This window comes from Coptis chinensis, chromosome 5 (assembly GCF_015680905.1).
Source record: "Coptis chinensis isolate HL-2020 chromosome 5, ASM1568090v1, whole genome shotgun sequence".
Classification (NCBI taxonomy): Eukaryota; Viridiplantae; Streptophyta; class Magnoliopsida; order Ranunculales; family Ranunculaceae; genus Coptis; species Coptis chinensis.
This window is the reverse complement of record NC_141460.1, coordinates 54,044,688-54,105,635: the sequence shown is the minus strand read 5'-3', so window position 1 is coordinate 54,105,635 and position 60,948 is coordinate 54,044,688. Positions and strand designations below refer to the sequence as shown.

The following is a 60,948-nucleotide window of genomic DNA, read 5'->3' as shown; positions in this document are numbered from 1 at the left end:
AAGGTTAAGATCATCCACGTACTTAAAATAATTACTTTACTGGAAGGTTTTTTCTTCTATTCTATATACACTATTCAGTATTCACTGATCTATATGATAACTACCAATTAATTCAATTTGATAACAAACTTTCAAACATTTCGGTTATCTAATGTAATACACAACAAAACTGAGAAAATTCAATGAAATTCACATCTCAAATTGGAAATGGTGAGTTAATTTGTCTCTCTACTGATTGAAGTTTTCACGAAAGGCAGGGTCATCTAACCTTCATGTAATTTGTAGGTGTGTGCAATAAAAAAAACAGACTACACAAACTTGATTCTCCTGTATGTACTGGCTCCGGTGCTCATAAGCACATAACATCTACTTATTTCTATATATATCGAGATCGAGACAGAATCCCAATATACCACAATACAAAATTATTATCAAAATCATCTCAAAAGCAATAAGTATTAATTTCTATATCCAAAAAAGAAAATCCAACCTACACAAACACGTGAAGCAATGTAGCAATTCAACGATATTAAAGTGGCGATTAAGGGAACACATTGAACAGGAGTGTGATCTTACCATATCATTCAAGAACTTCGTATGACAATCATAAGCGTTGATTCCTCGAATATGAGCTTGGTATTGTCTACAAACATCAAAACTTAAATTAATTGTGACCTTGCAAGCCCTACCACAAAATTTCCACATTTATTATCAAATGATTAATAATACATCCTAAGATCACCACTACTTGAAAAAGCAACCTGCGGGATCCTATAGTAAACAAAGAACCCCACTATGATGTTCTCCTTAAATTCTGGCCACTGCCATTCGTATTGACTAAATGTTAAGCCATGATCAGCATCACTAATGAGATTGATGCATTGATGCACCCCTGTCACCACCATCCCCTCCTAATTCATTTTTCTCAATTCTCATTTAAGTTTATAGGTCTATGGCTACAGTTTAATCATTTTTTTTGCCTTCTACAACCAAATTTCCGCCATCTAGAGGAGAATCGAGTCTCAAAGATCTGAAGCCATCACTCGCCACCCCTTAATTTTACTGGATTTTTTAATGAACTTTGACAACAAAATTGAGTTTAGGCAGCAGGAAACCATCACTTGTTTCCCTTTAAATATTAGTAAACCATTCACCTGATTACAAAAGAGAAGATACTTATAGGAAAGTGCATAACAAATATTGGTAGAAAACAACTTAAACATACATTATATAATAAGACTATCAAGTATTTACCAAAAGAGAATAGAGATGGAAATTCTGCTAGTTCTAAGCACTGATCACACTGTTCATACATTTTAAGATGCCAATGTAGATCTTTAGTACAAAATACACTTATTAAAATGTTATTGATTGTCCCCAAATTAATAAGACACTGGCATTGAAGCTAATGCAGACAAAAATAAACCCAAAACTTGGATAACTAACGAAGAATTTTGATTATGTAAAGGATAAACAAATTTTACCCTTTTACATTTTGTAAAAACAAACTGACGTCAACTTTAGAGTGCCTATGGAACTCCCACATGTAGCAGTTTTATTAGTGGTGCGCACAAAACATGATAGTAAAATATAAAGTGAATCCACCAAGATAAACATCGAAAAAGAAAAGTTTACATCATATGCAGTTCATATGCATGTTGCATTGATAGGTTAAATCACAACATTAGGAACTACATGAAGCTCTGTAGGCTCACTAATAATTACATCTAATAAACCTATGACATTAATAACTTCTCTATGAACTCTATTGTAAGTCGTCATAGTTATTCAATTCCATGAAATCCATCATCTTTTCATTAAAGAACTTAAAGATATCTTTAGAATTAACAGTAAATACACCATCATATAAGTTAGTGTGGCTAAGTTAGTGCATGAAACTTCTCTAAATATTTCATCCGAACACTCGTATGTCCCTTTGAGAAAAACAAACAAACAAATACAAATGAATTAGAAAGACAATAGAACGGTTTACTTGAAATAGAACTCGTAAAAGGAGTGTTTATGAACTAAGATTTGTAACACTACGGTTGCTAGGTGTCCTTTCGGATCTTTTAGACATTCTTTTATCTTTTAGCCTTTATCCAACATATTACCAAAATGCCTTTCATGAATGCTAAAGACTTGGTGAACAATCGAGTAGTCTTACTCTTCGATGTCATATCAAATTCAATAAAAGTAGCATCAAAACTGATTGGTCTAACATAAGTATCAAAACCCTGTGATCTACATGTAATTCAGACTCGTTTTATCATTTTCTACTATCCATGTTGGTAAGAGTTTACAACGCATACACCTAGACAATCCTTACCCGAAAAGGACAGCCAAATCTATTAGTGTTTCAACTTATAATGGTGAGCTGTGTATGCTTCGTTTTTTACCCTTAAATTGGACCATACTGGTGAAACTAATCAAATCCTAATTATCAAAATCTTTATATCTCTTTGTGTAAAATATCATAAGCCTCTTGATTACTTGCCAACTTATCAATGTTGAAAAGGCTATGTAAGATGTTGCATTCAATACGACAATGTAACTCTAGGATACCAATTGAGAGTGATGTTCTACAGAGATAAAATGCAAAAATAGTAACTTAGTTATGTAAAGTAGGGAATACCAAAGTATGTATTCTTAATCGTCAGAGCTCAAGACACCGTACCATCAATTAATTGCTCATTACACCAATACTTAGGAAAAAAAACAAATGAACAAACTCATCTCATGCATACAATATATATGCAGAAAAGTATGTCACCAAAACGAAAAGTTTTTTTTTAAACAACTAGGGTTAAGGGGACCCCAACCTTTATTAATTCAAACCCGCAAGTACAGCTTACCTTCTTTATCCCCTTTGATCAGTTCACTAAGTTTTTGATCCATAGGGGAGATGAAGTACATACATTGATTACAACAAGCAGTTCTATGAGTACTATAGTTGCTACTAACTCTGGACAAGTAATCTGCCACTTAATTCGCTTCCTTGAGGACACGTTGAAAAATGACCTCTTCATATTTCGTTTGCTTAGCCTCAATTTGAGTGACAAGATTTCTAACATACCATGGAGGTGCTTCTTTCTTGTTCAATACCTGAATTACTCTATGTGAGTCAGACTGCACTTGTACTCTCTTCAACTGCATTGCTGTCACGCCTTCTAAGCCTTTAAAAATCCCGAGTAACTCTTGATGAATGACTGAGCCTCGTGAAGAGTTCCCACTAAACGCCATGATGATATCACCATTCCAATCCCTTAGTGCACCTCCATAGCCTGCACTTCCATTTTTCAATGAACCATCTGTGTTAAGAGTCAACATGTCCACGTCAGCTGCCTTCCACTTGACCCACTGTTCATCTCGCTGCTGGAAATTCACACCGATTCCTAGCTGTAACAGGACAGTGCGAGTAGCTATCTCATCTTTTACCTCTTCAAGAGATTTCCCCAAGTAGACTTTCATCCTGTTCAGCGCCTTACAACTGACTGCATCAGCAGTGAAGAATCACTCCCTCTTTAGCCTCCAATTCCTCTTGGTCCAGATGGCTTGAACAGCCGCACAAGTTAAAGCCCTCAACACTTCAGATGCCATAGAATTAGGCCTACAGATGCGCATAATGTAATACCATTCATCATGTGAGTTGCGTACTCTCCCAGGTAATCCCATCGCTTCTTTGAAACTTTGCCACACTAGTTTCGAGAATGAACAGTCAAAGAAAAGGTGTGCTGAACTCTCTTCCTACATATCACATAAACCACATCTCGAGGTTCTGATCACTTTCTTCACTCGTAGTTTATTCTAGGTCGGTAAAGAATTTGAGAACAACTGCCATACAGTGAACGATTGCTTCGGCACATACAACTTTCCCCACACAATCTTATACCACTTCACTTTACTTCTTACCTGTTTGAGGATAGCATAGTTATAAGAGCCCAAAACTGTAGTTTTAACCCCTTAACAATAATACTTTTAGACCAATTATGCGAGTAATAAATAAGAGTTATGATGATTACGTGCTTTTATGTATTTCAGACATTGAAGTCAATAATGTACATAAATGTGCTACTTTGGCGAGATAAAAGAGCAAGGGTTGGTTGCTAAGAAGATCTGTGATTAAAGGCCAAGATTCAAGGAGAAAAAGCCTTTGTAAAGCCCGGTCAAAAGCTGAAAAGTCAAAGTCAACGTGGGCAAAAACAACACACAAAAGTCAGCAGAACTTCCAAAGACCGTATCTTTAAACTCAGGCCTCGGAATTGGGCATACCTTATGTCAAAACGACCGGCTCGGAAAGAGCTTTCCAACGGTCTAAACCTTGACCCAATCAGAGGAGCACAAATGGATAAAAAGTTTGTTGAAGTCACAGCCAGCTGAAAAGGGCTCTGTGGACTGAAGAAGTTGGGCTTTGGGGTCGATTTTTCGACCCAAAACATGACTCCTCAGCCCATGCACGAAAATGTGGATCTAGTTTCCTCTATTTCCACACACAAGACTTAACTCTTAAGAATCAATTAGCTTAGGATGGAAAGTGGCCATTAGAGATAGTTTCTAGATCTAGTTTTGAGAATTTTAATTAGTTAATTAATTAGTTTTCATACCTTGTTTTAATTTAGATTATTGAATCATTGTTATTCTTTCATTAGATTAATAAAAATAGTTAGTTCTTGATAATTTTGATTTTGTTATTTAAAATTGTTTAGATCTAATTTTGATTCTTATTTGTTATTCATTTCTTAGTTGTTTAATTTCGAATTGAATTCTTGAGTAGATTAATATAGTAAAGTTATAATCTTTATATTATGTCTTATTCAATATCATATGGAAATAATAGTTTGATGAATCAAGGCTAAACCTCCATTAGAGGGGTTTGATGAAGCTTTGATGAAAACTTAATTGTGTAGTGTAGAATCGTTGTAAGAGTCTATTCCACTCTAGAAGGTTGTTGATTCGCCATGAGAATGGGTTGGACTTCCTCACATGCTAGTCATTATTTGGTAGAGATTGCCATAATTGATTAGGGATTAGAACGACCAATTCTTATCATAAGAACGTAAGAATTGGATTACAACAATCTATGCTAGTTTATTAAGTTGGATTCAAGGTGGATTCAATCCCCCCTAATTCTTTATCTAGATTCAAACCTTAGTATTCCGTAGCATTTCGTAGTTGAATAATTACAGTTAGTACCTTGTTATTTGAATTCACATCATAGTATAATTCCCTTCATAAAACTCTCATTGACTTTGGTAGGATTGATAATATTAGAAAACATTGAATGCCAAAGAACTAGGAGTGGAACGAATCTCTTACTCCACACTATTTCGATAGATTCGAGAGTATAGAAATCTTTGATAAATGAGTCTTCATAAAGTTTTAGTTTTACTTGCATTTAAGTTTAATCTTTTATTCGTAGTTAAAACTATCAATTTTATGTTTATCAAATGGCGCCGCTACCATCTTAGTTCCCTTTAGCATTGTATTCTTTAGAATTGTTAGTTTTCCAAAGTCCCATAACCCACCCACCCTTGTTTGATTCTAACTGTGGTTGTCCGTTTCAGCATTAAAATTTTCCTCGCAGAAATTACATGGAGCGTCACCCGCGCCCTAGGCAGCCTAAATTGGAGCGCCACCCACTCCTAAACGCCTGTAACTCCAGTTTTTAGCTGAGCACGACCCGCACCTTGCCAAGGAAAAACTCGAGCACCCCCGGCTGGGCGCTGGACCTTGAAGTTTTTTCCCCTAAGTCGACCCGTGCCTAAAGGCACTTTAAATTAAGCCACCCAGCCCAAATGCTTGGAACTCCAGCTTGACCTGAGTGCGACCCGTGCCCTCTGCTGAAATTGCCCGATTTCCACAGGTTTGTTTCAAACTTCCATTTCTTCAAGGTTTTCAGTGTTCTAACTTGTTATATACACTGAACACGCATATACAAGACGCTATTCATAAGCGAAGCAAGGAGGCATTCAGGTACTCTTTTCTTCCATACCTTGCATCTCCTGTTAGAGGTTCAAACTAGCATATCAGGACTATTTGGAGTGTTGTCGTGTTTTGTTAAGATTGGTCTTAGCCTTGAGATTAAGGTCAGGCCGAAGAAAAACGCCTAACGTAATCAACCAGCAACGTCAACAAACACGCCTTTCTAGTATACCACTCACTACACCTTTAGCTAATATACCACACACACCACCTGAAATAATGGCTGAAGAAAGAGAGTCTCCTCTCTCTGACTTTTACAAAGCCTTGAACGATAGCCCTAAATCTTGCATCGTTCTATCCCGGACCGATGGGGATTTTTGAATCCCCCAAATATATTTAATTTGTTACCCGTTTTTCATGGGTTAGACCATGAAAAGCCTTATCGGCATCGTAGGATTGACCAAGTCCTTACTACATTCCACCATCCTACGGTTGGTGCTAAACAAATTAAAGCGAGGGTATTTCCCTTCACTTTAGCCCGATAAAGGCGTCTTTGGTTAAGCGCTGGCCTAATTATATGGACTCGTGGGCTAAACTTGTTTAACTATTTATGGAACATTTTTACCCACCACTGAAGACCGATGAAATGCTTTTCAAGATTCATTTCTTTCGACATAATCCTCATGAATCAATTTCAGAGGCTTGCAATCGTTTCACCAATCTTCTTATAGAGTGTCCACACCATAACCTAGGGAAAGACACGTTAGTTTGTGCATTTTTCAAAGGACCTCTACACCACCATAAAGAAGTCATTGACATAATGAATGGGGGTAGTTTCCTAAGTAAGGGAGCCTCAGAGGCTTATAAATTTTTAGAAGATCAAACTAAGCGTAATAATAACTTGGGGGTAGTGAGGATATCTCTCGTTCCGCTAGTTCTTCTACAACAGTTAAAGCCGCCGGTATGTTTGAGATGAAACCCGATCCTGAACTAAAAAATTTAATCGAATCTCTCACTAAAAAGGTAGAGGCTATTTCTGTTCAACAAAAGCCTATTCTCGTCATGAATGTCAACACCAATCCATGTAATTTCTGTTTGAGTCCAGAGCATCCCGACTCCTATTGTCCTCTCGCTTACGAATAACAAACATTACAACAAGATAACATTTGCTCAATTAATAGTTATCCTATTCCTAATGCCCCTTGGAGACAACATCCCAACTTCAGTTGGAGAAATAATCAATAAGTAACACCTCCAGGGTTTAATAATCAAAATGTTAGGCCAGGAAACAATTATAACCAAGGCCCACTACGACAAGGTCAAGTCCAAGGTCAGGATAATTATAATTATAACAACCAAGCTCAACCACGATAAGGACAAGGTCAGGGTAATTATAAAAATTATAACAATAATAATTATAATGCTAAAAGAGGTATCATTCCGATTAATAATAATAACTATCAAAATCCACCAATTAATAATCAACGTGACATAGTTCTTGTCACACAACCTATAGCTAACACTCCTCCACAACCGGATCGTTTTGATACCTTTATGCAATCTCAACAACAGATTTTACAAGCCATCCAACTTTCCTTACAACAATTAGCACAAGAGAAAGTGCATCCCAAAGGTGTGTTTCTAGGACAAGCAATACCTAATCCTAAAACACCAAACACAACCTTTGAGATGAACGGTAATACTAGTACGGAAAATGCAAACGTAGGTGAGCTGAATGCCATCATCAGGCCACTTTCTGTTCTGGGAGAGTGGTTGATAACAACGTAACTATGCCTATAGTTACCCCACAAGTAGTCCATACACCGAAGATTGAACTAGATACCGAAATAGAAACTGATGAGCCTACCCCTGTAGAGGTACCAGTTAAACCACAACCTAAGAAACAGAAAGCAAATGTTAGACATCTAGTTGATCCATACGCTAAATATAGAGGGAAACCACCGTTTCCCCAGAAATTAACTATGTTAAACAGGGATACAAACTTTGACCAGATTAGGGAAGTTTTTAAAAATCTAACGATAAACTTACCTTTTCTGGAAGAAATTAAAAAATTACCTCACCATGCTAAGTTTCTCAAAGAGTTGTGCACTAAAAGGCGTAAGACAAATATTCCTAAAGACGCCTTTTTAATTGAACAGTTTCCAACTTTAACGGAAGATAATGGAATCGTTAAGTACAAGGACCCTGGTCGTCCCACTGTACAAGTCACCTTAGGAGATTCCCACACGATGACCACTTTACTAGACCTAGGGGCGAGTGTTAACTTACTCCCGTATTATCTATATAAACAAATAGGTCTACAAGAGATGCAACCTACTAAAATGACGTTGCAATTAGCGGATCGATCTATTAAGTACCCTAAGGGTGTGGTTGAAAACGTGCTTGTTAAGGTCCAGGATTTCTACTATCCTGCTAATTTTTTTATCCCCGATACAGAAGTCCCTAACGACTCTGTTCCAATCATTTTAGGGCGTTCTTTCTTGGCAACTGCCAACACGCTCATAAACTGCCGCGATGGTTGGATATCCTTATCTTTTGGCCATCTTTTTGTTGAGGTAAATGTTTTTAAAATGATGAAATAGTTACCAGATTCATCTATAGATGGGGAGGTTAGCATGATCGAGAGCTTAGCTCAAGATTACTTTAATAACACGTTTCCAGAAAACCAAATGCATAAATTCCTGTCTTTTGGAAGTTTAAATTTCGCCGATGACTCCTACTTAAAGGAAGTTAGCACCATCTTCGAGTTGACACCTATTGTAGACCCTTCTGTTGCTCCATCTACAGAGTTTGAAGACCTGCTGCCTAAGCAAGTATTCATTACTCAAGATGAGAACCCACCAGAAGCATTTATCGATATTCCTTCCACCCCGGTGCTTAAACCTCTTCCTCCTGAGTTAAAGCATATTCAACTTGATCCCGATGGTAGTCATCCTAAAATTGCATCTTCTCTGTTATCTATGGAGGAAGAGACACGTTTGATCAGGGTGATTAGGAACATCGTTCTACGATTGGTTGGTCCCTAGCCGACATTAAGGGAATTGACCCTAATGTATGCACTTATCGTATCCATTTGGAGGATAACGCAAAGACTTCTCGCAAACCTCAGGGTCGCTTGAACCCTGCCATAAAAGAAGTGGTCAGGGAAGAAGTCTTACGGTTACTCGATGCGGGTATCATATACCCAATCCCTGATAGTGAATGGGTCAGTCCCATTCATGTAGTTCCTAAGAAATCAGGGATTACCATGGTACGTAATGCCAAGGGTGAATATGTTGCCACGCATGGTCCTATGAAATGGAGGATCTGTATTGATTATAGACGTTTAAATGCTATGACACAAAAGGATCATTTTCCTTTACCCTTTATAGATCAGATGCTTGAACATCTAGCTGGTCATGCTTTTTATTGTTTTTTGGATGGCTACTCTGGCTATTTCCAAATTATTATTGATATAGATGACCAAGAAAAGACAACAATCACATGTCCTTTTGGAACATACACCTATAAATGAATGCCTTTTGGCCTTTGTAATGCTCCTGGTACCTTCTAGCGATGTATGCTTCATATATTTAGTGACATGGTAGAGCGTTTCATGAAAGTATTCATGGATGATTTTTCTATCCATGGAGACTCTTTTACGGACTTCCTGGCTAACCTGTCTAAAGTTTTGACACGATGTGAAGAGAAAAGTCTGGTTTTAAATTAGGAAAAATGTCATTTCATGGTGAAAAAAGGCATAGTACTAGGTCATATTATATTTAGTGATGGAATCGAAGTAGATAAGGCCAAACTAGATAAGATAGCGACTCTACCTATACCACGGACTGTCCGTGATATTAGAGCTTTTCTAGGCCATGCAGGTTTTTATAGGCGCTTTATCAAAGATTTTTGAAAATAGCTAGGCCGTTAACTAATCCGCTTTTAAAGGATGCCATTTTTATTTTAACTTTAAGCGTAAAGCGGGCTTTTGAAACTTTAAAAGGCGCCTTAACTTCTACACCCATTATCTGACCTCTCCGATTGGTTTAAACCTTTCAAGTCATGTGTGATGCTAGTGATTATCGGTTAGTCTTGGTGTCTTGGGGACGTAGAAACTAGATAATAAGTCCACTGTTATTTATTATGCTAGTAAAACTCTAAACGATGCTCAAAGGAATTATACAACTACTGAAAAAGAATTCTTAGATGTCGTTTATGCTTTAGATAAGTTTTGCCCTTATTTGGTTGGTTCTAAGACTCTAGTTTACACTGATCATGCAGCCCTTAGATACCTTCTCACAAAGAAGGATGCTAAGCAGAGATTAATCCGATGGATTCTTCTCTTACAAGAGTTCACATTAGAAATAAAGGACCACTTATCTAGACTTACAAACGACGATGATAGTGATTCTGAGTCCATACCGGATTCTTTTCCTGATGAGCATCTGTATGCTATTTTTTCAGCACCATGGTATGCTGACATTGCGAATTATTTAGCATCTGATGTTATTCCTTATGATTGGTTAAGAAATGAACGTAAGAAGTTCTTGGCCAGAGCTAAGCTATACTACTGGGATGAGCCCTACCTTTTCAAGTATTATGCGGATCAGATTATTTATCGTTGTATTCCCCAATGGGAATATAATGAGGTTCTCTCATTCTGCCATGACAAAGAGTGTGGTGGCCATTTTAGTGGTATGAAAACAGCTGCAAAAATTCTTCAATGTGGGTTTTATTGGCCTACTCTCTTTAAAGATGCCCAAGTGCATTGCAAAACGTGTGTTTGTTGCCAACAACTTGGGAGAATCACGAAGCGTAATATGATGCCAATAAATCCAATCATAGTGGTAGAAATTTTTGATGTATGGGGCATTGATTTCATGGGTCCTTTTCCAGTTTCTCACGATTTCATTTATATTCTAGTTATCGTGGACTACGTGTCTAAATGGATAGAGGCCATGGCTTGCCGTAGCAATGACCATAAGACAGTTGTGTTTTTTTAGTAAAGAGTATATTTTCTGTCGCTTTGGCATTCCCAAAGCCATCATTAGTGATGGTGGAACACATTTTTGCAACAGAATTGTTGCATCTCTCGTGAAAAAGTATGGAGTTACACATAAGGTAGTAATTCTGTATCATCCACAAACTAGCAGACAAGTAGAAGTTTCTAATAGGAAAATCAAAAAGATTTTAGAAACAACTCAGAAATCCCGAGGAAAGACCGGTCAAAGCGTCTATCGATGCCTTATGGGCATATAGGACTGCTTTCAAAACTCCTATAGGTATGTCTCCCTTTAGACTTGTATTTGGGAAACCTTGTCATTTGCCCGTTGAATTGGAGCACCGTGCTATGTGGGCTATAAAAAGCCTTAACTTTAATTTTGATAAGGCGGGCATCAAGCGCAAGTTGCAATTGAATGAGCTTGAAGAAATCCGTAACGATTCTTATGATCTCTCGAAGGATTATAAAGCTAACATGAAACGTGTTCATGATAAGCAAATCTTGCGGAAAGAGTTTGTGGTAGGTCAAAAGGTCTTGTTTTACAACTCCCGTCTATATATTTTTCCAGGGAAATTAAAAACCCGTTGGTTTGGTCCTTTTATGGTTACTGAAGTCACCCCTCATGAGGCAATCACCTTGGTAAATCCCAAGGACAACAATACCTATCAAGTCAATGGCCAATGGTTGAAACATTTCCACGAGCTTTTGTCCCTTAATGTAGAGGAAGTCCTTTTATAGGACCCTATCTATAAGGACTGACCTTTTCGTTGGTGTACTTCCTTTCATTTCCATATAATGGTAAATGCACCATTCAGGGAACTAACTCGGGCCTTCCCTATGGAGTGTGTGGCTGTAAGTACCGTATCCTAAGTCCACGGTTAACATAATTCGCGTTTTCCACTCTTGCATGTTTTCTCGGATTTTGAGTCATGTTCATCTATGATGTGAATTATGCATTTATTGCTTTCTTATTTTTCTTATATTAAATTTTATTCATAAAAAAATAAAAAATTGTTAAAATCACAAACATAGTAATTTAGGAAGTCTCAGGAATCTGACTTTAAAATACCACTTTTAAAAACAAATTTTCTAAACGCTGTTGTCTAAAATTTGTTTAGGGGTGGGGTGTTCGTTTCCGTCCTAGATTGTTCAACTTTCCAGTTATGTTGTTTAGGCCATTTAATTGTATTTTGATTTGGGTTGACATTATCTATGAAATTAGAGTTCATTCGTTCGCATAACTTACGTCATGCATGCACTTCGAGGCATTTCTATCTTTTTATATGTCATCCACGGGCGGAATAGAGTGTTTTATGGATCATTGTATTGGAAATTCTCTCCTGATCATTTCCGTAGCTTATTTGCAAAAATCGGACCAATAACGAAGCGGTAATTTTAGTTTGAAGTTGCGTGAAAAATCGACAAAAATCGAAAAATCAAATTGGGCTTGGGCCCAATCTTCAAACCAACAGTCGCGAGTTGTTTCATTCCACCATTAACAAAGCTTAAAAACCTAACCAAATAAAAAAAAAAAGAGAGGAAACCTAACTACACCCATGCCCACAATACAAGCCCACCTCAAATCTTCTCCAAACCAATCCCACCACCACCCCCAACAATTTCCACCACCGAAAACCACCAAAACTCCAAGAATTTGGAGCTACCGCACCACCACCGCACCACCACCACCATTGTTTTGTTAGTATGGGAGTCTCAAACTCCATCCCCACATTCCATTTAAACCCCCAAATCGTTCTAAAATCTCAATGGCTCAAAGACGTAGGATTTTGCCGGAGCACGCGTTTACTGCCAACCACTTCGCGCCATTTTACGGTGACGAGATAGTTAGGAGAGATTGAAGTGGTTTGTGGCACTCGACATATGATTTCTACCACGAAGATTTGGTCTGACAGTTTTATAGGACGAGGGAGTTGGATGGGAATAGAATTTTTGTTAAGGTGGCCGGGAGGAGGAGAGAAGTATCTACTGGATTGTTGGCTGAGATTTTAGGCATTCTGCCTAGACGCCATCTCGATGCCACATTATGGGAATCCCAATTTACTGGGATCGAGCCTTTGATGAACGCGACTGTTTTGGAAGGGAACTACAATGCGAGCTCGCATTGTGTTCGCAAGTCGTCTCTGAGAACCAACCAGCTGGCTGTAGCTTAGTGGATTGGTAGGAATGTCATAGGGAAGGAGAAAGTCAGCGACATCAGTCTGAACTGCCATCACGTTCTATGGATACTCCAGGAGCAGAAGTATGAATCTGTATTTTGGAGTTTTTGAGTAACATGATTAGGGGAGTTGGGAAGAGTATTACACCTCTCCCTGTTTTGATAACGAAGATCATGATGACCTTGAGAGCGACTCCGACGTCTGATAAGATTTGGCTGAAAGAGCACAGAAATCCTCATATTTATATGGAGTGTATCCAAAAAGTTTGGAGGTTACCTGAAGAGAGGGTAGTTTAAGAGGATGACTCGGAGGATGAGGAGGACACGACATATTTTGATGCCTATGCCTTGGAGAGGTGTAGGTCAGATGCAGAACACATGACTGTGATTCATTGTGGCATGCGTTCTCTCAATACTATTTGCGAAGACCTCTGGACTCGGCAGGCTATCATGCATCATAACTTTGAGACTCGTGCCCAACGCGAGGATGAGCGGTGGGAACAGATGAAGGCTGAGATGGAAGCTCAGTGCAAGTTCCGAGACTATATGCTTGCACGTTTCCCACCCCAGGGGGGTTCTTCTAAGAAGGAGGTTTCTGTGAGGCACGAGCATCGTCGCCACAGGACGGATGGCTCTAGCCCATCAGGAGCTCAAGAGCCATCTCCTTCTCAGGTGCCTTCCACTACCAGCAGCTAATGGTTTAGGGTTCTTATAGATTAGATGTTGGTTTTATTGTTCCTTTTATGTTTATGTATTTCTTTTTATTAGTTCGGATGTTAAACTTTGAATTCCGAAGTTAAATGTGAATTTGGTAGTTAAAATATTATTTGAATTTCATTTTTAATATAATATGGTTCTTTTCAAATGGTGCATTATTTTTATTATTAATCCCACCTTCCCGAATTGTTTAGGGGTGGTATTATTTACTATAGCATGATTTATTATATGATCCTCACTTTAAGAAGTTGTTTTGGAGTGATGGTTGAGAATATTGTCGATATGGGCATACCTATGATTAGATGTTGTGATAGGATGAAATCTTAAAGAGTTTAGAAGTTACTATTCTAAATTAAATCTAAAAGATATTAGGGCTGTTTTAGAATCAAGAATATGGGTTATTTCCGTTTTCGGTTTTGGAATTTTTTTTTTGTTTTCGGCAATTGCCTTAAAGCTTTTTGGAAACTTCCCAATTCGTTTTGGAAACTTAAAACCTATATAAACTTCCTTCATTCTACACTCACAACCCGCACTACACCTCACATTCATCTCTCACCTTTCACTCCCAACTTTTCCTTATTTTTCCTTCTCACTTTCGTGATTTCAAGTTAGCTTGAGAGCGCTGCTTTGATGGGCGCCACCTGCGCCCTAGGCAATCATTAGTCAGGAATTTCATCGAGTAGCGACCCATGCCCTACCAAGCCCGTGAGTGAGTGCGACTGCGCCTAAAAATCTTGGAATTCCAATTTTCATCCCGAAAGCGACTCGCGTCCATCCGAGCAAAAAGAGAGCTCGCGCCAAGTGCCCGAACTGGAACTTCGAAATTCACAAAAAGCGACTGCGCCCCACCCTGCATAGGTTGAGCGACCCGGCCCCCCGACCCCGTGGGCAACGAAAAATTCAATTTTTGTGGGTTGTTCCAAAGATCGTTCAGCAGCTATTCTAGAGAGTAGTTTTTGTGATGACTTCTCCTATAGTAATACCGAGCGATCTTCGAACACTTGTTGGGAGCGAGACTTATGGACATTGGTTCCGCGAAAGGATCATGCAGTTCAGATGGAGGCATCTTCTGGTAAGTGTAGTCGACTCGTATTCACCTAAGCTTACTGAATTTTTTTACAATAATGTTAAGTTCTATTGTAACCAGGATGGAGAACAAGAATTCTCCATCACGGTTGATGACACACCACTAGAATTCAATAAGTATGTGGTAGTGTTAATTAGTTTCGAAAATACCAATACCTGATCCTATTCACACGTGGGGATATATGATCGATAATGCATACCTCTATGACTATACATATTTCCATGAGTATTATAGGGGAAGGGTATTTCGTATAATGGACCAAGGGCGTTACAACATAGCCCTTGGTAGCTTGTCCCTAAATGTAGGCACCACTATGTTATTCATCCTGATGAATATTATAGGGGATTGGCAATTTACCTCTGCAAATAGTACCGCTAGTGACATTTTCCTTGCTTTAGCTGAGGGACGTCGCTGATATGACATTCCCTGAGTATTAGTGGCTAGTCTTAAGAAAGTCCAAAATATGCGACATAAATATCTTCTTATACCTATTTTGCTTTGCCGCATCATGCTCAGTTGTCTACCTAAATTCTGTACCCAGTTCACGGATTAGAAAAGGGTTGAAGTCATGAGACCCACCAATTGGCGTGGTTCGCTTATTTCGAGTAATGACTTGGCCAGGATGGTAGGTGCAACCTCATTTGGTTGCTCCTTACACCCTATCAGACATAGTAACACTAGCCAGGTTAGCACAAGTTGACGACACACGGCGGCGGGCTTGGCAAGTTATCATGGCATGGCGGATTCGAAGGAACCTCCTCTCTTTGGAGAGGGAAATGAGGATGAAGATTTAATGGGAGTTAAGGTTAGTTTTTATTTCAGTTAGTGTCTGCTTATGTCCCAAACAATTTGATTCTTGTTAACCCTATAACGGGTGGAACTCATATAGAGTTGTGTCTATTCTTCTTTTTCTATATTAGTATGTTTTAACCTTGTTTTGCAGATGTTCCAGAATTTCATGCGGTTCTATGGTATTTCTCTACCCTTTTTATTTAAATACTTTGAGGACAAAACATGCTTCTTGTTTGGGGGATAGAAACACGTGTAATTAAGGCATCTGTTAGGATATAGATATGTACAGTATGCACTTGTTTTCTAGTTAAAAAAATCAATTTTTTTTAGAATATTAATAAAAAGTTTATGCTGTATGCTTAGGAATATTGGTATTGATTTCCTTTTCTAGGCCCTTGATAATCTAGAAATCTCACATAGCTTTTGCATTAGAATAGTTTTTAGAAACTTAGGTTACTATGTAGGTAATAATCCTTGCATCTATCTATAAATATGTTACATGAGTATCTATGATTGTTGGCAGTAAGTTTCTGAAATCTAGGCTAGAGTACTTATTCTACAAATCTTGTGAGAATATAGCCTAAAGCCTTATATGAGTGAAACATTTGAGAAATGACACAAGGGAGAAGTAAAATCCGGATAGAGAAATCACACGTCCACTTGCTTGATCACTATACCATATCCTAAGCGAGAATTTAGGCCCTCTTTGGATCGATATTGCCAGAAATTCAAACCTATGAATTATTTTCCGCTAGTCGCCCCTCTGAGCCTTTCTTTAGCCTTTCATAACCGCAAATCCTTTATCCTGTTACAAAACAAACAGAAAAAAAAAAAAATCAACCTACCCATTCTTTGAATGAGTTTGAGAATAGAGATGAAAAATAGAAAAGAGAAAGACCTTTGAAATCAAGAATTTGTTAGTCGCTTCAAATAAGAAAAGAAAGTTTCCATCCAAATAAAAAAAATAATAATAATAAAAGAAAATAAAGAGTTAGAACTCTAAAAATAGAATCAAAGGAGTCAAAAGTCAAAAAAAAAAAAAAATAAAAAAAATATATATATATATGGTTAAGGATGGAAACAAAGTGTAGAAGCAAAAGTAAATAACAAAGTTTTCTCTAGTTACTTAATATGAAGACTCTATTATCTCAGACTTGTCCGTTTTGAATATCTATTTCCTTCCTTCTCAAACCATCTCCTAATCCCCGCAACACCTAATAAAGACCTCTAGCTCAATTACGAATAGGTTAGTGTGATAGTAAGTGGCAGATGTGTTTGATCGACTCGGCTTCCTTTGTGTGTCATTGAGATTGTAAGGTAAAGTGTGTCCACCGCATTAACCGGAGTGAAAACTTGAGCGGAAAAATCGAAAGTGGTTTTGTCTTGACATTTATGTGAGGACCTACTTAAGGACGCTATTCTGAGTTTTCATAAATGGACCTGCTAGTGAATTTCATAGTATTACTCATTGTATATATGTTTATTCGTAGATGACTGATTATTATGCATATATTAGCTTAGGTTTCGACTTGATTATTCTTTATTCATTGCTAGTGAGATATATAGATAATTGGGAGCATAAATAAGGAAACAATAGTTTTATTTTTTAATCATTGTAGTATAGATGAAGTTTGTGAGTACCTTCACTGGAAAACTCTCACGAGATTATAACTCGTCCACTTGGGAATTCATAGTGGTTTAAGGCCTTGTTGCATATGGTCAATGCAATCGCACTCGGAGAAACGAGATTAGTTAGAACTCCATTTTTGGTCACTTATGCTAATTTCTCATATTTACTTGAGGACAAAAAAAATGCTGTCTGGGGGTGGTTTGATAAGAGCCCAAAACTGTAGTTTTAACCCCTTAACAATAATACTTTTAGACCAATTATGTGATTAATAAATAAGAGTTAATGCTGATTACGTGTTTTTATGTATTTCAGACATTGACGTCAATTATGTGCAGAAATGTGCCACTTTGGCGAGATAAAGGAGCAAGAGTTGGTTGCTAAGAAGTTCTGTGATTAAAGGCCAAAATTCAAGGAGAAAAAACCTTTGTAAAGCCCGGTCAAAAGATGAAAAGTGAAAGTCAACGTGGGCAGAAACAACATACAAAAGTCAGCAAAACTTCTGAAGACCGTATCTTTGGACTCACAGACATTTGCACACACAAGTGCTACTTTCCATGCACGAAAATGTGGATCTGGTTTCCTCCATTTTCACACACAAGACTTAACTCTTAAGAATCAATTAGCTTAGGATGGAAAGTAGGCAGTAGAGATAGTTTCTAGATCTAGTTTTGAGAATTTTAATTAGTTAATTAATTAGTTTTCATACATTGTTTTAATTTAGATTATTAAATCATTGTTATTCTTTCATTAGATTAATAAAAATAGTTAGTTCTTGATAATTTCGATTTTGTTATTTAAAATTTCTTAGATCTAATTTCAATTCTTGTTTGTTATTCATTTCTTAGTTGTTTAATTTTGAATTGAATTCTTGAGTAGATTGATATAGTAAAGTTATAATCTTTATATTATGTTTTATTCAATATCATATGGAAATGATAGTTTGATGAATCAAGGCTAAACCTCCATTAGAGGGGTTTGATGAAGCCTTGATGAAAACTTGATTGTGTAGTATAGAATCGTTGTAAGAGTCTATTCCACTCTAGAAGGTTGTTGATTCGTCATGAGAATGGGTTGGACTTCCTCACATGCTAGTCATTATTTGGTAGAGATTGCCATGATTGATTAGGGATCAGAGCGACCAATTCTTATCGTAAGAACGTAAGAATTGGATTACAACAATCTATGCTAGTTTATTAAGTTGGATTCAAGGTGGATTCAATCCCCCCTAATTCTTTATCTAGATTCAAGCCTTAGTATTCCGTAGCATTTCGTAGTTGAATCATTATAGTTAGTATCTTGTTATTTGAATTCACATCGTAGTATAATTCCCTTCGTAAAACTCTCATTGATTTTGGTAGGATTGATAATATTAGAAAACATTGAATGCTAAAGAACTAGGAGTGGAATGAATCTTTTACTCCACACTATTTCGATAGATTCGAGAGTATAGAAATCTTTGATAAATGAGTCTTCGTAAAGTTTTAGTTTTACTTGCATTTAAGTTCAATCTTTTATTCATAGGTAAGACTATCATTTTTACGTTTGTCACATAGGCTGATGAAACTGAATACTTTCCTGAACTCAATGAGGTCCAAACGACTTGATCTTCTGGTAAATATGAGTTAATCTCTGTGTTCATAATCCACTCCTTCACTTCACATTCAGGGTGATCCATGATACGCCTTTCCCAGCACCCATTCTCAATCACTGAACTAACTAGCGCCTCAAGCAGTACTACCTCCGCAAGGACTGATTTAGCAAGAGAATTCAAAAAAAGGGGACCCGAACACCAAGGGTCGTGCCAAAAACTATTACCATTACCATTGGCTATGATATGTCTGAGATACTTCCATTGGTTTCTCGGTTCTTCATGATCCCTCTCCACACCCATGAATAGTCATTTAGAGCTTTCATGGTCCAGAAGTGCTTTTGTTTGATGTGATTGTCCCAAGCCACTTTACCCACAAACAATCAACCTTTTGGGCCAATTTCACCACCAATCCGCAGTAGACAACTTTGTTCCAAACATGTGGATCCACCAATCCAAGGCTTCCCTGTTCTTCATCGAGTTGAAGTGTAAAGTGGCTTGCATGGTGCATTTTCCGTTCCATGCTCGGTCCTGCCCAGATGAACCTATTGCATATCTTCGCCACTTTGTCAAGAACTGTTCTCGGAAGAACAAATGTAGCTGCCCAATAAGTTTGGAATGAAGAGAGTACCGACTTTACAAGTTGCACTCTACCCACTCTGTTCAAATCCTTATTCTTCCAGTTTGAGATTCTACCGGTAATATTCTCTATGAGTGGCAGACATTCTCTTATCCCAAGTCTAGTAGTTGTGAGAGGTAATCCTAGAGAAGTTACTGGTGGGTTACCAGAGAGATGTTCATAGCCGCTGCTAGTTCTAGCCCTTCCGCTTTAGTCATACTCCCAGTCAGAAGAGTCGTCTTCGCATTACTGAGATGGAGCCCTGTAGGTTTAGAGAATGATAGCAAGATGTCCATGATAGCCATAATGGATTCCATGTTACCTTTACAAAACAGGAGAACATCATCCGCATAGCAAAGGTGAGATATGGCCAGCTTCTTACACTTTGAGTGGGCTGAAATTCTTTTCGACTGTAGTCCCTGAAGCAAAGGAGCACTCAGGATTTCCATAACTAGCACAAAGAGGTATGGTGACACAGGGTCCACCTGTCTAAGCCCTCTCTTCCCTTGAAAGTATCATTCTGGCGACCCATTCACCATCACCGAGTAGAAAGGAGATGCATAGCACATCTAGAGCCATTCAATGAATAATTTTGGGAACTTGAACTGGTAAAGGATAGCTTCAAGTGCTTGCCAAGAAACTAAATCATAGGCTTTCTGGATGTCCAGCTTTATCGCACATCTTTTTTGCCCATTCTTCCTTGAGTACCCTCTCAGAAGCTCATGCGCCAAGAGAAGGTTATCCTGAATAGATCTTCCAGGAACAAATGTAGACTGGGAGCATGAAACCAACGATGAAATAAAGCTCTTCATCCTGTTTGTTAGTACTTTGGAGATGCATTTATACACAATGTTACAACATGCAATAGGCATAAAGGAAGAAACATGAGAGGCATTTTTCATTTTAGGAATAATACTTAAAAATGTAGAGTTTATACCTCCTGTAATCTGCTTATGGCTAAAGATGTACTTTATAGCTTTAATGAAATCCTCTCCAACGATATCCCAACTTTTCTTGAAAAAACAAGCACTAAAACCATCCGGACCTGGGGCCTTATTATCCTCCATATCAAAGAGTGCTTCCTTGATCTCTGTATCACTAATCGGGGCAACTAAGAACTGGATAGTACCAAGATTTACCTCAACCACTTGTACACCATTCAGAAATTCAGTATCACAGTATGCCGAAGAAGTCACCCCAAGCAAATCTTTGCAATATTCTATGAAAGCTTCTGCCACTGGATTTTTTCCTTCTCTACTAGTTCCTTGCACATTAGTGATACTCCATACATGGTTTCTGGTCTGTTTCTCCTTTAGAGTATTGAAGAAAAACACACTACACTTATCCCCAAAGCTTAGCCAGTCAATATCAGTTTTATGGTACAGCTCTGCTTCCTCCAGTTTAATTAAGAGGCACAACTTCTCCCTTAAACTGTACTCCTGTGCACTAAGAGAAATATTTAGAGGGCTTTGGTTAAGCCTTTCTTGAATCTCTCTCAATTCTGTACTTATTTCTGCCACTAGCCTTTGAGTGTCATTTCGAAAAGATCGTGCACAACCCTTCAACAAACCTCTTAAACTTTTGAGCTTTCGTGATAACATGAAAGGAGGGCCCCCATGATCAGCTATATCCTAGCTTATTTTAACAATAGGCACAAAATCCTGGTGCAAAGTCCAAACATTACAGAATCAAAAAGGAGGATGCCTTCTATCTATCGCTAAAACGGTTATAACCACCGAGCAATGATCAGAAAGACCTTGAGTGAGAAACTCAACCTTTGTTGCTAAAGGAATAGAAGTCCAAGTAGCATTTATCAGATATCTATCGATCTTTGACCTCTTCCTGATGCTATTGCCACCACTATTCCATGTATAAAAGCTACCAGAAGCTGCATGATCAAACAGACCTACTACATTTAAGCAGTTTGCAAAAGGCAGAGTTTCCCTCGGGTGAACAGCTCTGTCGCCTGCCCTCTCAAAGGAAAAGAGAACATTATTAAAATCTCCCATGACACACCAAGGTCCTTGGGTTCCCACAGTTATTGCCTTCAACTCTTCCCACAAAAGAAGCCTATCTTGACTCTTGTTACTCGCATAGATAACAGTTAAGGAGAAACAAAACCCATGCTGTAAACTGGTGACCTTGCAGTGGATGATTTGTGCTCCTTCCACTTCTCTCTGTACATTCAAAATACTAGTATCCCATGTAAGCCATACTCTTCCATGTTCATCACTCGAGTAATTATGTACGACTGCCCAAGATGGGCAAACCAAACCGGCAATATTGATATACTTCTCCATCTTTACCTTCGTTTCCAAAATACCCATGCAACTGATCCTGTTATCCGTAAGGAACCTATTCAAATTCCTCGCTTTAGTGGTATCATTTAACCCCCTTACATTCCAACTACACACTCTTATCATTGGGGAAAAAAACTATTTAGTGACCTCGTCGTTTACCACGACCTTTTGCCCTACCCCTACCACTCTTCCCAGAGGCCGTTTGCTGTTCAGTGTTCTTTTTCTTTTGTGCTTTAGTTTGGACTGATGAACTTTCGATAAACATACTTAGCGGATTTCGCGTGGGCTGGCTGTCACTGAACAACTCAGGTTCTGCATCTAATAAGTCACCAACTCACTAGCTACCGGATGTCAGCCAACTCCTCAAAGATATTTCTCACAGCTATAAACTCACTAGCTACCGGATGTTCAGTTCTGCAAAGAGGGAGAGGGGGAGTTTTCACTACAACAAGTGCTTGTTCCTCTGGGTTTGTAATATTCTCTTGGAAGGAGCATTCGACTCTTCCAGGTGATACAAGTTAGATGCTAGTACCTCCATGGTTACCCACCCTTTCATGATCATGTTCCTCCGATGCTCGCTGTGATTGCTCACTCCTACTTGACATCGACACCTCGAGTTCACTACATGTCCCAGCACTAACTTCTTGATGCCTACTCTCATGTGAATCAACTACACTGACAATTGGTAATACTCTTTCTACAGCCCCTTTTCACTGGTGTGCCTATATTGTAGCCCAGTAACTGTGCCCGCTGTGACCCTCTGTGTAGGCTCTTCTCTACTAGCTCTTGTACCATTAGTTTGCAACAAAACAAAAAGTTAAAGCAACAAAACTTTAAAATTATTAGTCATATGAATAACAAAATAACTTACTTCCAACACGAATGCCATTGTCTTCTAACTGGAAACTCTTTGGTTCTACCTACACACGCTAGTATTATGGTGGTTTTGACGCGTGGAAGTCCATGTCAAGGGATGTACCGAATAATACATATTTTATAATTATGCAAACATAACCATCACAATAACAACCACATAAAACTTTATGTTTGAGTCAAAAGAAAACTTGGAAAATCGAAGGTCACAATTCCACAAAAGAAAACTTGGAAAATCGAAGGTCACAAGGGATTTGTCATGGATTAAATTATTAGTTCAAAATTGCTTAGCTGCCACTATTTGAAGAATAAAATAGGGAGAATAAGACAATTACCTGGTTGGGGGATGCAAAGCTCATCGGAGTACCAAAGAGTGAAAAATCAAATCAGCTGAATTGGATTAAAGTTAACTCATTTTCAATTCAAGGAAAAAAAAAATATTTTAATCATCAATTGGCATGTAAAATTGAAATTGCCATATGACCACCAAATGAGTTGAGGCACAATGGAGCTCGACACTAACCAAATAGGAGGAGAATGCAAAATCCATCCAGTTCTGAGTCTATTCACGTATCCTAAGTATCTCACAACTCTATCCCTAAATATGCGACAAACTCTGTCACCCCTTGTGGAAAGCTGTAAAAGAGGAGTAACCTTAACTTATCTTTATAGGCGACAAATGTGACTATAAATATTAAGAGAATAGTAGATTTTAGTAAACTTCTAAAAATATGTGTTAAATAAGTCAGTAAAAGAGAAAGTATGAACAGTAACAACTAAGCTTTGTAGCAAATTTGGTTGATAAGTATTTTAAATTGTAGAATCCAAGTTCCTGACCAACCACTTTAAACAAACATACAAATCAACAAAAAAAAAAAAAAAAAAAACAATTGAAAATAAAAGTGTTAGTTTAGGAAACATAAATTATGCTTTCTCAACCACCAACCCTTGACAAACCTTCTAACTCAAAGTCGCATTATACTCTAATTGCAAATAATACACATGATATCCAACAACTCGTACAGTAGACATAACCCAAAGCTCCTTCATCTTGCAACAACAACAGGTGCCGCTTGATAGTAGCAACTTAAAAATTAAGTGTAGGTCTATAGCCAATATATTCAAATTTTACTTTAATACAATTTGAATCATGTTCAATTGCAAGTTTAATAACCATCTAAATTTACAGTCTAATGAAATCAATATAATGAAACATGACAAATCAATTAACAAATAAAGACCTTAGCTCAAAGGGGCAGTATTAGTTTCACCTTCAAATACTCGAAGAGCACTCTCAAAGTTGCCTCGTTGACACTCTAATGGTCTAACCTAGCTTCCGGCGAAGAAACGTCCTCACTTCCTAAAAAAATATGGCAAACACAAAAATGCACTGATTTATGGTGAACTGGCCTGGTAGCCAATATATAAACACACTCAATATACACTTCTACTAAAAACATATCACATGCATTCAGTAGGACATAACATTAGACTTTCAGTTCTTAACAAACTGTTGTTACCATTTTTGATACAGGAAGTGGAAGGTTGACAATATTCAGCTTGATGAGTTTGAATAAGTATAGCTTATACCCAAAGCATAACATAAAATCTAAGAGGACCTCAGATGAATGAATGGGAGCAAATTACAGCCTCGTCGTACTACCCTTAGTCCAAGTAACGTCAAAATAAGTTGTTTATCAAGATGAAACGAATTAAGGAGTATGAAGTAAATCTAGATTAAACGAATTAATCTTAAATAATAATGGATGTAATATAATGTATAAGGGATGAAACGAATAATAATGTAGCATGTGGTGGACTCATCATAATGGAACTCGTCGTAATGGATGTAACAAATAATAGTGTATATGGATGAAACGGATGGAGAAGTAAGTCTAGATTAAACGAATTAATCTTCTAAAAATTAAGGACTAAGGGTAATATAATGTATAATAGATGTACTACCCTTAGTCCTATTAAAAGTAGTCCACCATTGTGCCCCATATGTTACTCTGACACTGCTAAGATTAAGTCTCGTGTCCATAAACAAAACTTCTGAAAAACCCTTACAGTGAATATTGTCCCATAAATAGTCCATCAGTAGTATGAGATGTCAATACCTTAAAGTGAATTGAATACTATCTAGTCGGCATCTACATAACCAAACTCGTCCCAGTTTAGTGGATACTCTAAAGCAACTTCAAGGAGTCGATGATGAATGTCATTTGAATAATCATTTGAGTGTGGTGCCTGTTACGATCATTTGACCTAGGTCCCCTGTACTAACCTCTAGCTATATATATATGTTATATTTTTCTTTAGAGGCTTAAGAGAAAAAGATAGAGAAATCAAAATACTACTTGATGCTTCATATCTAATGAACTACATGAGGCTCGAAACATCTCTGTATAACTACATGAGAAATCAATGAAGACATACATCCCTGTATGGTAATCGGTAATATAGTAATATAGCTTATATAGTCATTACGAAGAAGAGAACATACATCTATGTTTAAATTTTGATTATCATAAATAATAATAAAAAGTGATAGGAGAGCAGAGTTTGTAGTGGAAGTGGCTATGATTCCTTGCAAACTCCAAGAATAGGAAAGTAGTGCTTTCTATTCTCTAATAATACCATTGCAGTTTATATTTTCTTCTAATTTCCAATGTAGCAATCATTGTGAAAATAACAATGATTTTCATGCAAATAACAGGCATAAAGTTGATGTCTACATGGGGGATAATATTTCCCCTTTGTCCACTATTGTGCTTGGGTACGTGGTGATTTTTTGACATTGCTCCTGAATGTCTGATGTTGAGGAAATGGCCTTCTGAATATATAGGAATTGGTATTATGATATGCGCACCTTATTAACTGATATCCTGAGGAAGCTACTCACAATTAGACTCTTGGCATGTAGTAAAGATTTAAAAAGAAATCAATGTTATAGGTTGTACAGTCAACATTAAATTGTCAATTCAACAAACAATAAGCAAGTAAATCCTTTGGAGTTGAGAAAGTTGAAGCTAACCATAACATACCTTTTTAAGACGATCAAGTGAAGACAATCCCGCGAAGAATCATTCACATTTGGTGTTGAACTGCCAATCTCGGACCAAAAAACACTGATAGAAAGACACCGAGAGCCAAATTAATTAGTAAAAGTGAAAATTACAGCAAAAGATCACATAGAATCAAAATATATGATCAAACAAAGAAATGGTGAATAGATGAGGGATCCAAATATAATATAAAATTATAGCCTAACATAGAAAGAATGATGCATTCATGGTAACATAACAATGATAAAATTATAGTATCCTCAATCAGTATAAGGCTCAAAATTACACATACTACCAACTGGCAATGGTTATAACATCACATAATTTGAAAATAAAAACAACACCCGTACACGAAACACCAAAATACAGGCTATTTGCATAGTATTGCCCATGTAAATTAATTCTAATAACATACTGGCTATCTTAGAGACAGTAGTTTTGTGCGTGTGAAATTCCAACTTTATATTGTTACATTGCAAGTCTAAATTAAAGTAAATAGGAACTCTGAAATTCTTTCATTTGGCCAGTATAACATTATATGTGCAACTCAGATGTATCCGATGAATTGTGTTGATAGGCATTCCCAATTATCATATTATCCCAATCTCAGTGTGAGGTGGTGGGGACTTAATTGATCGAATGAACAATCACTACCTGTATAACAAAATCATATACTTTGAGGTTACGGATCCCAATAATTGCATATCATGTTAAAACATAAAGAGAGACATAATGCTTTAACGAAACTAAAACCTTGATACCAAATTTAGTGAAATTAAAGTATCGTCTTCAAAATGAATTGGATTTACAAATATGATAAGAGATATTAATATTACTCTATACTCTAGCCACCTTACAATAAGTAGAAACCCTTTGGCTGTTGTTGCATCCTCGACAATGCAATTATGAAACACAACTAACATGGGAACTAAGCTCAAAAGGAAGAGTGTAAGGAATACTCTTAGGATGCCCTTCTCTTTTATCACAATTATTCTTTTAATCAAATATTGAAAGAATTTTATGCAGCCATGAGCAAGAGATGTGGTATGCAACATACACATCTTGCAAGATACAATATGCAATAGATTTATACAATCCCCTCGAGGCATAATCCAAACACTTTACATACCGATATTAGGATGCTGAAGTGACTTCTCCTAAGAAAGAAAATTCACCAATAAATAATTGCCATCACATTAGCAGCTACAACCCCATCAATTCATTCTGAAAGGAGTTTTACTCAACTACATAATCAAACCTGCAGCGAATGAAATAGGTGGAGCAAAAACAAAAACTTTATTACAAACTCAAAATTGAAGTACAATAATTTAGAAATTTATGGAATCCAAAACCAAGAAATTCCAGTTAAAAAGAACACTCATAATTCGACGGAAAGAGAAAAAGATGACCTTGAGGGCAGATGGAGAATATGCAAAGTTCGGCTAGCATAAATATTTATTAGGGAAGAGATCGTGAAATTTGACACTGATTGTGTGGCCACGATCATGGCTGATAGTTCTTCAGGCTACCAGACCTACTGTGTATAGAGTCGAGTACTTATCACTCAACCACATGAGCCAAAATCCCTTTCAGTCTCAAAATCCCTTAGGACGTTTTTCTTTTTTTCTCAAGGGTACAAAGTTACCCAACGTTAACAGTAATATAATTGAGCCCTTATTATGTAATAAATCTTTTTTTAAATCTATTTTCTAAGAAAATTTGAGTTTGTGGTTTATCGTTTAAGAGAAACAAAATATATGGTATAACTTGTTACAGATTACCAAAATCTCTAAATTTTTGGTCTATTGATTCATTAAGCTATAACCAACATAGCCAACTATCTAGTAGGCTTAGTAGCATTTCTCAAAAGAATTAAACAGTTGATGATACCAAATTTGAAATGGAGAGTATCTATAACTATGTATTTTTTTTTTTTACAAATGTAAGATCTTCAGAAACTTACATTGAGTATTTGATTGCTTTAACAACATCTTCAGCAGGGAGGAAGTCATTGACTGCAACTTCTTTGTTATCATTCTTCTTATCTTTGTTAAAGCAATGAGTTAAGGAAATAAAGAGTATACGTGCGTACAAATAAATACTTCATTGCAATATATATTTGCTGGGTGAAATCAACTTATGGGATTGATACTTCAGAGTTAAGAGTTACGAAATTCCCTTAATTTGAACAACCAAGAGAACTGTAAAGAAATAAAAGCATGAAAGTGGATACAATCCTCAAAGAAGCGCGCGACGGATCTCGGCAAGGCGATGAGGAGCAAACTCCTTGATATCCTGATAATGACGAAACTCAGGATCTTCTGCACATACTGCAATTATCTTATCATCCATTTCACCCTGCAAAGAAGATCATTTCACTGGCTAGGAACATATTCGGAGTTGGAGCATCAGATCTAAATAAATAAAACTCTCTTAACAGGAACGCATCACAAAACAAAAAAAATAGAGAATAGTTGTTTTTGCCCATCTATGTAGTGTCTATTTCAACAAATGAGTAGAAGAACCTGAAAGAATGGTTCGTCCACCCAACCATTTATACCGAGTCAGGCTCAACCATTGCAAAGTATGCGGTGGATGAAAAGTCGCATTCTTGCAAAACACTACAACCACTATATAAGATACGGATTCAGGGATATAGTAATCTTGAGAGGAGTTGTGAAATTTGAAAAGTGCAAAGTGAGATTCGATACAAATTGATCTTACCTGTTAAAGAAGATCTAATCCCAACAATGCATTGCAATTTCCATAAAAGTTGGATATGGACAAATGATGACTCAAATATATTGTTTACCTAGCAAAAACCTGTCTGTTTTTTAGTTTCAGAACATTGCTAGCTGTGACCAATTAATTTAGAGAAAATGAAATGAAAGGAACCAGCATACCAGTAATGATTCTCCATGGGCTCAACTCCCTCACTGTGTCAAGTAGTTTAGACAAAGCATCGGGAGTATGTGCATAGTCTATAATTACTCCAAATGCACGTTCTTCATCTATCAATTGACACCTTCCTGGAACTGAATCAACCTCCTCAATACCTCGAACAATGCCTTCCAATGGTGCTCCCACGACAATTCCAACTGCTACAACAGCAACGATATTGTAGATATTGTGCCTCCCAAGCAACCCTGAAGATATCTCTAATATGCCTTGAGGAGTATTAATCAATACCTGGGTCTCAAATAGAGAAAGCTAAATGAAGCGATTTTCTTATTAAGAGACTGATTTGAAGAGAGTCTCTCGCTTATTATTTAAATTCGATTTTGTCTAATATATATGCTGGGAAGAACAGATCATTCAAACCCCTTTTTTTTTATAGAAGTGATGGACGGGGAAGAAAGGTTTTTTTTATGCGAGGAATTGCTTTTTCTTTTGGGTCTAAGTGTTTAACTTAATTTTTGTGGGGTTTTTGGTTTAAATCGAGGGGGTTTTTAGGTTTAGGTTTGATCACTTTTCGGAGTTTAAATCGTGGGGTTTCTCCTGATTTCTCGCGAGTAAATAGGGTACTTAAAATTTGCCGATGTGGACACCCTCATAGCGCAGCAAAAGGGACTGCTATTATATATATATAAAGATAGGAAAGTGTAGGGCCCAAAAACCCCCATCCAATGGTAGGTATTCATTGGATCCAAGTGTTTGGAGGGTTTGTGTTGTTTTGTTAAGTGCAATCAATACCATGAGACCTATCCAAAAATCAGCCAAAAGTCAACAATTGCGGATGGGCTTATAAACTGTTGGGCCTCCAAATTTGACATGGTACTGCACAATTAGCTGACCCAATTGATTCTATTGGGCTGGCCTTGCACTGAAGGCGCGACGTGTTGTTTCACGTCGAAGGTGCGACGAGTTGTCGGGGTAGAACTGCAAGCACGTCGAGGTCTCGCGGGCCGTAGGCATGGGCATACCCTAGTATATAAGTATATATATATATATACTAGTACATAGCCCATGTTGTACGACACTGAAAAGCCCAACCAAAGCCCGCCCAGTAGAAGCCCATTTAAAAAGCCTAACCGCCCATCAAAAAGTCCAGCCGTCTTTGTTGACTTAAATAATGATCTACTACTCTTGCTGCTCCTTATTATCCTGCCCACACTTGATAAGCTTTTAGATTCGCAATGTCATAAGTTAGATCCAAAAGTTATGGTTGCTTTTGAGGAGCCCACACTGTTCCTTTTCATTAGATACTAGTATTGGGCCGTGTCGTACGACACTAAAAAGCCCCAGCAAAAGCCCGACGAAAAAAGCCCAATTGCCTACCCAAAAAGCCCAGCCGCATTTGTTGACTTCAAAAAATGATCCAGTACTCCTGCTACCACTTATTATATTGTCCACACCCCATAAGACCTAAGATCCGCCACGTCATAAACATTATAAGTAGATCCAAAGGTTAGGGTTGGTTTTTGAGGCCCCACACCATCCTAATTTGTTATATATACTAGTATATATCCCGTGCTCACAGCACTGTTTCAAATTAGGCCCAAAAGAACTCTAACTAACCGAATGATAAAAGCCCATCCCACAAAGCAGTCACTGTTGACCAAATCAAAAATGATCCAGTACTCCTTCAAATTAATATTTTAAACTGCACATACCCTATAAGACTTTGGATCTGCCATGTCATAACTTGTGAGAAATATTTATAGCCACTGGATGAGGACTTGTAGGCCCCACACCAAGCCTTTTTATTAGATAGAAGATATATAGCCTTGAAGTGATACACCCTTTTGAGATGAACGATTTGTAGGCAGTGTTCATGATTTCGAACGGAATATCGTAATTCCGCTGAATATTTCATTTTTTTAGAAAATCGGAAAATAAAACATAGGGTCGAAATATAGTTAATTTCAGTTTTTCAGATTTTCAGAATTTCAAGAATTTCAAAATCTCGAACATTATACATTATACAATACAATAGAGCGGTGAGGAATGAGCAAAGTGAAAAAGAAACAGTGAGTTGGAAAAAAGAAAGTTTCGACTTTCGAAGGGTCGATCTGAAGATGAACAAGTTGAAAGAGAGAGAGATGGAAAAAACCAAGGCAGGAAATATCACCGATATATTCTGATTTTTGGGGTACATGATATGAAAAAAATCGATATATCTCCACCAAATATTGAAGTTCCTTTTTGCCGATATATATCGCATTGAATATATATTGTTTGACCGACTATTTACTATTTGACCAACATTTTCGATATATATCGTTATATATCACTGATATTTATGATATATAGTGATATTTTGACTGTTCACCAAAAAAGATATATATCTCCGATATTTCCAATATATATCGGTTTTTGGGGTACACGATATATACCTCGATATCGAAATTTCTTGCCTTGGAAAAAACTATCAAATTAGTCTGAAATTTGGATTATGGAGATAAGAGAGAGAGAATATCCGGTTGGAGAAGAACAATATTTCCTTTTTAGCAGACAGACGGGACATTTATTTGGGGAGACAGACAAGTTATATTTTTTCATCCTAGTGCAAGGGTCACCCATTCCACTCATTCGATTATACATCCTCTGTTCCTCACCCATTGGAACTTTTCCAATGCTAACCAAATTTCAAAATCATGGAATACAACTCTTGTTTAGACATCAATGGAGATTGAATAGCTACCCAAAACATTCTCTCAAGTCGTCTTGTCAATCATCAATCTAACATAACACAATTGGTTTAGAGTGGTGGTTAGAATTTGATCTCCCAAAAGCTAAGTGGTGGTTCAGATCAAATCTCATGCATGCCTCGAGATAATAAAGCAATTGAAGTTTTATAAAGAATCAAACACTTGTTTTTTTATTATTAGTAAGCCTGTTTTAAATGAGATAAGTAACTTTTTGATGCTGGCGGGGTTCGAGCCCTAGACCTCTGGTATCATCACCAAAAGGTTTTACCAACTTTGCTAGTTGGCACCTGTAGAATCAAACACTTTGTTTATTAGAAGAAATCTAACAATTAAATTGAACATAATTTAACTAACAATTATTGAAATAATGTAATAAGAAAGAGTTTTTAATTATCATCTTAATTAAGAAACAGTAATAGTTGGATTTCCACGTAGGCTTATGGAAAATTAACTTATAAAAATAGTGTTAATTACATAATTCCTGTTACAAAATACCAAAATAGTAACGTAAACACAAACAAGACTAATTAATGTAACTACATTTTGAATTTTCATCTTAGTTATTTTGTTGTAAAATTTGGATAGAGGCAAGAATATACTCTTTTGAATAACTACTCCTTTTTTAACCCAATAACAATAAACAACATATTCAAGCTCCTACCTCCATTGAGTTATTGATTGGGTGGTTCAGAAAAGTAATCTAAATGATCAGTGTAACCTTTTTGTTCAATAAGATACCAAAGTGGATGATTGACTCCTTCCATACTAGAAATAATTGCAGGAAATCCTTTGATAACACTGATTCCTATTTCTCAATGATATCCCATGATCAAGACAATTGGCTGAATCCCACGAAACCATTTCATAGAAGTTCATTGATATCTTCTTTTTATAAAGCAAATAGACTTCAATTCTTGAATAATCCACATCGCTTCTGGTTCTATTGTAACAAAAGATTCCCTTTTTACGTGGAAAATGCGCATATCAATAATTATGATCTTACGTACGTATGGACAATTCCTCAATATCTTGTTCATTCGAACAAAATATTTTCTTTGTGCGTCGGTAAAAAAAAACATGTTTTTGGGGAGAGAGGTACTATTTCACCAATCAAGTCACATGTGTCTAACATATTCATACCTAACGATTTTCCACAAAGTGGTGATGAAACATATAACTTGTACAAATCTTTCCATTTTCCAATTCGACCCGCTCCATTCATTCGTAGAGCTTTTTACTCGATTGTAGACATTTCTAGAACACCTCTAACAGAGGGACAAATAGTCAATTTAAAAAGAACTTATTGTCAACATCTTTCATATATGAATCCATCTAATTCAGAAAGGAAGAACTTGCATATGTATCTCAATTTCAATTCAAACATGGGTTTGATTCACAATCCATGTTCTGAGAAATATTTACCATCCGTAAAGAGGAAAAAACCGAGTCTTTGTCTAAAGAAATGCGTTGAGAAACAACAGATGTATAAAACCTTTCAATGAGATAGTGCATTTTCAAATCTCTCAAAATTGAATCTATTCTAAAATATATGCCATGGTTCCTTACTTCGACAAGGTGCAAATATCTAAAATTCACCCTTTTAGATACTTTTTCAGACCTATTGCCAATAATAAGTAGCTGTCAAAAATTTGTATCCATTTTTCATGATATTATGAATGGATTAGATATATCACGGCCAATTCTTCAGAAAAAAATTGTGGGCGATTCTTCCACACTTGAATCTGATAAGTGAGATTTCAAGTAAGTGTTTACATGATCTTCTTCTGTCCAAAGAAATGATTCATCGAAATAATGAGTCACCCATTCCATTGATATGGGCACATCTGAGATCACCAAATGCTATGGAGTTACTATATTCAATCCTCTTCCTTCTTCTTATTACTGGATATCTCGTTCGTACATATCTTCTCTTTGTTTCCTGAGTCTCTAGTGAGTTACAGGCAGAGTTCGAAAAGATCAAATCTTTGATGATTCCATCATACATGATTGAGTTGCGAAAAACTTCTGGATGGGTATCCTACATCCGAGCTGAATTCTTAATGGTTAAAGAATCTCTTTCTAGTTGCTCTAAAACAATTAGGAGATTCTCTAGAAGAAATACGGGGTTCTACTTCTGGCGGCAACATGCTATTGGGTGGTGGTCCCACTTATGGGGTCAAATCAATACATTTTAAGAAGAAATATTTGAGTATCAATCTCATTAATATGATAAGTATCATACCAAATCCCATCAATCGAATCACTTTTTTGAGAAATACAAAACATCTACGTCGTACAAGTAAAGAGATCTATTCATTGATACGAAAAAGAAAAAACATGAACGGTGATTGGATTGATGATAAAATAATAGAATCCTGGGTCGCAAACAGTGATTCGATTGATGATGAAGAAAGAGAATTCTTGGTTCAGTTCTCCACCTTAACGACAGAAAAAAGGATTGATCAAATTCTATTGAGTCTGACTGATAGTGATCATTTATCAAAGAATGATTCTGGTTATCAAATGATTGAACAACCGGGACCAGTTTACTTACGATACTTAGTTGACATTCATAAAAAGAATCTAATGAATTATGAGTTCAATATATAGATCGTGTTTAGCATAAATACGAATATTCCTTACTCATTATCAGACAATCACTTATTCACAAACCTTGTGTGGGGCTAATAATTTTCATTTCCCATCTCATGGAAAACCTTTTTCGCTCCGCTTAGCCCTATCCCCCTCTAGGGGTATTTTAGTGATAGGTTCTATAGGAATTGGACGGTCATATTTGGTCAAATACCTAGCAACAAACTCCTTTGTTCCTTTCATTATGGTATTTTTGAACAAGTTCCTGGATGACAAGCCTAAATGTTATCTTATTGATGATATCGATATTGATGATAGTGACGATATCAATGATGACCTTGATATGAAGCTGCTAACTATGACGAATGCGCTAACTATGTATATGATGCCAAAAATAGACCGATTTGATATCACCCTTCCATTCGAATTAGCAAAATCGATATCACCTTGCATAATATGGATTCCAAACATTCATGATATGTATGTGAATGAGTGGAATAACTTATCCCTCGGTCTATTTAGTGAACCATCTCTCTAGGGATTGTGAAAGATGCTCCACTAGAAATATTCTTGTTATTACTTTGACTCATATTCCCCAAAAAGTGGATCTTGCTCTAATAGCTCCAAATAAATCAAATACATGCATTAAGATACGAAGGCTTCTTATTCCACAACAACGAAAACACTTTTTCACTATTTCATATACTAGGGGATTTCACTTGGAAAAGAAAATGTTCCATACTAATGGATTCGGGTTCATAACCATGGGTTCCAATGCACAAGATCTTGTAGTACTTACCAATGAGGCCCTATCAATTAGTAGTACATAGAAGAAATCCATTACAGACACTAATACAATTCGATCCGCTCTTCATAAACAAACTTGGGATTTGCGATCCTAGGTAAGATCGGTTCAGGATCATGGGATCCTTTTCTATCAAATAGGAAGAGTTGTTACACAAAATGTACTTTTAAGTAATTGTCCCATAGATCCTATATCTATCTATATGAAGAAGAAATCATGTAAGGAAGGGGATTCTTACTTGTACAAATGGTACTTCGAGTTTGGAACGAGCATGAAGAAATGTAATGACCAAGAATTTTACCAAAGGGTAATCCGATCATTTTACGTGTTGGTTCAGTGCTACTATAGGAAATTACATGTTGGCTGTGTTTGTTTTGGTGTGTAAATGCAATGGACTCGTCTTGTAATTACAATATTTTGATGTGAGCTTGTGTAGTTGTTTTTAATACTAATAAATCCGATAAAAATTGTACACAATTGATGTGTACTTACTATTACTATGGGTTTGTGAATTGCTTGTTGGATTGTAATAGTTTTAAGGCATTTTTTTTTCCTATTAGTAGCCTCGTAATTAAATTTGGTTAGTGAAATAAATACCTTAGCTTATCTTAGTGTTTGATTTATGTGGGCTTAATCTATGTGGAGTTTATTATAAATATTATGGAGTCTTCCTTATTATTGGGTATGCTATTTTATTGGGCCTTCTCTATTAATATTTAGCCTGTTCTATTATTGAGCTTGCCTTATTATATAGACCTTGTTTTGTTACTTGGGCTTATTCTATTATTTGGGCCTTGTGTATTATATTTAAGGGTGAATTTGAGTTATCCCCCCAAACTTATGTAGCGTTTTGTGTTTAAGCCCCAAATTTTGAATCGTCACACTTAGCCCCCCACTCCGTCTTAGACCTCTAACAGAATTGTTCATATTTTCCATAATGCCCAAACTACCCTTTCAAGAAAATTGCAGGAGCAAGTTGTTTTACCCCCAATTAAACATGATCCACTCCAATAAGTTTAATTAAAACCCCAAACTTAGAGTTTTATTTTGCTTCTCACTTTATTTCTCATCTCCTCGCTTCGTCTACTGAATTTCTAACATCCATTTCTCAACATTCATTTCTCAACCTTGAAACAACTACTTCTTACACTGGAATCCACGATCTCGTACTTGGATCGACAATCTCACAGTCAAGGTAATTTTCACGTGCTTTATTTTCACACACTGATAATTTAGGGTTTTTTGTTCTAAGGTTTTTTAAAATTATATAATCAATGTCTAATAAAGTTTACTTTGTTTAGTTTACATAGTTTGTTTAGTTTGTTTAGTTACATTATAACATCATGTTTAGTTACTTTATTTCATGTTATATTGATATATTCATGATATGAATGGCTATTTGTCAAACTCAGTTTATTTCACTCAACTCAAACACAGAATGTTTTAAAGTTGATAGCTTTATAATTGATAATATGGTTTTAAAGTTTGGTTGGTGTGTCTGATTGTTGTTTTGGTTTTGGCTTGGTTATGTTGCTACAGATAATAGCCACAATTAGGATCCTTAGGTGTGACCATGGGGGTGAATGGGTAGAGGATGGACAATATATGAAATATGTTGGTGGACAGTATGTAGATTATGAGGAATGGGATTATGATTATGTTTGTTTGATAGACCTTGTTGCTTGGATCACTTTAGCATTTGGTGTCCCATCTGGAAATGTATTGGAAATATGGTGGTTGCATGGTGGAAACAAAACAAGGCTAGAAACAGATAGAGTTATGTTGTTCATGTGGGAAAATGCAAGAGTTGATGCAAATGGGTTCACACATATCTTTGTAAATTAGCATGAGTTGGATGTCATTTCAAGTGATGATGAAAATGAGGGGCAAGGTGAAATACCACATGTTGTGGCCTCTTCCCCCAGATAGTGAAGATATATTCATGGCCGAAGATGTAGAAGGGGGAAGTTGTTTGACTTAGATGACTGACCCACTATAGAAAACTATGACTATGTTAAGAAGAAGACAACAAATTTGAGGTCCCCACCATTGCTTTTGCCTTATTATTCTGAAGACAAGAAAGATAGTGGAAATCCACATGGGGCAGGCCCTAGTCATAAAGTAAAAGGAAAAAGAGTTGTTTGAGAACAAGAGCAACAACCCAAATCTATTGAAGTTGAGGAGCTGTCTACATCTACTGGAGTTACAGGTATGTGTAATTACATCCAAATTATTTTAATAGTTGTTTACATCCAATTTTTTTTAATAATTACACATCCTATTTGTTTTAATAGTTGTCTACATCCAAATTTTTCCAAAGACTTCTTTTGTAATTCTTGTATGTTGTTTGAATGATTTATGTCCTAATGCAACTGAAGGGTTTAGATGTGAATTCAACATTGACCAGATAGAAGCAGCAGAGCATTACTACAGTCAAGATTCATCTGATGAGGAGTATATACGTTCTAAAAATAATTCAAGTCGTGAAGAGTCTCTGTTTGATGAGGGGTATGTTTTTGCTGAAGAAGAGGATGGAAATTATTCAATTGCTGAAGAAGATGAACCAATACAACCAATTGTTAGGGCACAAACAGTTAAGGATGATGATGTAATAAATCTATTGGTTGAGAACATTTTTAATATTCCAACTGATGAGGGAGAGACTAGATCTAATGAAACATCAATTAGGTTGTTTTTAGGTTAGAAATGGGCTGATAGATACTTGTGTAGAGATTATCTGAGGTTGTGTGATATTAAAAGAAAATTTAGTATGAGGTTCAAGAAAAATGATTCTCTGCAGATTGAAGTTGTGTGTAAGGAGGAAAGTTGTAAATGGAGGGCTTATTGCAGGTGCATGACTAAGAGGATTAAATTAATATTAAGAAGGTTGAATGATGTTCACACTTGTACAACTGATCAAAAAAATGTAGCTTGAATAGCAAAAGATATTGAGAAAGACATGATACTTCATTTCAAGAGCTACAAACCAACTGACATCAAGGCAATCATGTGGAACAGATATCAAGTTAAGATTAAGTATTGGCAAGCTTGGAATGCCAGGAACTTAGCAATGGAAATGATTCATGGAAGTTATGATGAGTCTTATACAAAAAAGGTTCATCAGCTTTGTTTGCATATTCTCAGCTCCAACCCAGGTTCTATATATTGCTAAATTCTCTAGAAATGATAACTACATGAGTTTTGAATGGGTTTGTATTACATTCAAAGCATGTTTAGATATGTTTGTTAGTGGGTGTAGGCCTTTAATAGGTCTCGATGGATGTTTTTTAAAGGGGAAACATGGGGGTGTATGTTTGTCTGTTCTAGCATTAGATGGAAATAATGGATTATTTCCACTAGGTTTTTTTATTTGTATTTTAGAACACTGAAAATTGGACTGAATTTCTGGATATTATGGCACCATCCTTGAACTTACATCCATCTAGACTAACCATAATTTCTGATAGACAAAAATGTTTAGATAATGCAGTTGCCATAGTGTTTCCTGATTGCAATCAAAGATTTTGTTTTAGACACATGCTGAAGAACATGAAGACAAGGTTTAAGGGTCTTGAAGTGGAAGCATGGAATGCAGCAAAAACATTTGAGGAAGCTAACTTTAATAAAAGTATGGAGTTGCTTGAGAAAAGATGTAGTGATTCCAAAGACTACTTAATTACTGAGGAGCCTAGGTTATGGGCAAGGTCACACTTTGACACTGAATGTAAGTCTGACCACCTCTCTAATGACTTCTCTGAATCATGGAATAATTTTATAATGGATAGTAGAGATAAGCCTATTGTGAAGATGGTTTCTAAGATAGTGATGTTACAAATGAAGTTGATCTATGATAGAAAGGGGAAGTTTGTAGACTTGAATGAGAATGATCTAGTACCAAGGGTGAAAGATATCTTAGCAGAAAGAGAGAATGCAATTGGTGACTATGAAGTTGCTGGTTCAAATGAGGATAAGTTCTGTGTGACACATAAGTCTGGACATTGCTAGGGACTGTTGATTTGGTACAATTAAGTTGTACATGTAGAGAATGGCAAGTGTGTGGAATTCCTTGCATTCATGTTGTGGCTATTATTAAGCCAAGGAGAGACACTTGGATAAAGTAAGTTTAAATTTGATATGTTTTATAGCAATTTGTTGTGTTAAATTACATTATTTATTGCAATTTGTTGTTGTACTTGTTTTTAGATTCTGCAGTCCTTTTTTCACTATTAGAGCATATAGAAATGCACATAGTGGGCACATAACTCCGATGGTTCATGAGGATGATTGGCCAAAAGTAATTCTTATTCCAATTTTCAATTCTTTTAATTTCTAGTTTATTGATTGAGTATGGGCACCCATTGAGTATTAACATGTGTTTTGTTTAATTGATGTAGCCTGTAGCTGCAGATTATGTTTATCCTCCAGTTAAGCATAGACAACCTGGAAGGCCTAGAGTTAACAGGAGAAGGGTGCAAATGAAAATGAGAACTCAGTTAGGTGTTCTAGATGTGGTGTACTTGGCCATAATATAAGAGGGTGTCAAGGAGGTGAAGTAGGTGGTAATGTTGTTAGAGGAAGAGGGACTAGAGGAAGACCAGATAGGCCAAGAATAAGACCACTTCCAAATCCATTCTTGCAGGTACCAATCAACCTTGAAGGTGGAGCTCAAGCTGCTCCACTAATAAGAGGAAGAGGCAGAGGCAGTAGAGGAGGAAGAGGCAGGGGCAGCAGAGGTAGAGGAACTGAAAATGTCAATGGAGGAGGCAGAAGAGAGACTGAAACTGTTAATGGAGGAGACAGAGGAGAGGCTGAAATTGTTAATGGAGGAGGCAGAGGAGAGAATGAAAATGTTAATGGAGGAGGCAAAGGAGAGACTGAAACTATTAGTAGAGGAAGGGGTTGTAGAGGAGGTAGGGGCAGCAGAGGAGGAAGAGGAGGAACTAAAACTGTTAGTAGAGGAAGTGGTAGTAGAAGAGGAAGATGAGGAACTTAAAGTGTGAGTAGAAGGGGAAGGGGCAGTAAAGGAGGAATGGGTACTTCTAATAATGCAACTGAGGCATCATTTACCTATTCCCAACCCAGTCAGTCACAACCATCTCAGCCACAACCATCTCAGTTAGAACCTCCAACACAACAGACTTCAAATGTCAGACATCCATTGGTGATACCTGCTATGCCTCCCATCCAGCCACAACAACAGAGAAGGTACTTCAGGCATGAAGAACCAACTGTGAGGAGATACCAAAGCCAGGTAATATCAAGCCAAGCTTCATGCTCAGTTAATGAGAGACCAGTAAAGAGAGCAAAAGAAATAGTCATGTTTCTGGTGATGGTGCTTATTTTTTGTTAGTTGCTGTGTTGTGTGTTTTGTGGCTTTTGTATTTTTGCCCAAAACAATGCTTTCAATGTTTTGTTGGAATGTTGGCTATGCTTGGGTTTGCTTTCAGTTGTTAGATCAGGACATGATTGTTAGTTACTTATTAATCAAGATTGTGTGTTTGTTGGTTTGTTTAGTTTTAAGATAATATTAAATTGCAATGGGCTATGCAGTTTTATGTATGATTACTATGTTGCTATGATCTGTTAGTGAAAATAAGGACTAACAACACATAACATTTATTTCATTTCCATTCCTCTCTTTCATACGCAATTCATCCAGGTGACAACTTCTTCACAAGTTTAGTTACATCACTAGCATTTCCTTTCACCTTCATTTTAATAGGATCCTCAATTGTGACCAGCAGCTTTCCCTCCTGGCACTTCATTTCCTCTTTTGAAACCCTTGAAGTACTGGCAACTACTTCTTTCTTCTTGTCTTTAGGGTATTTGTCTAGGTGTCCCTTGTCTATCCAAATAAAACCCTTACATCCATCTCTCTTGCATGTTAGAAATCTCTGTCCAAAACTCCATTCCCTAGTACTCTTGTACATTTTCATAGTTTTCCCACAACCCCAAGGACAACAGGGCATATATCCTTCCAATGGTTCAAATTGCCACATTGAAAGCAACCAGTAGCCTAAAAAGAGAAAAACATAACCCTCAAATCATGTGCTAAAATTATGTTATTAACCCTTACTCTTTGTAACTAATTTGTAATTAACCCCCAAAAAACCAGACGACAAAAAACAAGGAAGGAAGCTCTAATCAAGAACAATAATAGTAAGGACCATAATAGTAACATCTGAAGGGTCAAAAGTGATACTTACCTCAAGTGACATCTTAGCTGGTTCACCACCACCCATTCGTTGTTGTTGGAGAGAGAAGTGAGCTGAAATTTATATTGTTGGGGAAGAAAGGAGACAACCAAATATGGGATAAGTCAAAGCAGACGTTAGAACTTTCTATTGACTCTTTAACTTTCTAATGGCTCTTTCAAAGGGGTAGTTTGGGCATTATGGAAAATATGAACAGTTCTGTTAGAGGTCTGAGACGGAGTGGGGGTCTAAGTGTGATGATTCAAAATTTGGGGGTTAAACACAAAACGCTACATAAGTTTGGGGGGATAACTCAAATTAACCTTATATTTAATGGGTCTGTTTTATTTTGCTAACTACTAGCTAATAACCACATATGGCTTATTGTGGGATAAGGATTATAAGTGGGAAACACCTCCTTCTTGCATTAAAAGAGGAGTTATTGGTTCTCTACTTTGGGGGATTCTTATCTTCTCGATGGAAAAAAAAACAAAGAAAAAAGGGGATGGACTCTTGTCATGGAGGGATGGCGATTAAAAAAAATTAGAAATCACCACTACCTACTTGCAGGCTGGTCAAGTTCATAGGAAATGTATGAATTCAATGCCTTAACATGGGTTGCTTATGATTAGCAAGGTATATATAAGGGGGTTGGATAAGCGAGAAGCAGCCATCAATGATTCAATGAATAGCTATTGTATTGTTTGTTTTCCCTTCACTTTCAAATATCATGTTTGTTATGCTTTAATTATGATTTTTCTCTTATCCTTTTCTAATTGTTTCAGTAGATGGACTTGTTTGGGTATTATTCATGGGTTCATATTATACAACAACTTTTGTTTTGGTGGTGAAGCTTTAATATTGTAATGAGTCTATTTCAAAAGAGTTAGATTAAGAGTTGAGGTTCATCCTAAATTGTTTAGAGTTTAAGTGAGGGAGATATGAAGAAGAAATATAGACTCTTATAGTATTAGAATGGTTCTAAGCTAATAAACTTGAAAGCTTGATTGTTTAATTAAAATGACTTGAAAATATGAAAGGAAGATTGAATAAAACATTGAAATGAAAGCAACAAACAAGATTGAAGATTAAAACAAAGAATAAGTAACAAGTTTGATTAAAATTAAGAAAAGGAAATAACAAGTTGATTGAAATAAAATAAAACAACAATAAATTAAAAACATGAATTGAAAAACAAGACAAGAAATTAAACAAACCAAATGGTTTGGATCCTAAGATAATGGATGAGTTCTCTCTCCCTTGCTTTTTGTTTATATACCCCTACTTTTACCATTTACAGATTTGCCCTTCTCTATTACAAACTAGACACCTCACCCATTTTACTTTTGCTTTTTGGTGCCTTCTTGACCAAGGTAGGTTTAGGGATAAGTCTTCATAATTTGGAATAAGGGCCTCCATCTTTAGTCTTCTTATTTGGGTCCTTTGACCGGTTGACTTTGACTTTTCCAGCACTTTTCTACAACAGCTACTGGTCTTCATAATAAATGTGATTAAGGCTCCTTTTGGTGCTAAGACGCAGCTTTTATGATAAGTGGTCTGAAATACTCCTTAACCTGAAAAAGACAGTAAAAGCTATGAGTTGTCTTTTCGTTAAGCGTAAGAGGGACTGTAATGTAGCAATATACGGATAATAAAATGCATATTTGGGAGCTAATCACCACCCCCAAATAGTATCTTGCTTGTCCTCAAGCAAGGATGAGAGAAAAAACTAAAATCAGAAATGAGTGATTTATTATACGTTATACTAATCTCGTTTCGCAGAGTGTGATTGCATTGACCATATGCAACAAGGCCTTAAACCACTACGACTTCCCTAGTGGACGAGCTTTAAGCCTCATAAGAGTTTTCCAATGAAGGTACTCACAAACTTCTTCTATTTAGTACAAAGGGTCTTGTTTCCTTATTTATTCTCAGAAGTTCATACATCTTATTAGCGGTGAATAAGGACAAGCCCCTTTGAACTCAAACTAACATATGTTCAGTAATTTAAGCATCTACATATAATTGTACAAAACATGAGCAATGAAATGCAAAAGCAGAGTTGTTCCGAGGCTTTTGGAGAGCTTCCTTAAGGTGGGTTCTCGTAGGGGTGTGTTGCAATCACAACTCTCTAATAGCTTCACTCAAGGTTCGTTCTCTTAAGTGCAGCGGGCACTTATATTCCTCGCATACTCAAATAACGTCCAAAGAAATCGGGGTCAATTGATCATGTTTGCCAATTACTATCACACCATCCTATTCCTAATTGAGCTAGAGGTATTTTATTAGGAGTTACGGGGCTAGAGTGATGGTTTAAAAAGAAAAAGGAAGAGAAAAACAAAATCTGATAAGATGAGAAACTAGGTCTTTAAGATACTTGTAAACAGAGAAGAACCTCATTTTGTTCTTTTTCTTCCGAATTGATATACATTCTTTTAGCCCTTTGGCTTGGTGACTCAATATGATTTTGAATTTTGGGAGTTCTAACTTTTCTTTTGATTCTTTTTGTTTATGATATCGTCACCTTTTGATTTTGAACTTTTTGGAGATTTGATTTTTTTGACTCCTTTGGATTTTTGGAGTTTTGGTTTTGGATGAGTCTTTCTTTTCTTTTCTTTTCTTTTTCTTTCTCTTTTTGAAGCAAATAACTATTCTATTTTTGTTCAATGTCTTCTCTTCTCTTTTTCAGATAACCATCAAGTTCTCAACTCATTAGCTGGGTAAGCTTTTTATTGTGTGTTGTGATGGGTTAGGAATTATTGGTGAAGAATAAAAAGGCTTTTAGAAAAGGCAAAGGCTAAAAAAGGGGTGACTAGAGGAAAACTATTTTTTTGGGTTTTGAACGTTTATTTGGCTATATTGATCCAAAAAGGGCTTAAATTCCCTCATAGGATATGGTGTGGTGATCAAGCAAGTTTACGTGTGGTCTTTCTATCCGGACGTCCTTTTTGTCATCACTGAATAATCATTCAGACAAAGCTTTTGGCTAGATTCTCACAGGATATGGAACTTAATTAGTCTAACCTTGGCTTCAGAAACTCACTGCTATATACAAACAAATGCTGATGCATGCCATTCATAAAAAGATGTAGAAACTATTGTACATATATTAGTCTAAGTACGAAGAACAAGTCCTTACTCTATTGCTATAATGAAACTTCTAAAAAATTTATTCATCATAGTAAAAGGAAACAAGACTTTTTAATACTAAACGGAAAAATATTTTTGGTCTTTTTTGAAATTTTTTAGAAATGAAGAAATATACTATTATATACACTATATATAAAATGCCTAGTTTTTGCAAAATGTTACTATACCAATCCTATGATAGGACTATGCTTGTCCTCAAAGTATGAAGATATAAGGAAAGAGATTACCAAAGAACATAAGCAAAAATGGCAACACACCTGTATTATGTTCTTCATGATAAAAATACGCCACCCCCAAATAAGTTTGGGGCGTGGGTTGTTTGATATAGAACGAGAAATACATTGTTTATTATACTAGGAATATTTTTTCTACTAAAAAATCTTTTTAGGTTTTTGTATTTTTGAAAGCATGCATGAAAAAATGGAAAATTTTGGCATGATGTATTTGTTTTACCTTCTACTCATAAACCAAATTTCACAAGAAAATAAAACAAGCAGATAATATTAAGCATAAAATTAAACTTATACTACGTCATACATGTGAAAAAGAAAACAGAAAAATAAATAGATCCAACTATACGGACGCCAGGAATCCTAGTTAGAATCTATGCGTGACTCGTCTCGACATCTAGAAGATCCTTCTCCTAACTGACGTTGAGGCTTGGCATGTCTATCAATACGCGGGAGCATGGCTATGTTGCTCTGCAGTGTTCTAGTGACACTGTGCTAAAAATGTTGCTCCTCCTACTGGAAGGTCAGCTGCTCCTCTCTAAGGGTATGTTGTTCTGCTCTGATATTTCGCTGTTCCATTATGATGTTACCCTGAGTTTCCCTGAGCTGGTGGAGATATGAGTGCAGAATCCTCTGGCCTCCATGGAGGAAGTGAATTTCGTCCATGGGCTAAGTGAACTGTCGAGTGGCATCTTCAGCGAAGTAATCCACCTTCTCAGTCGGGAGTGCTTGCTCAGCGGCTCTGGCTACAGGTGGAAGCCATGACTTCTGGACGCAATGGGCATAGATAGGACCTATGGTAGCGTCCTTGACCACCACTAGGGCATCCGTGGCTTGGAACCCCCAGTGCTGCATGATCTTGGTGACCAGCACTGGTAGACGTCTTCTTCGGTTTACAAAATTGCTCAAACATAAAGGAGACGATGTAGAAGTTGTTCTTCTACTCTTAAAGAATCCATAAAAGATGAAGCATCGCCTTACCTGTTTTTGAAGGTTTAGCCGAGCCTAGCAGGTTGTAAGCTGTCCACTGAGATACTGCTAGCTGGTTCCTTTGTAGCGAACTCTGATAAGCGCAGTGATACTTGGGGTTTTTAACCCCCTCGAGAAGCGTCTCTACCATCATCACGTCGATGGTCTTACCATCTGGGGACTGTTCCGTTTGAACATAGGCTTCAGAGGAATCCCAATAACACCACTCACCACCTCCTTGGTGAGCTCTAGCAAGCTGTCATCCTTAACAACCGTAATGCGGTCATCCTCTCCTCTAATCATGCAATTATAAAATGAAAGAGTAAGAGAGGGAGAATAAGCTACATCTTCCAACAAAACCAAGGGTTCCCATCCTCTTCTTCTAATCTCATCCCTGAAGTGCACTTCAAACAGATCGGAATAGAAGAGGTCTTGAAAATTTTGCTCCGACACGATTTTAAGAATTCGAGCCATTTAGAGTAGGGATTTAAAAAATTGGGGTTTTGAGTTGGAATGGTGGTTGAAAATGGGGAAGATTGTAAAATTATGGAGTGGTGGTGTGTTGATGTGTATAGGCGGCCGTGAGCTAAGAGGGGGCGAGCGCAAGCTAAGTAGGGCGACTAGGGTTGGGAATTTTTGGGATGGAAAAGAAGGGAAGGGGCGATTGCGTGGGCTAAAAGGGTTGATGGCACATGTCTCTTTTAAGAGTTTGAAATTTTTTGGCCCAAGCCTAAATGAATCAGGAAATTCCGATCTTGTCCTCAGTGCCTTGCCAACTTCAAGAGTCGATCCATGCTACGTCACTCGTCTGATCTTGACCTGTGATGTACCAAAATGATCAGCATAAAAAATGCAATGTAACAGTATAGTATACACTCACATTCAACGTTAGATGAGAAACAGATGATGGAAAGAACTGTACAAAGACTGTAGGGAAAATATGTACATATAACAGAAAGAAAATTTTAATTAATTTTTTGTGGGTTTTGAATAAGTTTGACAGAAATTTAAAAAGGGTGGGTCATTTAAAGTCAGATCCTCAAGACTTGAAAGTTTTTGAAAACTTGAGTCAATCCCAACCAAACGGCTGGATTACTCTCTTAGACCGAGGGTAATGCACTGGGGGATAACACATGTAGATTTTGTCAACAGAATTATTATGAGGTTGAAGACCGGGGCAAGTTGGTGTTTGACAATTCAAGCACCAACCTTCTCTCTTAGCTCGTCTCCTACGTGCGTATGAACTCTTACCTAAACTAGGAATGATTTTTGGTATATGTGTCAATATCTTAAACTGCAGTTCTCTAAGAGGTGCTTGCACACAACCATTGAAACTTATTGATAAAAGTAAAATAATTAGTCTACTCACGAAATGAACGATGAACTCAAAACGTAAGTAAACTAAACTACTCTTATGAGCCTTATATTTATCAAAGTTTTCTCTACTCTCAATCCTATGAGATATAGTGGAGTAGAAAGTTCGTTCCACTCCTAGTGCTCTAGCATGGAATGTTTTCTAATCTAATTAGTCGGTCTTAAGTCAATGAGAGCTTTACGAAGGTGATATACTACGATACTTACTGAATTTGATTACTTGAATTTAACTACGAATGCTATGGAAATATGATTGTGCTTGAATCTAGATAAAGGATTAGAGGGGAATTGAATCCACCTCGAATCCAACTTAATAGCCTAACATAGATTCTTGTATCTCGATTCTTACGTTCTTACGGCAAAAAATTCGAGTTTTAATCCCTAGTGTTCATGGCATTTCTACCGAGTACTAACTAGCATGTGAGGTCGTCCACCCATTCTCATGGCGAATCACGACCTTCTAGATTGGAATAGATTCTACAATGTTCTACACTATACCACTAAGTTTTCATCAAGGCTTCATCAACCCCTCTAATGGAGGTTTTAACCTTGAGTCATCAAACCATCATTTCCCATTTCATTATAACTACACATCATATTAAAATTCTAACTTAACTAAATTAACTAATAATGGTTCAATCTATTTAAACTACGGAATGATAATCAACAAGAATTAAAATCAGATCTATAAATTGAAATAACACAATTCGAAATTGAGAAAATAACTATTTTATTTATCTAATCAATCAAGAACAATGATTCAAAGACTTAATCTAAAACAAGAATTGAAAATGGAACTAAAGCTTAATTTAATTAATGAAAACAGATCTAGAATTATCTATATTAATTTAGGTCTAACTAGCTACCATTAACAAAGAGCTAAACTTTTGTTTTTATACTTTCAGATCCAAAAATCGTGCATGGGCTTGGAGCCATGAATCAGGCCCAAAACCCAATTCTTTCAGTCCAAAAAGGCCTCTTCAGCTGCAGTTGGCTTCTACAGGCTTTTCGTCCACTTTTGCTCCTCTGATTGGGTCAAGACTTAGACCATTGGAAAGCTCTTTCCGAGTCGGTCATTTTGACATAAGGTAGGCCCAATTCCGAGGTCTGAGTCCAAAGATACGACTTTCGGAAGTTCTACTGACTTGTGTGCTGTTTCAGCCCGTGTCGACTTTTCAGCTTTTGACCGGGCTTTAGGGAGGCTTTATCTTCTTGAATCTTGGCCTTTAATCACGGAACTCCTTAGTAACCGACCTTTTCTCCTTCATCTCACTAAAGTGGCACATTTCTGCACATAATAGACTTTGAAGCCTGAAATGCATAAAAACACGTAATCAGTGTTAACTCTTAATTATTACTCACATAATTGGTCCAAAAGTATGACTGTTAAAGGGTTAAAACTACAGTTTTGGGCTCTTATCACTTATCAATCTAGTCTTGCTATGTGGAGGGTTTTTGTTTGCTACAGAAGTCATTTTGGAAAAGTTTTTCAGAAACGAGAGAGATTTAGAAGGGGAAAAGATTTAAACGAGAGGAGAAAGATTTTTAAGAAAGGAAATTTTTTGAAATTTTGGAATTTTTTTATTCTTTTAACGTCAGATTCTCATGACAAAATAGAGAGGTTGAGGCAAAAAGATAAAATTAAACAGAGAATAGTATCACTTTAGGTTATTCTATTTGTTTAATTCTCGTTTGGAGACGCTTCACATTTTTTTATTATTATTTTTTTGGTTTGTTTTCTCATTCAAAATATATCTCTATCTATATAGAGGTTTTGCCAAGAAGATAAAATTATACGTTAATCCAGTGTCATTTTGGTTACTCCGGACGAATAACTTTCATTTTTGTATCCTCTGGTTTTGAAAACTATGGAGAGATGTTTTAAGAAACTCGTACTCAAAAGTAGTGATTCTAGATGTTACTACTTTAAAACAAATCATAACATATATTCTTAGGCAACTTTCGTGTCGACTCTGTGGTGAACCCAATCTAGACAGGTAGAGCTTCAGCTACGCGAGTTGGGAGATTTACTGCGCAAGACATGGAATGTCCTGAACCGGGCGAATAGCTTGGTGATATAGGCGACCCTTAGCAAGCAAAGCTAATCTCAAACCGCCCCTAGATTGCATAGTTCTAGGGGTTGGTCTGTGTAAAATCCATTGCCAGTTTTGAAAAATCACTTAACTATTGATGTATCGAGAATCTATTATTAATAACACAAAGAAATCAAACATTTTTGAAAAAGAAGTGTAAAATAAAGAAAAGAAATCACACTTACTCTAACGATGAGTAAAAAGTATTTTACAAAGAATATACGAGATATACTGTGGACTAAGGCTCCGGCACTTACAACCACACCCTCCAAGTGGAGAGGTCCGGTTACCTTATTGATGTATCCCCTTTTTAAAACAAAAGATAGAATGGAATGGGAAAGGAATACACATCAGAACAAAAGGAGTCAATCCTCGTAGATGGGATCTTTAAGAAAGAGTTTTTAGCGCTCCAGCTTCGCTCACGTCACTTGTTGCTTCAAAGGCTGTGTTTGTTGGTTTGGGATTAGGGATAGCTTAACCTGGGAACACACCTTTTTGGGTTTTATCTTGGGCTAATAAGTTCATAGATTGTTGCATGGATGCTAGGTTTTGAGTTTGCTGTTGCATGACAGATAGCATTATTTCGGTGGGATTATCTGTTTTGACACTAGTTGATGGTGTAACGAGAACTAGGTCTCTTTGGTTGTTGATAGGATGGTTTTGATACTGGTTAAACTGGGATGGAACCAATGCTCTGTTCTATTGTTATAGGTACCTTGTCCTTGTCCTTGTCTAAAGGTATTTGTTGGTTTGTTGAAACCTGGTGGTATTTGGTTTTATGGAATGCTGGTCCATGCGAAATTTGGATATTGTCTTCATGGTGCATTTGGTACATTGAAAGCATACTTCTTCTGGCTGAAGTGATAATATGTTTGTGATCAAGGGACAGGTGGCATCTATATGATTTAAGCTCAGACAGAAATTGCATGGTAAGGTATTTACGTTCATGACAGGATGAAGGGTTTGGTCTTTTTGTTTGGTTGTGAGGGCATCTATCTTTCTTGTGAGGGTTTCTATTAGGATTTTGATTTCTGGATCTGATTTCACCTCAAAAATATCACTAACCTTAGATGTACTGGGTTGGGATGTGTTGGAATTGTTTATGTCACCCTAATGGGTATTCTTTTCAGCTTGGCTTTCAATAAAGGTTAATGCTTCGTTTGCACCTCTATCCAAGAAATTACCATTACTCATGATGTCGAGGTTACTTTGTGTTCTGGGAGAAGGCCTTTGAAGAAACATTGGACAAGAGTGGATTTTTCTAGTTTATGGTGAGGACATGAATGGAGTAGGTCAGAGAATCTATCCCATGCCTTGGAAAATGTCTCACTCGGACTCTGTGTAAAGAAATGTATCTTGCTTCTTATCTCTTATGTTTTCTTCGGCGGAAAGTACTTCTTCATGAGTACACAACCTTTTCCCATGTATCGAAAGAGATGGCCTTCTGTGAGAGAAGTCAAGCGTGACGCTTACTAGCTAGAGTGAAAGGAAACACTCATAGGTTAACCTAATCGTCGGTGATGCCCGGATGATAAAAGGTATTACATACTTCATGTATCCAGCGTAGATGCTCGTATGGTAACTCGTGTTCCAACCCATGGAATATGGGTAGAAGATTGAACACATTCGGTGGAATCCTAAAATCGTTCGTAAGCGGTGTGAGTCGTATACAAGATGGAGGCCTATCTTGCAATGGTGTGTAGAAGTTGGAGAGAGGCTCTTCAACTTGCACTACTTCGTCAACCATCTTAAGAAATGGAGGACTAGAAACAGGAGATTGTCTAGGTCGGCGAACTCTCTTACATGAGTAAGTTTTATTCTTGTTAATACTAGAAGTGCCTGAATGCAGTATCATACACTTTTAGCAAGACCTCAAAACTATCCTAACATGCGTAAACGGTACAATGTATGCTCAAGCAATTGAAATTCGTTTATGCAAGTATGGAGTTCTAAAAACATTGCTTTAGGTCTGTATTTTACTATGCCCTGTTCAAAGTAATAGTTGGGCACGAAACTAGGATGTCTTTACTACACGTCTCAGAAGAGTAGGCAATCACTTCACCAAGTGGTGTGCTACCAAGAATCTCACTGACGATAAATCTGGGGGAGGGGAGTGAGGAAGGTAGTTGGTCCACCGAAATCTGGTAACTGATTACTCTAAATCCTCGTGGCTATATTTTTGTCCTTTTCTAGAGGAGCGTGACTACTTGGGCTCTAGTTGATTGATTTTAATTAATTTTTTTGGTCTAAGGCTTTCAAGAATCAAGTAACGTCAAATTTACCTACATTGGGTAATGACTTCCCAATGGTTGTTATGGCTCAAGTTCAGCCTTATGCATGAATGTAAATTGCAGTGCGGAAAGTAAATTTCAAACAATCATGTAAGCATGCTTAAACACACAAGTATCCTCTTACTTGGGCTTCGAGGAGGTTTAGAATTTACTTCTCAAGCCGTGCTTACACGCTGCTTGAAGAGAAGACGACATTAGTTGGCGCTTGATCTGAGAATCAGGCCCAACCTTTCGAGCTTTACCCTGTTTTAAGTTACAAATAAAGGCCCACTTAAAAAGACCACAAGTTAGGTTTTTGACAATTTATATAACTTTGCCTTCAAGGGCTCAAACTTAAAACAAAACGAAGATTATACTAATCTAATTAACTAGTTTTAGATTAATCTCCTAGATTAACTAGAGTCAATTGGAGTTAGAGTGTTGATTACCAAGTTGATTCAAAGTGTGTGAGCTATGATCCACAACTTGCCTCACACACTTGAACTTCCCAAAGCAATTAAAACCCTAATCCCTTGGTAAGTTTTAAACTTAAACCAAGTTTAATTCCTATTTATCATAAGAAATCAATCAAAAACCAAGTTTTTTTTTTCGTTTTTCTTTTTATCACTAACTATTACAAACAAGTTCCACTATTTTCTCCTACTCTATTACAAAATCTGGGCTCGGAGTACAACTGCTCTTCACAAATGAACTGGACTTCAGAAAAATCACACACACTTCTATTGAGGTGGCCGGGCGGTCTCCCTCGCCACGCCCGCGCGGTCTCCTGCCAGTCGCCGGTGAATGGCCATTGGTTTTTGTCTATTTCTCCAGCTCCTCTCCAGCTTTGTTGTCCCGCAACATGATTTGAAAAAAAAAAAAAAAGTAGACAATACTAAGAAATAATAAAAATAAAATGACGATTTTTTTTAAAAGAAAATAGAAATAGAGAGGTGAGAATGATGCTCCCTTCTTAGATTCTCAACCAATCACTCTCACTCCTTCAATCCATGATGGCGGCACCATTTGAAGATTTAATATTGTAGTGAGTATACTTCAAAAGAGTTAGATTAAGAGTTGAGGTTCATCCTAAATTGTTTAGAGTTTGAGTGAGGGAGATATGAAGAAGAAATGTAGACTTTTATAGTATTAGAATGGTTCTAAGCTAATGAACTTGAAAGCTTGATTGTTTGATTAAAATGACTTGAAAACATGAAAGGAAGATTGATTAAAACATTGAAATGAAAGCAACAAACAAGATTGAAGATTAAAACAAAGAACAAGTAACAAGTTTGATTGAAATAAAGAAAAGGAAATAACAAGTTGATTGAAATAAAATAAAACAACATGAATTGAAAACATGAATTGAAAAACAAGACAAGAAAATAAATAAACCAAATGGTTTAGATCCTAAGACAATGGATGAGTTCTCTCTCCCTTGCTTTTTGTTTATATACCCCTACTTTTGTCATTTATAGATTTGCCCTTCTCCATTACAAACTAGACACCTCACCCCTTTCACTTTTGCTTTTGCTTTTTGGTGCCTTCTTGACCAAGGTAGGTTTAGGGATAAGTTTTCATAATTTGGAGTAAGGGCCTCCATTTTTTTTCTTCTGATTCAAGTCATTTGACTGTTGACTTTGACCAGTTGACTTTGACTTTTTCAACAGTTTTCCATAGCAACTACTGGTCTTCATAATAAGCGTGATTAAGACTCCTTTTGATGCTAAAACGCAGCAATGATAAGTGGTCTGAAATACTCCTTAACTTGAAAAAGACAGTAAAAACTATGAGTTGTCTTTTCGTTAAGAGTAAGAGGGACTGTAATGCAGCAATATACGGGTAATAAAAAGCACATTTGGGAGCTGATCAGGTGGGTACTTAGGAGATTTATAATTATTATTACTGAGAGAATTTTAATTTAGGAGTTGGTTTGGCTGGAAAAACAATTCATCCCATATATGTTAACCGAACCTAGTATTTAAGCACATGTTAGCCAGGTAGCTATAGGCCACCATTTGGCCTCTGCCAGGCCGCACCAGGCCATTCTACAGGTTGCTTCAGATCGTTTCCATGCAGTTGCATGCCATTGTCAGGCTATTACAGGCCACATGCAGAGCCACTACATGCCATTTCTAGGCTACAAGCAATTTCTAAGTATTTAATTGAATTATCATTTGATTTCTCGTGTTACTATATTTTAGTTAGCATAGTAATGAACTAATATTCTTTTATTGCCATTGAGATTTTTGTTCATTGCTTGAGAATTCGGGGAAAACCTCGAAAGATTAGAAATGAAGTGATGTATAATATAGAATACCAATTCAAGGTAGGGAATCAGTTAGTAGACGTTAGAAAATCAGAACAATAGTGAGGAACCATGCCGCCTTCCTTATCGGAATGACTTAATCTATTCCCATAGTTTCTTACACCCCAATAGGAGAACTACGACTGGCTTGATCCCTAACAAGGGTATGTATGCAGCCACCCAGCTCAGCCACTTCCATAGGAAAACCCCTACCCCTTGTAACAAGAAGATCGGTTGTTCAAGTTATTTTGTTACTGTTTAATTTTGGTTAAATATATTTTCATAAGTGTTAAGCATTATCTAAATCTTTTGATAATATTGATTAATATTGCATGCTAACGTATTTCATGAAATTCCGTTAATTGATCCCATCACAAGCATTTAACAAGAAAACGGTAAGATTCTCGGTGTAGCTAAACGGTAAGTAAACCTTGTCTTTTGGTAGTCAATTTCATTTCAAGTTGATCATTATATATTAACTTCATATCTAACGTTGAGCGTTGGAGTGTATTCACGTATAGGGATGAACAGGTCCTCCCATAAGACAAGAAAAGGCGTACGTGGTTGTTAAGAAAAATTTAACTTGAATGAAGCGCACTCTGATTGATACAATGGTTCTTTTACCTATTTACTTTAATTTCAAATTGATTCCTTTTAAGTGTAGTTTTGTAATAATTTATTGTTTCTTTATTGTCTTTAAAAATGAATCCATATTAGAATGCTTCCATTAGTTAGAATTTTTGACGTTGATTAGCGTTCATGTGTGAAATACCGATCTTGGGTAAGATATCGGTTTTGGGGCGCTACAAGAAATTAACGATACTTCTTTATCTTTTGAGTTGTTATGCCGGATCGGTCGCTCAAGATCTTTGGTCTCCACCCGGACCCGATGAAAAAAATGGGATCACTTCTTATGGATTCGTTGAGAATGATTTTGATCTAGTTCATGGCCTATTAATTAGAAGTAGAAGGCGTTCTAGTGGGATCCTCGCGGACAGAAAAAGATTGCAGTCAGTTTGATAATGATCGAGTGGCATTGCTTCTTCGATCTGAATCAAGGAATCTCTTAGATATGATGCAAAATGGATCTTGTTCTATTGTTGATAAGAGATTTCTATATGAAAAAGACAGTCAACAACTCAATGGAGTTAGGAGCTTGAATATGTTGTTTAGTGTTGTTATTGGGTAAAAAAAGGAGTAGTTATTTGATAGAGTATATTCTTGCCTCTATCCAAACTTTACAGGAAATTCATTTATTACTCTCACTAACTAACTAAGATGAAAATTCGAAATGTAGTTACATTAATTAGTCTTGTTTGTGTTTACGTTACTATTTTGGTATTTTGTAATATGAATTATGTAATTAACACTATTTTTATAAGTTAATTTTCCATATGCCTATGTGGAAATTTAACTATTACTGTTTCTTAATTAAGATGATAATTAAAAACTCTTTCTTATTACATTATTTCAATAATTCTTAGTTAAATTATTTTCTATTTAATTGTTAGATTTGTTCTAATAAACAAAGTGTTTGATTCTTTATAAAAATTTCAATTGCTTTATTATCTCGAGGCATCCATGAGATTGATTTGAACCACCACTTAGCTTTTGGGAGATCAGATTCTAACCACCATTTTGAACCAATTGTGTTATGTTAGATTGATGATTGACAAGACTTGAGAGAATGTTTCGGGTAGCTATTTGATCTCCATTGATGTCTAAACAAGAGTTGTATTCCATGATTTTGAAATTTGGTTAGCATTGGACAAGTTCCAATGAGTGAGGAACAGAGGATGTATAATCAAATGAGCGGAGTGATTAAGCAAACGCGGGAAGTGGAATTAAAGTTTAGGAAGGATTTACATTAGTCAATCTCCATCAGAGTTTGTACCACAAACAAGATCCGTTTATCCTTGCATCCCAAGCTGAGCCGATTTCTTACTCTCGAGAATCAAGTGATAGCATCTGGTATGTGGTTTTGAGAGCACCTCCTCGTGGATTCCATGTTTATGAATGTAGTGCTGATGACGATCTTGGCAATGTATCCACACCACCACTGCCTTTTGAAAACGTTGAGTTGGTTAATGACATAGAAGGAGGAGTGAATAGATGTCTTGATGTTGGTGTAAGTATTGGGTTGTGCTTCTTCCTTGGGAATGTTGTTGCTAGATCTATGTAAGTGTAATATAGGTCATATTATCTTTTGTTCTAGAGTGATGACTATGAGTAATTTGCATCAGGTGACATCATTGGCTTCGATTCAATTCTCTGTAAGAATCCTCTTTGTTAAGTATAAGCCACAGAAGCAAAGTTATTCTCAAGATCTATCAAATGAGACTTACATTGAATGAGGAACTAAGAATATCAACTACTATCTACTATATGTTCAGGTGTCTGATTAATGTAGGGATACGATGTCTTCCAGGCATGCCGACGTGTGTGGTAGGCAAGAGGAGTATGTAGTATCTAAATAATGTGTTATTTCCAATTAGTATTCCTGATTTTGGCAATGCAGGTGGTGTAACCAGTGTCAATACCATTTCAAGAATTATGGTGGCAACCATACACAACGCAAGTTTACATGATCTGCAAGTATATGGGATCGTTGTGACCATTCCCCTAGTTGCTAGGATGATTACAGGCTAAGAATAGGAAGGCAAGTATACAAATGGGCATTTTGAGTATTTTCCATTGGCATTTCCAGTAGTTGTGATTTTTCATTCTGAAAAAAAGCTTTGGCCAACTAAAGATTATCTGTCTTTTCTTTTCTCTAATAAGTTATCTTGGATTTTAGTTTAAGCAATAAAATTTAATGATAAATGGTTCCAATCTTTGTACAGCTATAACTACGGGGTTGAGCTTAAAGACAATTTGAGTTCATATCGGTATATGCAGTCTCCATCACAATCCGTATTGTGGTAAGCTTTTTGGTAGTCTTATGATGGTTAATCAATTGTATCATTTGAGTACTGTAATTTGGAAAAAGATTAGCATCCTAGATAGGAGCCTTTTTAGACTTGGATCTACTGACATGAAGTTGTTCAATTATTCTTCCCTTCTCACCTTGATTTTCTTCTTGACGTACAGCTTGGTTTCACGTTGTAGCTTGCTCTTCTGTGGAAGTTTGATTTTCCTATGCAAAGAAGGAATTGTTACTGATGTTGTTTGGGACCCAACTCTCTCTAACAAATGAAAAGAAGAGATAGATAGATTATGCATGGCTGGAAGGATAAAGACAATGTGACGAATGTATTGTAAGTGTAAGGCATAGTAACTTTGTGTTTATTTGTAGCTTTGTAAACGCATAGAAATAGGTGTTAGATGTTGAATTGTCTATATTGCTGAAGTGGAAATGTAATGCTATTGAATGAAATTTCTTGTTACTTATTTGCAATGTAATTCATAGATATGAATGGTGTGAAATTAAATTAAATTTTTTTTGGACATTAGACATCACTTTTAGAGTGATTTGGAATGAGCATCAATTTTCAAGTGATGTACGAAAATGTGTATAACATCACTTTTTAAATGTTATGCTATTAGTTTACACTTCACTCTAAACGTGATGTTAAAATATTTTGTGAATCACAATTTTGTATCACTTACAAAAGTGATGTTGAACCAATTAATATTCATCACCTAAAAAATGACGTCTGTTCTAATAACATCACTTTTGGGCATTACTTTCTTGAGTGATGTGATTTCTTCACCTCTATGACATCATTTAAAAAGTGACTTCGAACGACTTACAACAACACTTAACCAAATTGCTTTTAAGAGTGATGTCAAAACTTTTGACTTTCTACGACACCACTATTGTCATCACTTGCAAAAGTGATGTCGTAGTATTTTGACATCACTTTTCGAGTGATGTCAAATCTCATTTTTGTTGTAGTGGTAGCATACAAAGCTTATGGCAGCAGAACTTGCAGTTGATTTTGGTAGGCAGCAAGGTTGCGGCTATGTGGTGCTAGAAAGAGACTCTCTAACCCTAAACAACATCATGAGAAATAAAGATGCCACATACAACTGACAATGGAGACCTTTAATAGAGAATATATTCTCTATTCAAACATTGTTTCGTTTTTAGCTAGATGCACATCCGTTTTTTGTAATAGTGAAGTCAATGGTTTAGCTATGTGGGCTAAGAACCAAGGACTAAGTGAACAATGAAGTATGTATGATGGGGATTTTCTCTCCAATTTTTAGATTTATGAATTGAAGAATTTCATTAAAAAAAAACTTTTTTTGTGTATAATTAGTTTTTGATCTTTAGAGCTTGAAATTTTTTACAAAAAAAATCAAACTTAATGCGGGGTAAATTGCATGTGTAGAATTTAAACATTTAAACGAATTAGTGCAAAAAGGTTATTCACGTTGGAAAATAAACAACTAGAACAATGTTTACAAAGGCATCGTGACGAAGTCATGGGCAATTTTCGAGTCAATATAACAAAACACTAATTCTGAGTGGTGGTCAGGATTTAATATGGGAAAAGCTATGTGGTGGTTGAAATTTAATATTTTGCCTAGGGATATAGAATATGTGTATGTGTATAACATAACATAATTGGTTCTTGAGTGGTGGTCAGGATTTAATTTGGGAAATATTATGTGGTGGTTGAGATTATAAATTTTGCCTAGACCTATGAGGATGAAAATGATGACCTCCAAGGTGATGGAGGTTATGTGATGTAAAAGGAGAGAAATGTGAACAATTTTCATAGTACAATTTAGTAAATTGGTAGGTTCCACTTGATAAGTGCTCAAAAAGTGCAATTTAACCCTCGATTATGTCTCTTGTTTAGCCATCTTAGTGGACTAATAATGTTTGTAAGTTATGTTTTATGATTCTACAGGTGAAAAAGAGAGTTTTGTGGAATATTAGAGAAAAAAAGGCAAAATGGAGCAATTCGGAGCATTAAGGATCACATGGGAAGCCCGTGGACAATCATGGAGAAGCCCAAGGAATTGAAGCTATTAAAGATGCGACTTGGACCTATTTTAAAGCCTATTTGGAAGCCCAAGGCCAAAGGATTCGTTGCTTGGACCAAAGCCCGCAAAAGAGGATAGAAGGATATAGCAGAAAAGACAAAATAGACTTTCGCGCGGGACGGGGGCGATGGATCGGCCCAGGGACGGATTGGGTGGCGTCCCGAGGCGATATGGATCATGTGTCCGCACACATAAAAAGCATTAATCTTGTAGCTAATTTCCTCTCAGTTTTGGACACGAAGTTGGACTCTGAAAGAAGTCTATTTGTATTAGGAAACAAATGGCGGTTTGGAATGCTTTTAGAACTCATTGTAACCTCTATAAATAGAGGACCTAAGCGCCTCATGTAATTTGCCAATTCACTAATACTTTTATCTCCAAAACTTGAGGCAGAGAGCGATTAATAATAAAAGATTCGGTTTTAACTAGCTGGGTTTTAATAAATTATTCTTTCTAGTCTTATGTTCTTCGACTCTTCTTCTTCTCGTTCTTCGTCTTCTTCCTTCTTTATGGAAGGTTAATCTTCTCCTTCAAGGGAGGAGATGAAGCCGGTGCTTAAGGTTTAATAATTCTTCTGGTTCATGGTGTTCTTCAATCAGGTTAGTTCTTTATGTTTTTAGTTATTAGTTCCATTGCCCAAACCAAGGGATGGAAGTATAGATTAAGGTTTTTATTTATTGCAATCAAATAGCATGCTAGTTTAGGGTTTTATTTATTGCAATTGAATATTTGCTAGTGACATGCTTTTATTTATTGCAATTGAATATAATGCTAGAATAGGGTTTTATTTATTGTAATTGAATATTATACTATTATTCTCTACTTTTCTTCTAATTGTGTATTGTTTTAGAGTAAGGGAAGTATTCCTTGTGTTTGCCTTAGATGGTGATTCATTGAATAGCTGCCCAAGCTCACATAAAAGGAAAGAAGATATTAATAGCATAAACATAGGAATAACCTTAAGTAGAGTTATTCGTTAACGATGTTTCGTCCAAGAGGGCATCGGCACTTGCTCAATTGCCTAATTGTAGTATACTTGTGAGAACAACTATGAAGCAAAAAGTCATTGAATCAAAAGTATCGGTGGATTCTAATCTCTTGAATTCCCTCTCTTATAAATTCTCAATAGTTTAGTTAGTTTAGTTTAGTTTAGCATTATAATCTAAAATCTATAATAATAGTTTTTAATCCCTCAAACCCCCTTTCCAGTCCTGTCCTTCATATAAACATACACTTAAAAGTGGAACGATACCCTACTCATCCTTTACTTATTGAAGGATAATTAGGTTTTGATACACTTCTATTTTGTTCAACGACCATCATCTATCTACATCATCCATATACCATCTCATACACAAAAAGAGATAGTGCCAAATGGCGCCGCTGCCGTTTTAAGTTGTTTATGTTTAACATTTTCTTTTAAGATTAGAACTTTGGATTCTGAGGTAATTTTAGCCGCATCATCCATCCTTTTGAGAAAGAGAGAAGCTTGAAGGACATCTCGAAGACAAGATCTACCATCCAGGTTAGTAGAATCTTCATTCTTTTTATTTCATTCTTAGTATAGTTGCATCGTAGTTTAGTTTTATTGCTTTCTTAGTATAGTTGCATTGTAGTTTAGTTTTATTGCTTTCTAGTATAATTGTATTTAGGACCTTTTCAACAATTGAAGTTTTAAGCCAACACAGTGAAATATCAAACTCTAGTGTTTCTTGTCTAAATCTTGACAAACGGACTATCGTCTGTGGGCCGTGGTACTTAAGCAATCCAAGTGATTCACCATAACCCTAGAAGAGACAGCTTTAGACAACGGGCGAGATACTAGTTGCAAAGCCCAACCCAGTTGAAGGAAAGTAGTTTTGCATATTAGTATAATTTATAATAGTTTCATATTAGTTTAATTGCATTCAAGCATAGTAGGATAATTTTTAATCATCTTCGCATAGCAAGAATACTAGACAGGATTGATACAATGGCCGCACGCAATGATGGAGGTGTTGTGGACCTGAATAATCCTGAAGCTATCCCACCCATGCAAGCACAGCAGAGGAAGAAGCTGAGTGATTTCTATTCGCCAATCATTGGAGACCCACCAAGCAGTATTGTTTTTCCAGAGACAGAATCTAACCAGTTTGAACTTAGAGCATCAGTAATCTCTATGCTTCCAAAGTTCAATGGTTCAGACAATGTTCAGCCATATGTTCACATGAACAAATTTTTATCAGACCTCAGAACTTTCAAGAACCAGAATATCAGGGATAAGAGTATCAAGATCATTCTATTCCCACTCTCACTTGATACAGTCAATGCACAAAGGCAAGTTTACATCAATGGATGGAGAGGAAGCTTACAACTTTCTCGAGAATTTAGCTGAAGAAACACAACAATGGACTACTAGCAACGAAGATGTCGCTAGCATGGAGGGGGAGCCAAAGCAATTTGGTTACCAAGCATATGAACAATCAGATCAAGAATTGAAGTCAACATTGACCAGCCTGGCCACCAGCATTGAAACTCTGAGTAAGAAATTCAACCAG

The 60,948-nt window shown here is 36.6% G+C and overlaps 1 protein-coding gene and 1 long non-coding RNA gene across 2 annotated transcripts; both read right to left on the bottom strand.

Moving 5' to 3' along the window:
- Window positions 1-3,513: 3,513 nt before the first annotated feature.
- Window positions 3,514-19,220, bottom strand: LOC147497966 (uncharacterized). The gene is made up of 3 exons (XM_086563073.1): window positions 18,870-19,220; window positions 3,844-3,912; window positions 3,514-3,747 (listed from the first exon to the last, which is right to left on the bottom strand). Exons 1-3 carry the CDS (start codon window positions 19,218-19,220, stop codon window positions 3,514-3,516), a joined length of 654 nt encoding a protein of 217 aa, XP_086419199.1.
- Window positions 19,221-26,336: 7,116 nt separating this feature from the next.
- On the bottom strand, window positions 26,337-27,980 carry LOC147497965 (uncharacterized). Its single transcript, XR_015194177.1, has 3 exons — window positions 27,741-27,980; window positions 26,907-27,035; window positions 26,337-26,431 (listed from the first exon to the last, which is right to left on the bottom strand). It is a non-coding gene; the product is annotated as an uncharacterized LOC147497965 (long non-coding RNA).
- Window positions 27,981-60,948: the final 32,968 nt, after the last annotated feature.

Coding starts and splice junctions, on each gene's coding strand:
- LOC147497966 (XM_086563073.1), bottom strand. CDS start 19,220: ATGGGTGTGGAGAGGGATCATGAAGAACCGAGAAACCAATGGAAGTAT. Junction 3,913..18,869: donor CATCAGCCTATGTGACAAAC/GTAAAAATGATA, acceptor ATCCTCAAACAG/GTAAGAAGTAAAGTGAAGTG. Junction 3,748..3,843: donor TGCCGAAGCAATCGTTCACT/GTATGGCAGTTG, acceptor TGTGATATGTAG/GAAGAGAGTTCAGCACACCT.